The 72,089-nt window shown below is 35.3% G+C and overlaps 1 long non-coding RNA gene across 1 annotated transcript; it reads right to left on the reverse strand.

The window, feature by feature from the left end:
- Positions 1–29,819: 29,819 nt before the first annotated feature.
- On the reverse strand, positions 29,820–41,044 carry LOC123621675. The gene is made up of 3 exons (XR_006729220.1): positions 40,881–41,044; positions 31,782–31,888; positions 29,820–29,910 (listed from the first exon to the last, which is right to left on the reverse strand). It is a non-coding gene; the product is annotated as an uncharacterized LOC123621675 (long non-coding RNA).
- Positions 41,045–72,089: the final 31,045 nt, after the last annotated feature.

The following is a 72,089-nucleotide window of genomic DNA, read 5'->3' on the forward strand; positions in this document are numbered from 1 at the left end:
TTTATCTCAAATTGTTCATCAATCAAGAAGGAAATAATACCAGCGACACTGGGTTACTGCTTGGATTAAGTAAAATGGAGCTTGCACAGTGCTCAGTTAACTTTCTAGGTTGTGGGAGATGAGTCAAAACTTTTGTGAACACATCCTTCCGCTTAATTTTTTTTCCTCTCCCGGCCTGGACCCATTCTTGTGTAAGTGTCTCATTTAGGAAAGAAGCTAGAAGTAGAGGAGAAATAGATGCATTATGTTTTGAGCTAGTTTGTCAAGCAGCACCGAAGCACTTCAACTGTAAATACTGTTGCTTCCTCATGGGCTTGTTGGGTAACTTCTACTGCATACAAGTACTTATTTGTTTTATTAGATATTTTTTTCTTTTTCTTTTCTCCCCCTCATCTTTAATAAGTTACATTGAGATGCACAGAAAAGGTTGTGTGGACTTCCCTGTTGATCCCGAGAGTGTCAGAGAATTAAATATAAAACAAAATTGCTATTTTTCCCTTTTCACACAAGAGCCATCCATCCAACCGAGACAGAGGCAGATACCTCTCCCACAGCACCTTGGCGTGCAGAGAAATATTGGTATTCGAATTAGAGTCTAATCAGGAGAAGCAGAGAAAGTGACGTGTCTCAGCCTTGTCTTTTTTGTAGCCAATTACTCCAGGCTCCTAGTGTTCATGTCTTCCATGTACTTTCTTTAATTAGCACTTTAATAGCTCGGCTTCAGAGAGTTGGTTCAGGAGAGAACTTTCCCAAAGCTGCCAAATGGTCACAAGCAGGAGGTGATTAAATTCAGTCTCAAGCACCAGGCATCTGCATGCGTCCTCTGTGTCACGGTGTGCTTTTCAAGACGTGTTCCCAATAACTCCTACCAGAGGGATGCTATGCTGTCAGTAAATGCATTTGAAAAAGCTGCCCTAGCATCATTAACCACTGTCTGTATACTATTGATTTAGATCGGTTTTTATAATAAAGTTCTTGACTTTCCATGAAGCACTGGTTTATGTGGAATGGGGAAGAAAAAATATTTGTTCAGACATTATTGTTTTATTAGCACTGAACCAGGAAAAACAAACAAACAAAAATGCTGTGCTTCAACTTTTCATGAGCCCATGAGCCCTTCATATGTTAATTATAGATGGGGCTCATTGACATATTCTTTGCTTAGAGGTTTAACCCTTTTTATTATATACACTGATTCAATTTTATGCAAATTGTGTTCATAGCCAATAATTAAAACCAGAAGAAAACCTCATTTTAATGCATCTCCTAGGATTTGATGCTGTGACTTCCACAATACAACGTTGAGAAACACAGCCTCTATGGAAATATGGTGATTCATTCTTCTAAAACTTGGTGTGTTTTATTTTCTTTCACATTTAACATTTCTGAAGTTAGGATGCATATCACGATAAATATGACAATAAATAACTTTTACTTTAATTCCTTTTGAAGGACATAAAATACTGTGTATATCACTAATGCCACCTTATAAAAAGTACAGTAGATAGTTTAGAGTTTACTTAATGCTTTCCAGAAAGCATAGCTTGCATCAAAAACTGCATTATTTTTTTGCTTTAATAAGTTATTATACCTAATTTCTTTGAGTCAAAATTGTTTCCCACCTAGTATCTACAAACACATCACATATTTTAATTTTTTAAAAATCCTCAGGTATAGCCATTATCAATATACTAAAATTCTTTCATGCAAAGTTCAAATAATTGAGTGTAAATTTTTAAAGATTAATTTAAAATTCAATGTCTGAATAAAACAAATTGGGTACTTGATCAGAATGAGCAAAGCCTTTGAGGTGGGTGATTGAAGGATACTGTCTTCAGGTGCAGTATCCTCACGCATAATCCTTGCAGTGGTGGGGTGCATGGGCTCTCCTAGTCCTCTGGACAATAAAAATTGGTGATGAGATTAAGATGAAGGGGAGGGCGTTGAAAATTGGGGATGGCATTTTTAAATGAAAAATGACACTCTTTTTTTGTGATTACAAAATTACTACATGCATATTCAAAAAAGAAAAAAACATGAATAGTATACATTAATATTTAGACTATAGCTTAGTAGATAACTTCTTTGGAGACATACAAAGAGAATCATACTATAATGCTTTTTGAAACCAGCTTGTTCACTTTAACAACATCACATTTAAATGTGATGTAAAAATTAATATAGATCATATGTAGATAGACACCATGGAATATAATAGCTGCAGAGTGCTTCATTGTGTGAATATAAATTAATAATAAAACAAAACGATAGCTAAACTTTATTTTGCTTCTAATTCACGTTAGACACTGTTAAATACTTCATGTACTAACTCTTATAAAAATCCTATGAAATGCATACTTTATTTTTTAACATTTATAATAATTCTATGATAAAAGACCTGAGGCTTAAAGAGGTCTTTAAGTTAGTAGCAAAGCCAAAATTCGAATTTGGGCTAACTGATGTAGGTACTAAGACTCATAACTTATGTGCTATACAGGCTTGTATAGTATTTACGTATTCTATTCCTTGATCAATCCTGCAGTGGTGGACGATTAAGTTGCTCTCAAGGATTTCACTGTATAAGTATATAATAATAAAGTATTTACTATCCTTTTATACAGTTCTGTGCAGTTAACAAATTTTTTTCCTAGGATAAATTCTTAAGTTGGATATATATTGTAATATTTCCCTCCAGTTGGGTTGCACTCCTTTATATGCCTATGACAGTATGTAGAGTGTGCCTGTTTCCTGGCATTTCTACATGTACTGGCTACTAACATACAATACTTCTAAGTAGGGTTTGATGGTTATAGAATCACAGTCTGTCCAGGAACAACATAGGATGTCTAAATCTTGCCCTGTAGATCACCACACTCCTTTTTAGGATATTCCCAAAAGATATGCACAAATCTATTTTAGAATTAAAATAAACGGTCACTCATTTTTAGAGCTGGGCAAATACTGCTAAATGCACAATGTGGAGATTTCTGGCAACAACTGAATGGGCACATGCAGGCATCATCAGATGTTTCTGAAATTGAAGCCAAACAAAAGTTTAAAATCGACTGCAGGTCCTTCAATATTATTATGCTCATTTGAAATCTTCAACAGGCTCCATAGAGTTGTTGATACTATTTTCTCTTAAATTTTTATTTGTACACATTATTTCAGGTGCAGAGAAAATATGCAAGAAATGTACAATGAATCCCTACATCCCCTTCAGCTGGATTCTTCAAGTGGTGACATTTACCTTTCACTTCTCTCTCTGTTTCTCACACACACACACACACACACACACACACACACACACACACACACACACAGGTATCTATGTTAATATTATTTCTTATTTGGGGAGGCCATTATAGAAATAGAATCTATTACAGAATATTGCCCTTAAATGCTTCAGTGTTGCTGAAAATGAAGATATTCTCTTACATAACCATAGTAGTATACATATAAAATCAGGAAAATATGGGAACACTACTATCAACTAATCTACAGATTCTCCATAAATTTCACCAATTGTTCTGCTAGTGTCCTTCACAATAGCATAATTTCTGACCATTCGTTGCATTCATATTCTTTTGTTTTCTTTAATCAGAACCAGTTCCTCAGCCTTTTATAGTAGTACAATTAATGACCAGCTATTTGTAGAAAATCTTTCAATTTTGTTGCACTTTTGGGAGAATATACAGAGTATTTTTTTGAGTTCATCATTTCTTGAGGTTTGAGATCCATTTGTTCCATTCTGGTGATAACCTTGGTTAAGGTGTTGTATGTCCACTTTGTCCATGAAAAGTTAATATGTACATTTTACTTACTATTTACTCTCTCTATATATTATAATGCTCTCACTGACATTGAAGAACCTTGTTCTCAATATCAAAAATATATTTACTTATTTTTGTAACCCCAGAATGCACAGGGAAGTAGTTTTAAAATTGTTGTTACCCACATATAATTTCAAAACATTTGATTCTTTCTTTCATATGTATTAACATTGTACAGTGGCTAAAATCCATAGCCAGATTAATATGGTCTGTAATCACTGTTGAATAACCAATTGTTTTTTTATTTGTGGATATGTGTTGACATCCAAATTAAACTGAAAATAATGCTCTGCATGATATTGGAGAACAGTATTTTGAAAGTGGTTGATCAATAATCATTATGTAAGTTTAACGAGGTTTGTAATTTTGACAATGAAATATCAAAATAGAAACATATGTCCATATCATCATGGATTATATAAAGGTGAGTTTATATTTTATTAATCATTCTCAACTTGTTTTCAGTTATCAAGATAAAATTATGCATACAACTAGTAAAACTTGTATTGAATTCCTAAAGGATGGTTATAAATCAAGTGATCAAAGTGGTTCCTAAGAAACTACAGGAAGTTTCATGGTATCTAAAAAGATAGTTAATGTAATAGTGACAGTGGTGAGTTAATGAGACTGTTTATGTTCCTGAGTTCAAAGGTCCTGGTGTATGGAGAATTAGAAACTGTTAGCATCATTCTTTAGCCTGGTTTGTTGATAGTGTAGCTGAAACCTCATGGTTTTGAAGACTGTGCTGCTGGTACAGATAGACTGTTAGATAATGCTTTTGTTGTTGTTGTTGTTACATGTACATATCCCAGCAACCTCATATCTATTTGTACATATAGAAGTATTTAATGTAGAAATTTTACCTCTTGAATTTTATCTAATTATGTCATAGCACAAATATATAAGGACATATTATAGAGATAGTCATGGAAATATTTAATATCATAGTAAAATTCTGAAAAAAAATGCCCAGTAAATAGATGCTGCATTTGTGCATAGTGGAGATGCATGCAAGAGGTAAGATAGTTTTTAAAGACTGGTAGCTTTTAAAAGGTATAAGTTAGATTTCTTTGATGAGCAAAGGATGATCTAATGGTATAAGGAGTGAAGAATGAAGTTTATAATAGGATAGTATAATTCAATATTTGTAAAATAACACATACATATTTACACATACAACACACACACACACACACATACACACACACACACACACACCCTATTCTACTACCATGGAATTTTGATCCTCTGTCAATCTTCTCTCTGGAAGAACATGTTCTTAAGGGTCTGTCTCATTCTCTGTGTACTTCTTGGTAAAATCAAACCAGCTCACAGAAATTCTGAAGAATTTTTGCTCTTTGTGCTCTCTGGAAATCCAATTTCTCAGGTCTACTCTCTCTTCCACTTTAGACATTCCATTTTCTTCAGACCTTCCCCTCCTCATATTCAGATAACAAAATTCTGTCTTTGAGAAACCCGGAATGATCAAGATGTAATTCTACCTGCCCTGTACCTCATCTGCTTTCTGATCTGTACCTCTGCTGTAGACTGTTCTTTCCTGTTACTCGAGGTAACCTGTCCTTGCTTGTTCACAGGGCTGACTGCTATACTTGTGCTGTGGGTCAGTCTTCTTACAACAATTGCACTTTTGGATAAGCATTAATCCAAAATGTGATGCGCATCACAGGCAATCTTCTAAGAGATTGCAAAGACAGAGAGAAATTTTACCATTTTATATAGCCAAGCACTTATAACCCATTCCATATAGGTTCTCAAGATAAACAATAACACATTCTTAAGTAAGAGGACTTGACAGCATGATTTGTGACACATAGTTTATCGTAACTTTACCTGGCAATTTGGGTGTTCACTTGTTTTAGCTAATTGGCTTTATCCAAAGGAAAAATAAATTCCTCACCTCTTTTTGATAGGAGGTAGTTTTGCAAGTGGATGAGAGGTGCCAGAGGAAGTTAGGCTCCTATAGGAGCTTTATCTCCCTTGATGATTACATTTCAAAGAAATACTTCCTAAATCCTTGAGAAAGACATTCCTGGTTCTTAATGAAGACTGATAAATAACTTCTAATTAAAAAGTTTTGTAAATAAATGCCCTAAGAGAGGAAGGGAAAGTCTCTTCCCTTGTTTTCAACAGGGAGAATTAAGCCTTTTATTTTTAACTTGTATTTGCCTTTACAATTTACATATTAATGGATTAAATGCAAAAATAAATGTTTTTAAAAGAGAAAAAAATAAATGTCAATTAAGGGTATGCATTAATTTACATAATATTTGAAAGTACATAAAAATGATTCTTCAATAAATTATTTTCAATCTTTTCATTAACCTTCCCTCTTCTAAATTAATTGACTGGTTTACAGTTTTATAATCCTACATGGATTTTAACAATGATTTTTTTTTGGTTTCAGTTTATTATTATTCATATTAGATCTGTATTTATAATATTACCTGTTCAGAAACTTAAAATTAAGTTTTATTTTGGAGACCATAGCCTATAAGAAATAATCATTTACAATGTTTTGAAATTATGTCCAAGGGACTTTGAATTTGGAGGACGGAGGAAACAATGATAATATAGTTAGGAGCCCAGTTGTAGAGGAAAGAGAAGGCCACAGAGTTGCAGCAGTGGACTCTGTTAAAAGTGTGCAGTTGTGGAAATAATTGTTTATGGGAGATTCCTATGCAGCATATCTAAATTATCAACTTCCTCTAGCTTCTATTTCCCTGCATTCTAGAATCAGGGGAACCTGAATTGTGAAACTATTTCATTAATTGGAACATTCAAATAAGAAGAGACAATTCTCCAAATATGAAAATTTAAAAAATGAAATACTGAAATGCTTTTGATATGCTAATTAGATTATTCATAGCAATAATTACAGAATACACATAAAAAATAAAATAAAGGAGGCATTCAGCTTAAATATCTATAAATAAGGAAAGTACCAATTATGAGATAATGAAGAAATTGTAAACATGAATTTAAAACAAAAAAACAGTTTTTAAAAATCCATACATTGTTGTTTTTAATGAATGACAAAAGCATATAGGAAAAAATGAGGGAAAAAGCCCTAAATGATATTAAAAAGTAAGAGAATTTTAAACACAGAAAAGACAAAGAAACTTATGAGAATATATTATGAGGAAAACATAAAATTTTAAATTATTATAAAATATTTGATAACTAAAATACATTAGTAATTTCTGAAATTTTTAATAGGTAATCCATCTAATTTTTATAAACTATAAAATATAGAATAAATATTGAAAAGTTAGTTTTTCATTCACCCAGTTTATAGGCTAGAGGTATTCAACATTATGGATTTCTTATGTTCTACTTCCTAGATGTTATGTACATATTTAAACAGGTATGTAAATTATAATATATTCATCACTATGCATATTGCCTTTTAACCTATCGGTTTGTATAAACATGTTTCAGTTATATCGATTGACTGAAGATTGTTCATTTTATGGATGTACCAAAATCTATATAAGTGATCTTTTATTGATGGACATCTGGCTTTTTGCAAATCTTTTGCTGTAACAAGAGTATAAAATAGATTCTATTTGAAACATTCTTTATCTTGAGCATGTGTTGTCATAGCTTTAGGGGAAATTCCTGGATACCAAAGGGAATATGTACTTTAAATTTAATGGCTATTTAATTGGTATTTTCCATCATAACTGAGATGATACCAGATTATGCAACTACCATGAGTGTGTGACTGTCTATTTTCCTACATCCCGACCAACACAGTAAGCTAAAAGAACTGATATTTTAAATCTCATAAATTATGAAAGAGTAAGTAGTCATATTTACCACATATACGTTTGTGTGTGTAGTCATAGTAATAGCTTTTCATAAGTTTAAGAGGCATTAGTGTGCATTAGACCCATTAGTATGCATCATTTTATCAACCATTTGTTCATAAACTTTGCTAATTTACAGTGGTATTGATAATACTTTTATTGATTTATAAGAGCTTTTTTTCCCAATATTTTTATTGTGACAAAATACACACAAGATAAAATTTAACATCTTAACCATGTTCAATTGTACAGTTCAGTGGTATTAAATACATTCACAATGTAGTGCAGCATCACTACCATCCATCTCCATAAACCTTTCCACTCTATAAAATCGAAACTCTATGCTCATTAAAAAACAATAAGTCCCCATCCATCCTGTCCCCAGCCTCTGGAAATCACCAATCTACTTTCTGTCCCTATAATTTTGACTACTTAAATGACCTCATATAAGTAAAATCATTGGGTACATTCTTTTTTTTATTTTTATTTTTTGGTGACTAGCTTATTTCTCTTAGCAGAATGTCCTCAAAATTTATCCATGTAGCATGTCAGAAGGTCCATTTTTAAAGGCTATATAATATTCCATTTTATGTATAGACCACATTTTGCTTATCCATTCATATGTTATTGGAGACTTCAGTTACTTTGATGGTTTAGCTATTGTGCATAATGCTGCTATGAGCATGGGTGTACCAATATCTCTTTGGGACCCCATTTTCAATTATTTTAGGCATATACCCAGAAGTGGATTTGTTGGTGTCTTAGTCCACTTAGTGTTGCTATAAAGGAATACCAGCAGCTAGGTAATTTATAAGGAAAAGAGATCATTTGACTCACTGTTCTGCAGGCTGTAAAAGAAGCATGGACCAGCGTTGGCTCAGTTTCATATGAGGGTCTCAGGCTGCTTCCACTCATAGCAGAAGGTGAAGGGGGAGCCATCTATGTGGAGATCACCTGGCAAGAGAGGAAGGAAGAGAGGGTAGGGAGGGACCAGGCTCTTTTTAACAACAGGTTCCTTCAAGAACTAACAGAGTGAGAACTCATCATCATGAGGATGATACCAAGCCATTCATGAGGGATCTGCCCCCCATGACCCAAAGGCCTTCCATGAAGAAACATATTTATAAATCTGAAGAAATATAAAATCTGAATGGAACTGTAACTAGTAAGGAAATTGAATCAGTAGTCAAAATCTCCCAATAAAGAAAAGCCCTGGTCCTGGTGGCTTTACTAATGAATTGTATTAGACACTTGAAAAAGAACTAACAAAAATCCTTCTTAAACATTTCCAAATAATTGAAGAGGAGAGAACACTTCTAAATTCATTCTATGAGAACTCTTTTTATGTTAGAAAATTTGCTATTTATTTCTTTTATTTTTATTTCAGCATATTATGGGGGTACAAATGTTTAGGTTACATATATTGCCTTTGCCCCACCTGAGTCAGAGCTTCAAGCTTGTCCATCCCCCAGATGGTGCACACCACACCCATTTATTTCTAATATAAGCTGAAGAATTTTTTCCAGTTTTTCACTAGTCTTTGAATTTTTATACATTTTAATTTTATTTTTTTGTGTAATATTTAATACATAATATAGGTGAAAATAAAAATGTAACAAATATGTAAGTGTCTACCATGAAGACAAATTAATTACATGTTACAAATACAGTTGGGGCCCTGTGTATATGCTCCAATCCCATTCAGTAATGCCTTGATGATATTTGGTACTTTGTAAATCTATATGAATTATAAAATCAATTTTTTTAAAAAAGTCAATGTAAAACAGGCTCAAGATTTTGATTAAAATTGCACATAACTCCTATATCAATTTGAGGAGAATTGATATGTTTATATTTTGATAAACATTGGTTATATCCCTGAATGTTGTATATTATTACTTTTTACTTAGTTTTCTATAATCCATTTTAGTAAAATTTTATAAATTTCTCCAAAAAAGTCTTAGGCATCTTTTCTTAGATTTATTATTAGAAAATTATTTGTTTCTATGCTAAACATTATCTTGTTGCAAAGCAAGTTAACACTCCTGGAGGTGACTTCCCTGCCTCAGCTCAAGTGGTGATACATATTTTGCCTGCATCATTTACAGGTGCCTGCCTTCTCACCACTCTGTCATATTCACCTACCAACTGGTAAAGAGGTGTAAATCAACTTGTTATCTTCCACAAAAATATTTTTCATGGTTTTGATTAAAATTACACTTCATTTATGAATCTTGGGAGGATTGATGTCTTTATGTTACTAGTTTTACTATCCAAGAACAGGCAATAACAGCTCCATTTGTTTACTCATCTTTAAAGTTCTTCAGTAACATTTTATAACTTTTTTATCTATAAGTCTTGCATATCTTTTGTTACATTTATTCCTAGATAACTTATAGTTGTTTTAGTAGAACTGAAACTAGTGACTTTAAATGGTGACTTAAAACACACAAATGGTTTATTTGCTTCTGAGCAGAATAAACTAGTTTGCAAGAGGACAGTATTTCCACTCAGAAAATTTGGGGAAGGGAGAACAAATTTAAAAACCTATATGTTTAAAGACCTTAGAGAGTTGTTAGTTATGATGGCGTTGTTTGTTGATTATGGCACAGGCTAGAGCCTCAGGACCTGGACATGGCCAAAGCAGAAGGCTGCCATCTTAGGACAAAAATCATTAGCGCTCTTGGCCCAAATCAGAGACTTGAGGGTTCTCCAAACACAAGGCTTGTTACATGCTCAACACGTTTATATTCATAACCCTCTGAGTGGAAGGCTAAAGAATTAAACCAAACTTCTACAAAGTCAGATTAAAATAGTAAAAACCCTTCTTGGTAAGTTTATAGAGACAAAGTTCAGTGACTTTTTCCCTGAAGATGTGTCTTTCTCCGGGTCTGGGCAGATCACATACATGTGTTGGTTTTTAAAGGTTCTCAAAATATCAGGATACCATGTGTACATACTAACAAGATTTATGTGTATAGGTGGATAGAGTTCATGATGATAATATTGTTTTGAAGCACCTTGACATAACATTCAAAAATTATTCTGTAATGTTTAAATTATACATCTTAATTATTGATGCCTTTTGTGTCCTATTACAAGAGTTTTCAACCTTAATATGTACAAAGTGATACCCAAACCAAACATCTAAATGCTATCTTTTGTTTTTATGTTTACAAGATCATTAATATATTTAAACTACATCCATACCTTAATGCATTTTTTTCATTTTAGTAAGATTGTCATAGAACACTGTTCCTGAACTGATTATCATTCTTTTTTTTTATTTCCCTTAAAAAGTCCTTTTTTAAGTTTCATAGTATTATAGGGGTACAAACACTTTGGTTACATAAATTGCCTTTTTGTATCACCTGAGTCAGAGCTACAAGCTTGCCCATCCCCCAGACAGTGTGCACCACATCCATTAGGTGTGAATATACCCATCCCTCCCCACTCACCTGCCCAGCACCCTCTGAATATTACTTCCCATATGTGAAGCTGGAGACAATTCTTCTAAGTGAAGTATCACAAGAATGGAAAAACAAACACCACATGTACTCACCATTAAATTGGTACTAACTGATTGTCATTCTTTTATCCATCCCTTCCCTCAGACAATAATTGCCTTATCAGTTAGTGCTTATTTGAACTTCAGAAACACAATTAACATACATATATTTTTAAAAATTTAATTTTTTAATTGAGTAGTATAAAATCTGCAAATACTCAGATTGTTTTTAAGAATCAGATTTCATATAAAAATGTGATGTCTTGGATTTCACTAAAAAACATGGTTATTACAAAGATTAAGATAGAAACATTTGACCTAAGAATCGATATACACTCTTTAATTCATATATCTGGGTGAGAGAACATGAAAAAAAAATTTTCAGTCATAAAATTCTGAACTTAACCTATGACTAATGAAAGCCATTATTTAAAAAGAACAGGAAAAAACCATAGTAAATTGAAAGATGGAGTAAGATAAAGAGGTTAAAATTTGTGAGCTAATGTACTATTTTTAGAAAATGCAATCAGAAACAACATAATTATTTTAAAGGGAAATATAACTATAAAAATGAAATAAATTTTGAAAGAAAGAATTAAATGATTTGATAATTGCAATCTAGGTCAAAAGTGTTTGCTTTTATTATCAAAAATACAATTTATAAAATAGAAGTGCCAGAGGATAAGATGAAGAAAACAGAACTGAATTATTTATCCCATATGGGTAAGAAATAGCAAATAATGTTTCATTCTTGCTGTTTGTAATTAGAGTAGTTTATGTTCAAATACATTGTTTAAAGCTTTGAAATTAGCCATCAGGGGAATTTGATGTGTATGTTTTAAATCACTAGAGAAAAGTGAGCACAAAAATAAAATCATGAAACAATATAAAATCCGAATGGAAGCATAACTAGTAAGGAAATTGAATTAGTAATTGGAAATCTCCCAGCTCCTATTCTAAACAAGGAGAGTGTTATCTGAACTCTGGTACAAACTCAACCCAAAGCTAGGAAAAGAGAAGGAAATAATAAAGATAAGAGCAGAGATAAATAAAATAGAAAATAGGAAAATAATACAAAAAACCAATGAAACCAAAATTTGGTACTTTGAAAGGTCAATCAAATTTACAAAACTTCAGCTAGATGGATGACAAAAAAAGAGAGAAGACCCAAATTACTAAATAAGTAATTTAGAAATGAAAATGGGAACATTACTAGTGAGTATACAGAAATAAAAGAATTATAAGGGAGCCCTATGAACAATTGTACGTCAACAAAGTGGGTAGCCAAGCTGGAATGGACAAATTCCTGGAAGCACAAAGCCTACCAACGCTAAATCTGAAAAAAGCTCCAGTAAACAGTCTCAGCTAGCCTTTGCATCAGTTCCTTCTCCTCCTATGTCTGGAACCCAGGAATAAGGAACAAAGGTCGTCAGGTTGTCCGGTCATCACTGAGGTCCCCAACCCGCACCCTCCACACACCAGATAAGCGCCGCATCCAGCCTCAGGAGGAGCGCAAACCCACCGCAAACTGCAGGCGCGAGGGGTCCGGGCTGCGCGCTCCCCGTGAGAGAATCTAACGCCTGATGATCCGGGCTGAAGCCGAGGCAGTGATGCCCTCCTCCCCGCATCCATGGAAAAACTGTCTTCCACAAAACCTGTCCCTGGTGTCAAAAAGGTTGGGGACCAGCGGTCTAGAAGATGACAAGAGAATAGTTGGGAAGTCTGGTCTCCCCAGCCCAGGCAAGCACACATCCTTGCATACAGAAGGTGCCCAAATAATGCTTATTGAATGAATGACTGAATTAATATCGTGTTCCCATAGGCTGTCCTGGGACAGCCCCACTTTCACAGACCCTTAGTGGATCAGGAATGAAGTGGGGATAGGGGTCCCGCACATTGGAAAAGCGTGTCTTAGCACACAGAGATAGACTCCCGCCGGGCAGGATCTTGAAGACCCACCCCCCCATCTCCAGAATTCTCTTTCTGACTACTTCCACAAAGCATATTCTTGTTTTTTTTGTTTTTTTTTTTTAAGATAATCAACTGTAACTCACATTATCATATTGCATGTTATAAATCTTTAAGTATCTGCTTTAAATCTTTTAGCTTTTTATGTTCAAAGAAAAGCAGAACAGTTTTGGTGGAGAATGAGAGCCTGAATATAAACTTATAAACTTTCACTCTTCTGAAGAACTTTTACTAAATTCTGGGGCTATGAGTGCAGTTTTAGAACAATTACTGTAAATAATAATAAACTTTGAAATCTCGCAAACTTGTAGGAATTTTCTTAATGTTACATCTTGGTGTTATGTGAAATATTTCGTGAAAATGAACAACCCTTTCTCAACAGTAAATTCTATACAAAGCACTAAATTTTAGCAACTTTATCTTTTTATAGTTCCCCAGCTACAAAATGCTTTCCTTATTTCTTCCCTTGCTGTAAAACATATGGCTAAAAATAGTAACTTGCTGACAATACAGAACAAAACTGGATTCAAGAGTTAGGTATTGAAAATAGGCATTATAGTATATGAATTACAATAGTGCAAGTCATGAAGAACAGTTAGAACTAAAGAACATAAACAGTGGATAAAATATGAGCAAAAAGTATTTAAATATATCGATTACCTCAAAAACAACAGCAAGAAGCCTCCAGGGCTGGAAAGACTAGCCTACAGTGGAATGGGAAGATCTGAAGCATGCATATCTTCCTACTGGGGCATGGCTTTTAGTGCCCATATAAGGATACAAACAGTGGCGTGGGGAAGGTCAGGTCTGAGGCCCATGGGGCAAGAAGCACCCTCCTATGTGTTCCTAATGTTGCCAGAAAACCATAAATCTGCTCAGCTCGAAGTGCTGGCCCCAAACCTGGGATTAGAAAGACACTTCTCGCTGGCACAGGGAAATGGCCAGGAAGACCCCCCCCATGTCATGCCACTCAGATAAAATTGGAAACTAAAACCCATCCGACGTGTCAATATAGACCTGAATAACTTCAGCTCTGTGAAGCAGGAATCCACCCAACACTGACTAATTAAAACAGAAAGTGGTTCTAAACTTGTGTGAATCCCATAGATAACCTTCAGAGACAAATACAAAACTAGCATGGAGAGACATTTGCATAATCTGGACTCACAATTCCCATGAAAAAACAAGCCCCACCAAAGAAAGGCTCCCAACACAGAAAACTGCCTTTTACACAAGGAAATTAATTAAAGAAAACAAAATTAGCACATGTGAGAAGCAAGACAATAATCATTCCAAGAATAGGAGACAACAGGGTAGCAGGTGATACTTACTAAGGAGAATGTATAATAAGAAAGCAGAAGGTTGAGTGCTGAGAAGTTTTACCGTCAAGCAGGAAACTCCAGCACCTCTCCAAGACAAGCGTTGAGGGAAGAGAAACGGGTGGGATTTTAAAGCCATAATCTCCTGAATCATCTCTGCCCTGCATTTAATAAAGCAAAATCCCAAGTGCTGCCACTTGGCTGCTTAGGAAGCTTCGGGCATACCGGAGCTGACCTGCTACAAGAAATGAGTGACCGTCCAGGGAAGAGCTGTCCAGCTGTCTGTGCTTTATACAGGATGACTCTCAGCTGGCAGTATGCTGCCCAATCAGGCCGGCAGGCTGAGGGGCCAGGTCAGGATTTGTCATAAAACAATGAGTTGATATTCATAAAAAATTCTGGATAGTGTCTAGCACATTGCACTTGACATATAAGCAACTGTAAAATAAAAATAGTAACACAAGAGACAATAAAATAAGTATGCTTAAGATATGAAACAACAACAAAAAAATAAGGCAAGATTCAATTGCACAAACTGGGTGTTAAAATATACTTAAATTTATACACATGGAAAAAATAGACACTAGAATAATTGAGAAATCAGTGGTTTAACTGAAGTAGTTTAGAAATGAAATTATTAATGCGAAGTACCAAGTTGGAAGACAGAATGGAGGAATCCACCTAGATGCACAACCCTGGGGAAACTTCATACTCCATGGATTTGTTTGTTTATCAAATATTCCAGCAAATGGAAACAACATATCTTGTTCTAACAAAGCCAGAATATTGTGACGTCTTTCTGATAGAGAGGGGAAAAAAGTTGTTTTCAAAAATGAATGCTTTTTAAAATTTACAGGAAGACAGCTTGGGCATGCCCTGACCAGGGCCGGTGAAACCAATTAATTAATACTTTCATGTACACTACCTGCTGTACTACTACTAAAGGAGCAGACTTACCTAATTAAAAAAATTGCTGGGTTTTTTTTTTTTTTAAAATGACCCCAAGTCATAGAACTCAATATGAATATCTAGAAGGAAAGATACAATTAGAAAAATATAAGATGTGGAGGAGAGTATGTTGAATAAAAAGTGGAGAGAAAAAAAGATAGGGAAAATAAATAGCAAAACATGAAAATTAAAAAAAAATAGAGTTGATGATGGCCAAGATTCTCTGCAGTCAAATTAAATCATTTTGAAAGTTAGAATTATAAACAAAAACTATAAAATTCAAGGTCTTATGTATTGAGAGAAATCATTAAAATTAATGAAAATATTTTTCACCTCACTTAGCATTGTTTTACTCTTTTCATAAAAACCTGACAATGTTTTATTACTAAATATAGCTATTTCACTGTCAAAGAAAACAGAACAAATGTTCTCAATCTAAAATAAACAGAAAACAGGAAACAAGGGGCTTATTTTTCAGGGAAACGGCACTGTGCCAGATGGCTCATGTGTTAACAAGAATAGTAAAATGATCTCACTGACACGATCAACTCCATTTCAACCAGATCTCTCAGATGGGACTATTACATGGAGGGCTTCGGGGAGCGTATACATGGGGAGAACGGAAGTTATGATCACGGAATTAATATATACAGTATTTATAGGCCCTTTCTAACGAATTTTATGCAATTTACAAAATGATATCCCTATGTATAAAGACATCCTCTCCACCCCTCCCAGATGCAATGTGTCATAGATCAATAAAATATCAAAAGGCTAAAAGTCTTATTCTTGCAGCTTATTTAACTTGACTCTCTGAAACATATTTTAATTTCTCTTTATCTCACACTCCTTTTCCACTAATGGTGATATTACTGTGTTGGGTTTCCTAGTTAAACAGTTAATATAAAATGATACAGTAATGCTTGTCAGATATGAGGAGCTTTATTGATTGATAAAAGAAATGGTGAAAACCATCAGCTTTGTTTGAATGTTCTTAAGAGAGTGCTAGAGATTCATCAAGAGTATGAACTATATGACATGATATAGGTGTTAATATTGAGACTAATGGTTGAGACAGCACATTTGAGTCAACTCAGGTATATTTTGCATTCACCATGATTTTTGCATAAAGTTACTTTCTTATGTATCTGCAAAGACCCCTACTACCCTGGGGAGAATGTTTTTCCAAATATCATAGTGTCATAGACTTACTTTTAATGGTCTAAATGAGAAAGCAGGATAAGCAGAAGTAGACGTGTTTATTCCTCAAGTACTTGTGCTCATCGCCTGCCAAATAGTTTCCAGACCCACTGCGGGCTGCTGGAGCGAGAACATGATGTACAGTCCTCTGTGCTCCGTGTGGACGTGGAAACCAAAACATTCTTTTTTTTCCTTTTTAATCCCTAACCAGGTAAGTCCTTCAAGCTAGGCAGCACGTCCATTTCACAGCATATGAATGCGCTTGCTTTCAACAGTGTTTACTGTCAAAGTGAGAATCTTTGGAGATTCCTTCCTTAGGCTGAATTTCATTTGATGAGAAGGCATCAAAAGGCTTGTTCTGGAAGATGAGGGTCTTAGTTTCACGTTGCAATTGTTACAATAATATTAAATTATTTTTTTCTTCTCTAAAATACTCCCTTAAAAGCACTGACCACCACAATCATTAATAAAGTGTACCTTAATGCTATCACTTTAAAAAGTGTATAGAATGAGTTAAGTATCACCCACCCCCTCACCTTCTCTCAAAAGCACCACCCAGAGGTACACATAACTAGCATTTCAAAGTCAATTGTTACCATGTACATTTCAAGCATTAATGGAACTTGGCTATTTTTAAATATTTTTAAATATTTTTGAGGTATACAATAATGAGACAAGTGAACAAATCATGCAGTTCAATAGCTTTTTATTGCTAAAGATTCCAGGTGACCACCATATGGGGCAAATAGAGAAATCCCAGCCACTTTGTACCGTGAAGAGCTCAGCAAATCTTTTCCCCACAATAGAAGTGATAAAACTAGACAAAATAGTAAAAAAAAATCACGTAAAGTCTCTGAAAATTGACCAAGGTGCAAAGAACAGATCACAAAGCATTTTATTTATTTATTTATTCATTTATTTTTATTTCAGCATATTACCGGGGTACAATGAATCAAGTTATACTTGACACCAGGGTATCAAGTTATGTAGGTACAATGTTCTCCAGCTTATTTAATTTATTACTGTCTTTATACATTTGATCAGTCATTAAAAGCTGTGCAAACAATTTGAACACACAGCAGATGTGGATGCCACCTATGAGTTAACCTTGCTCATCTCTCGTTCAAAGTAACTTAAAATGTCCCTACACACTCTTGTACCTAAACCTGAATCCTAGCACAAAATGAGGGTATTGACTAATTGTATATTTTAACTAGATGAAAATAAATCCCATGTTTGATTTCTTTTCTGGTCTCTGAGTTACTCCTGTTGTTGAGTTGGTCTTCAATACGACCATCTTGACTATACATATCCTAACCCATATAATATCTATAATTGTTTCTGCATTAATCCATTTGCATATACATTAAGGTAAACTCAGTTTATACTGCTCTCCGACTCTAAGGCAGCTCTGCAGGGTTGTTTCTGGCTTTTTCTTCTTGCTTCCCCATAACTTCGCTCTCCAACTGTAAGCTTGTCATTGAGAAGCTTGTCATTCTTCATATACTTATAGGTTAAACCCACGTATACAGGAAAAGCAGTTTCAGAATTATAAACATGTAAATCCTCCCCATGAGAAAAAACATTTGCCATCTAGAGTGCGGTGTTTATGTGCAGTTCCTTTGCCTCACTTGCAGAATTTCCAGTACACCACCACTGTCCTATGTTATTTATATCAAATATCAGCTCCATGCACAGCTCCGGTGCTCCTGCTCTCTTCAGCACAGTTACACCTTGTGTTTCTAACACCATAAGCTCATTTGTAAGCATTCTGTTCCAACCTGGAGTCCCCAATACTTGTTTGTTTTTTAAGTTATACGTTAAAGCTTACTCTTTCTATGATACAGACACGGGTTTTGACAAATGCAAGCTTCATGCATTTGTCCCAGCAGTCTAAATAATCCCTTATGCTTCTCCTAGTCAAACATTCCATACTTGAGTTTCTGGAAATAACTAATCTGTTTTTTGAAACTTTAGTTTTACTTTTTCCAAAATATCATAGGTATGTAATTACATAATAAATAGACTTCAGATTTGGCTTTTTTTAACACAGAAAAATTAGTAAAAGAATGAACAATGTTGGGTGAATCAATAACTCATTCATCTTTATTACTGAGTACTATTTGATTATATGGATTCCTACTGGTTTTTTTTTCCTGTTCCCTTGTTGAAGGACATCTTGCTTTCTTCCAGTTTTTAGCAATTATGAGTAAAGTGCTATAATCATTTACATATACATTTTTGTGTAAACATACGTTTTAAATTCTCTTGGGCAAATATTTAGGAATGTGATTCTTAGCTCATATGGTAAGTTTATGTTTAACTTTATGAAAACTGCCAAAATTTATCCCAAATAGACTGTTATTTTACATTCCCATCACGAAATCCAAATCCAGGCCAGAAATGTGTTCTCTGGGTTTTGTATTTTTGCCATTCTAATAGTGCACAGTGGCATTTCATTGTAGTTTTATATGAATTTCCCTGATGACAAATGATGTTGAAAATAGTTTTTCCTATGCTTATTTGCCATCCATATACTTCTTTGGTTAAGTATCTTTTCAAATTTATGTCAAAGAACGTGGCTATTTGCTTTATTTTTCAACTTTAAGATTCTTTATGTATACTAGATGGAAGGCGTTTTATCCAGGCATGAAATTTGAAAATAGTTTTATTCGTAGTGTGGTTTATCTTTTTGTTATCCAGGCAATATTTTGTAGAGCAAAAGTTTTAATGTTTATTTGTTTATTAAGTCCAAAATTTTTTTTTTCTTTTGTTCAATGTGCATCTGGTGTGGTAGCTATAAATTCATCCCTAAATACAAGGTTCTATAGGTTTTCTCCTGGATATTATTCTTGAGGTTATATAGTTTTATATCATATTTAGCTTATAATTAATTTCTAGTTAATTTTTGCATAAGGGGCATTATTTTTGTCAAGGTAATTTTTATATGAATACACAATTGTTTCAGCATCATTTGTTAAGAAGACTTATCCTTTCGCCATTGACTTTCCTCTGTTTTTAATCAAATTAGTTGATTATATCTGTATGCAACTATTTATGGGTTCTCTATTCTGTTTCATTAATCTCTAACAATAGGTCAATATCACACTGTCTTGATTAATGTAAATTTATAGTAAGACTTGAAATTGGGTAATGTGAATCCCCTAATTTTGGTCTTCTTTCAGAATTGCTTAAGCTATTCTATTTCTTTGGCTGTTCATATATATTTTAGATTCATGTTCATTTCTCCAAAAAGAGGTTGTAATTTTGATTGAGATTATATTTAAATAATAGATCAAATTGGAGAGAATTGGTATCTTAACAATACTGAGTCTTTTATTTATTTTTTGTTGCTATATTTCTTTATTTCATTAAAGATACATTTCTAACATTTTGCATTGCTTATAAAAGTAATTCAAATAAAAGTCAATGAACATAATGCTGGATACAAGGTCAATATATAAATTCAATTTTATTTCTATATACTACCAACAAACAAAAAAATTAAAACATTTTCTTTTTCTTTCTTTCTTTTTTTTTTAATTTCAGCATATTATGAGGGTACAAAAGTTTAGGTTATGTATACTGCCCTTGCTCCGGTTATGTATACCCCCCTTCGAGTCAGAGCTTCCAGCGTGTCCATCCCCTGGATGATGCACATCACACTCATTATATATGTATATACCCATTCCCTCCCCCCCACACATCTGCCCGACACCCGATTAATGTTATTCCTAAATGTGCCCTTAGGTGATGATCAGTGAAACCAATTTGAGTACATGTGGTGCTTATTTTTCCATTCTCGGGATACTTCACTTAGTAGAATGGGTTCCAGCTCTATCCAGGAAAATACAAGAGGTGCTATATGAATATAATATATTAAATATCCCAAATTATTTAGGTATTTGTTGATTTAGAAATCTGTTGGTCAAATTCCACAAACTGTACTTAGAAATTTTACAGATATATTTCTGTCATTGATTTCTAATTTAAGTCTATATCATCTGAGAATCCCTACTTTGTGCAATTTCTATGTTTCAGTTCTATCAGTTTTTACTTAATATATTTGACTCTCTGTTATTAGATATGTAAGTGTTTAAGATTATAACAACTTGGAGAATTGACTCCTTTAATCACTATTTTTCTTGTTCTGATGTCTGATATTCCTGAAATCAATATAGCTACTCCAGCATCTTTTTATTAGTGTCATCATGACACAACTCCTTGATAACTTTTAACCCATCTGAGTCTTTATTTAAAGTGGCCTTCTTGTATGTAAGCAGCATATGGTTGGGTCTGCTGGCAATGAATTTCCTCAGTTTTGTTTGTGTCAGTGAGTCTTTATTTATCCTTTATATTTTAAAACTTATTTTTATTTTAACGTGGGAAGAACGCTTAACATGAGATATACCATCTCAACAGATTTTTAAGTGCACCATACAGCATCGTTACCTATACGCACAACGTTATCCTGTAGATCTTGGGAACTTACTCATCTTTCATTCCCCTCTATCCCTGGTAGGGAAGCTGGAAGAAAAGCCATTATTCAATCTTCTCAGACTCTTCTCCATTAACATACAAAGGTGTCAGCTCCAGAAGCCAAAGTTAGGCTTTGAAAATGAAGGAGATTGAGGAGTTATCAGGGTCCCAGAGGGAACTTCTTTCATTCTCCCTGTGAGAACCTGAAAGGGTCTGCAGAGAAAGCCTGTAAAAATGTGAGCTTCCAGGAGCTTTTGACTTTCAGCCCTGCTCCACACAGGGCCTCCAGCAATTCATCAAATTACATTTATGTGTTCCTATCAGCTTTAGGCATCTCATAGCTTCTGCTTGGTGGTCCTGTATCTCCCTGGATACAGTAACTTATGTCTTCTTTTTTGCTTTGTCAATATGTCTTGTTTACTTTCTTAATCATTTCAAAGAACCAGCTTTTGGCTTCATTGATTTTCTCTGCTATTTTTATTCTTTCAATTTTGTTGATTTCTGTCCTAATTTTTATTATTTCTATCATTCTGCTTGTTTTAGGTTGAATTATTTACTTTTCTTTCTTTAATTTTCTAATATGAAAGCCCAGTTTATGAATTTTAGATCTTTCTTCTTCTTAATGAATGTACTTAGTACTATAAGTTTTCCTCTAAGCACTGATTTAGTTGCATCCCACAACTTTTTATATGCCATGCTTTCATTTTCATTTATTTCTATTTTTTTTAAATAATATCTCTTAAAAATTCCTCTTTGGCCCATGGGTTATTTAGAAATGAATTGTTTACTTTCTGAATAGTAGAAGAGTTCTTTGATATCTTTCTGTTATTGATTTCTAGCTTAATTCAGATATGGTCTAAGAATGTACATAATATTATTTGTATTTTACTAAGTTTTAAAAATTTGTGTTATGAACCAGAAAATTGTCCATTTGGTTAACATTTTATGCATACTTGAGAAGAATGCTTCCTCTGTTTTTGCTAAATGGAGTGTTCTGTAAATGTCATTTAGGTCAAGGTGTTACTATTGCTGTTCAGGTCATTTATCACCCTTACTAATTTTCTCCCTACTATTCTATGTCATTGAGAGAGAGCATTCAAATCTCCAAATAAAATTGTGGATGTGTCTATTTCTCCATTTCAATCCATCAATGTTTTACTACCTACATTTTGAAGCTCTGTTTTAAAGTGCATATTCATGAAAGATTATTCTATCTTGTTGTTACTCACCTTCATTATGTGATAGCCTTTATTTCTGAAATTTTCCTTGTTCTGAAATTTACCTCACCTGAAGTTGATAGAGCTACTCATTTTTTTTTTGCTTAGTTTTGAATTGTTTACTTGTCTCCATCCATTTACTTCTAACCATCTAAATCTTATAATGTGAGTTTCTTATGCACAGAATATAGATGGGTTTTGCTTTTGTATACAATCTGACAATTTATTTTAACTGGTTTATTTGGAAACTTTACATTTAAAATGATTATCGACAAATTTGGCTTAAAGTTGACCATCTTGCTAGATGTTTTCTATTTATTATATCATTTTTCATTTTCTACACTTTGTGATTTTAAGTGAGCTTTTTGATAATTCCACTTAATTTTTAATTAAATTGGTCAATTATTTGTACCTTTTTTGGAATTTTTTAAAATCATTGTTATAGGGTTTGCAATACACATTTTCTGCAGTATATATAATCTGAGCTCCCTTATATGTAATACATACCACTTACTATGTAGTGAAATGACTTCATAATGGCACATTGCCAATTCCTCACTTTCAACTGTTCCACCACTGTTACCTTATAGTTCAGTTTTACATATCCCCAGGTTGTAATGTTGCTGATGGTGATTGTCTCCATATTATGGAATAACCACTTTCCTGTGACCTCAGTTCTATTCTGAGTTCAAGATAATTGGTTACTTTTGTTTTTCCACCTTTTGTTCCAGTACTCTATTATCTTCAAGCTGAAACTGGAACTTAGATTTTACATGTCAGTTGTGAGGCATTCTGCCATCCTACACATGCATTTGATTACCACAGATCCTTGTATCTCTCAAACCTTTGTCTTGTCTTCTCTTCTGAAATTCAGATTGTCTGTTCTTCATCTACTTTTGGATATCCCAAACACACCACAGATCTATGATGCTTCAAAATAGAATTCATCATGTCCTCCAGATCTCTTCTCCTTATAACCTTCCATATCTCAGTTAACATTCTCTCCAGAGACCCAACCTGAAATATTCCTAGACTACTTGCTGTATCTGCCACTCCACATGTAATCATTTATTAAGCATCCCTAAATAATTGTCTTTTGCTCCCACAATTCATATTAATATTGCTCTAATTAAGGGCCTTTTGATCTTTCACTTAGATATATTTTAAAGTTCTCTATCCTCTAAGCTTAATGATATCAAGCATTTTTTCCTTCTGAAACAGAAATCTTTTCATGCCACCTCACTCACACCTCTGAGGTTTTGCCAGTGCTGCTTTCCTATCCTAAAATGGTCTACCCCTTTGTTAAATGAGAAATTTCCTTTCTATTATATAATAATCTTTTAACTAACTCCAAATCATCCTACAAATAACTTCTAATATATTTTCCCCTAGAAATACCTCACAAAGCTCCATGCTAAGTGCTCTCCTGGAGCTATCAGAGCACCAGACCCATACATCTCTCACAGTGATCCTACAATGCTTCAAAAATGTCTCTATATAGGTCATTTTCTTGACAATATGTTCCTGAAGGTCAAATAGTCTTTTATGTTCACTTTTGTATCTCCAGAATTTAAGCTGATTTTTTTTCTTTTAACATGAGCTTGGAGTAAATAAGTAGAGATAGAGATAATTGTAACTACTGAGTTCCAATATTGTTGTTCCAAAGAATATGACAGGATTTCTCATTAGAGCTCATAAAAGCATGGTTACTGGATTTGGTGGATTTAGTTTAGGGCTTTCTTAGTTTGAATGTTTTTAATGCTTACATATTTTAACATAGAAAGAACGGTATATCTGGGCAAAGAAGTCAGTTATTTTTCTTGCTTCCACATTTCTAATACTCAATGGGATGCTGCAGCTCTAACTAATAAGACAAGTGAAAGTCAGAGTTGGCTTCCCCACATGGCTTGTTCTGACCTGGGAAGCTCAGCTTCAGCTCTTCGGACTAATTATGCTGAATTGGGTGGTGGCTGGTATATCCTGACAACCATCTCCTGGGAACTATGAGGTCAGAGTTTACTCGTTGGCAGTTACACAAGACAGATATTTTCCAGGATATCCAGGGCAGAAAGGTGTTATATTATTTACTTTTCAAAGATTTCACATTTATTTCATTTTCCTTTCAGCTTCACACTTGGTCATTAAAGAAATTTACTTATTAAGCCTTTTGTATCAGAAATGAGTTTGGACTGTTAAATAATTTCCTGACATGGCATGATGATTTTCAAATTATGTCCATAGTGTCGATTTGAGGAGTATAGAAAATATCACCTTGAAGTCAAGTCCTGCATAGGCACAGCCACAAAAGCTTATCTGTCAGGGCGTTTAGTTGTCACCTATCATTTTTCTATCCTGTGCAGCTTTCTGGAGCATAAACTGCCAATCTTCTGACTTGTCTAGAGGGTATATCCGATCACAAGTAGGCATGATTGTAGTCATCATTTTTCCCTGTTAATAGGATAGACATCAGTGCCAATCTCTAAATGTAAGAAAATACTATGCTGCCCACTCTCTTCTCCATTATTTATCTCTTAATTAATGTTTATAACTTGATCTAAGAAAAATATCAAATGGCACCACCACTCTCAAGTGAGTAAAAAGTGAGTACATTTTACATGTATATAAATAATAAATTACTGATGTTGGTAAGCAATGGGAAAGATAAAATTAAAGAGACACCTTTAAGATTAATTAGAAGATATTATAATCTGCTTTTAAACCTGTTCTACACATTGTAGTACTCCACAGTTTGGAAAAAATAAAATAATCATCCCTGTGTTAAGGATTCATTTGCTAGATGAAACTCTATCACCTAAAATTTGAAGGCAGAAGGAATATGAAACTCGTTTCTGATTCAAGCAACTGAGTCCACTATTTTAAAATCTCTGGTGCAGCTCATTTCATACTTGGACTGAGATCTTGTGATAGATTCGTTAGCTTGTAGGTTACCATGACAATAAGTCATTATTTCCAAAAGTAATTTGACACATCTCAAGATTTGGGTCCTTCTGTATTCCTATACGGTGCTACAAAGAAAAAGTGTTATTTAACTTCAGAAATATTTCCAGTAGAGGTAGCAAGAGAAAATACAATATTTTCCTTCAAAGCTGCCAGCCCTAGAGGAAATTTAATTGAGATTTTTAGGAAAAAATTTCACAAAAAAATTGTCTACTCCTTAAATAGTCTTTATCAAGTTGGCATAAGTAGTAAAATAGCACTTTAATGAAAAAGAAGTAGAAATTTAACTTGTGAGCTCAAAATAAATGGAGGCAATCAACATAACAGGCATTAGGAAGCTTTCTGGCTAGTTAATACCCATTTAGAATTGATTAGTAGGTAGAAAAGAGGAAAGGAATTATTACCTTTGTAAAGAACAAAAATGTTAATCTGGAACAATACAACTCTCCTGTCTACAGTGGTATCTCATGAATAAATAGCAATAATCTATTGTATTTAGTCATCCCCTTTACATAAAACTCAAATATATTTCCTATGTTTGGTGCATGTTTTCTTCTAAATATGACTACTTATCAGGAGAGGAAGCAATGGAGATGGTTAGGGGAATGTTGTACCATAAGAATGTGAATAGCTTCACCACTAATTTTAGAAGTAAACTATAATTTACTGAAGTTAATTATTTTCATATTCTTTAAAAATTTTAGAGTAACTGAATGGAACATTTAGAAAAGTTGACCAATCTTCTAGTATGAATCTTTCCATAATATTTGAAAAGTGTTATTATACTAAATACACTTCATTAAGATGATGCAACTTTTAACAGGGCCATGTTTTTCCATCTGTGCAGCTGCAAGAGCTCTTTTGACTGCTGAATAACAGATGCTACACGCAATCTTAGAAGATGAAATCAATTCCTTATTACTATTGCTATGAAGACATATTTCTATGTCCAAGAACTCTGCAATTAAGATTATCCATATGTGAGAACAACTGAACAAATACTTTTATGCCCTAAACAATTTTTTTGTTAAGGTGTCAGCAAATTTATATTATAACAATTAGCTTGAATTTCCAATAATAATACATGTAATCATGAGCTTGGTATAGTGCACCAACATGAAATCAAAGTTTTACATATATGCCATGAATTGATCAGCAATGTGAAACAGCAATGATTTGATACACGTAGGTGAATACTCCCAATAACTGAGATATTATTTCAAAAAGTATTTTACTCCTTGACATAAACTTTTTAAAAATTGAATAACAGCTTCCCAAAGCCTCACAAAGAGACTTAATGAACAGAATTTTAAAATTCATACTGGCTCAGGCATATCATTATAAGCATTAATCCTCGTACTGCAGAGAAGCCCTTTGAAGCCTCAGAGATGAGGAGACTGTCCTTCCAGAAAGAGGACCCAGAATGTTGTGTTTCTGGAACTGTGCCTTTTCCCTCCTCTCTCTCTGCTTGTATTTGTCACTGTTTTATGCAAACACCAGTGTGTGAATGCTTCCAGTGTGCATGCTGGCTTCGGGCACAATTGTCTCAGAGAAACCCTGTGGGCAATTTGTCTTCTCCTGGGGAGAAAAGTGCGTGCACTTTATGAAAGGATTTTTCTGCCCAGAGAAACTTCCTTTGTAATTGTGAGCAGGCCAGGACAGTACTGTATAAAGCTGAGACGACAAGAAATACGATATCCAGATATAAAAAGAGGGGTACAATTCTATAAGGCAGAGGGACCACTAGTTTCTTATTTACTCCAAGTAGGTGATAACAATGATAAAATAAGTTAACATTTATTGAGGATCACCAATCATTCATTCAACATTTTTTTGTTTATTTAGCACCAAATACTTGCTAAACACTGTTTCAAACACTGTAAATTCAGGGTCAAAAAAACAAAACAAAACAGATGAACTCTTTATCCTCATGGAGTTTGCATTCTCTTGTGAGGTGACAATAAATGTAACTTGGAGAACTGGGAGGAAAAACAAAGTTGTTGTTGGAGTCGATGATGTCTGGATTTAAATTTTGATTCCATCTGTGTTTACATCTTGAACAAAAGAGTTAAACTTGGAGCTTCAGACTCTTCAATGAAAAATAAGATTTTTATGATCTCTAGTAAGAGTCTTTATCGATTTATCTCAAATAATGTGAGTTTATTATAAAGACATATGTAGAAATATGAGAGAGATAAATCTTATACAGATTGTATACTTCCTAGAGAATAAACTATATTTTCAGAACTGGAACACATCACTGTGCATCAAATTAATTAATTTTCTCTTTTGCTGAGACATATATTGATCCTCCATTGTGGCAGGTGCAAACAGTTTATTTAACCAGTTTCAATTCCTTCTCATTTGCCAGATTCTATTATATTAGTACATAATTGAAAACAAAAGCAAATGATACTTTCTTTGCAACTACAAATGACTGAACGACATGGTTCTACAGGTACTGAAAAAGCCTCTGTTTTCCTGATCCTTCCTTTTTATTTATTTCTTCTTGGTTGATCCCACAATGGGAGCATTACAAAAACCCAGACTCTAACTTACACCCTGATATTCTCCAGCAACTGAACCAATGTCAGGAACAACCTACCTCCAGGCTTTTTGTTACATGAAAAAGATAAACCTCTGTTTTTCTAATCCATTGTAAATTAGAGTTTCTATTAATATTGCTGCTGTTCCTGCTGCTCCTTAAGCTACCAGCCAACTCTGTTCCGACACCCTACACTCTGAATGCCTTTTCTCAATCTTCAAGAGTGGCAAGTCAGTAAACAAAGGGTTAAGATTTTTGTGATATTTTTGTGTAATCATTTTGACACAATTATCAATTTTAGAATATTGGATAGAGTCCTCAGGGATCATTCATGGGCTGCAAGAAGCTAGGAAACAGTCTTTTTTGGTTGGATTACTTATCTCATATTATTACTGAGAAAAAGGAAGGATGCGATATGTGAAATATTTTCTAATTCTACCTCCTAATCTGTCAAATAGGAATACGATTTGCTTATCATGACACAGGCACTAACAGGGCAAGTGCCCTAACACTGATATGACAATAGAGCCTATGCTTTTGCTTTACACCATAACTTCATTGCAGGATTTTTCTATCACAGTGGCTCACTAGTTCTATGAGTTCAGTGATTTTATCTCTAATGTATTTTCCACTTCGTAAATATTTCTAATCTGTGATTTTGCATTTCCTTCCTGTCTTTACAAGGTCATTTATATACCACATGGGTTCAATTCTGGGACTTCAAATGTCACTCAAAAATATTCTTAGGTACCTAGAGAATGTTTCCCCCCAAAACATTTTTCTTATATGTATATATTAATGCATTTAAGCAAATCATAATGCAAGTTTATAAAAACTTTAAATAAAAATGACTAGACAATGACAGCTTGAAATCTAGCAAGGCTTAGCACTGTTTCTGCTAATTGCTGCCACTGAAAATTAATGGAAGCCTTTTAAATCTCTTGACTGTGGTTATGCAACTTTCTACAGAGAGGGAACTCTAGGCAGAACATAACAGATGCAATCATTAATATGCAGCTGCATATGCTTCAAAGCTCTGAGTTTTGTGAGTCTTTCCCTACCTCATTATATGTCTCATTGCCAAAATAGATCAATGAGTATTCCATCTAAGAAATGGTGGAGTGGTCCAGTTTTAAATGGGTTTCATTCCTTTCTATTAAAACATAAAGATGTAAAACTTTAACTGTATTCTCTTTAAAAACATTCTTGTTTTCACAAAACATATTGTTAAATTGTCATTATACATTCTGGGGCTAATGTTATTTTAGTTTTTTGTCCTTTCGTCTACTGCAGGAGTACTTAAAAGTTTCTGAGTCTATATGGATGAGTTAATCTATTTATTGTTTCATTTACATCATTAGTGTGTTCAAAAAGAGACCAGGTACATCATACAGAATTTATTTTAAACAAGAAAAATTAATATGAAAATTTCTAAGCAGCTTGTATTTAAGTAGCCATTTAAAATGTGTTCATACATGTGTGCATGTATATGTATGCATGTTTACACATGTGTATATGTCTTTACATACATATAAACGCACACACACATATATATATAGATATGTACAAAATAATAAAGATACTTAGGGTTAGGCTAATGAGTAATTATTAAACTGATCTTTTCCCTGTTCCATATTCAGTTGAGATCAAGATTCCAAGTATTTCCAGATCTAAATTGAGATATTATACAATTTATGGGGAAATTTCAGAAAGAGTAGCCCTGACTGTTTTCATTAATGGTAAAGATTTTTTTTCAGACCAACTCCAACACAGAGAAGAATTAAAAGAAAAAAACTCCATGAAGGCATTGAAAGACTATCAAGCATAATAGTAACAACCGAAGGGACCAATAATGCTGGTCCTGATCCTCTCTCCTGATCCTCTCTCCTCCACACCTGTCATCCCATCCTGTGGGCATCCTTTGGGTCTTCATTCAAAACATCAAGAGCCCTCCCACTTCTGAGTAACCTCCTCTGTTGTCACTCTGGTCAGAACCCGCTCCCCTTACCTTGAACACTGAAATAGCTCCTTAACTCGTCCCTCTTTCCAGTCTTGTCACCCACACTCCATGCCAAGCTGTTTTCAGAAGAGCAGCCAGAGTGATCCTTTAAAAGCAAAGACAATCATGCTAGTTATCTGCTTGACATCTCTAGTGACGTTTTGTTTCTCTCAGATGAAAGTGGAAGCTGATATAATCATCCTACACGATATCGCTTACTGTCATCTCTTTCTGTAGTAATAGCTGTATCTTACTATTCAACTTCTATTCCAGTCCCCCGACATCATTCATTTTACAAATCTTCCTTAATTTCCCCATAAAAATCCCCCTAGTCACATTCCTCAAGGCTTTTGCATCGTCTGTGTCCTTTTCGTGGAATCCTTTCCCCCCAGGCTGCCGTGGGCTCACACCCTCCCCACTTCCAGTCTGTGGGGAAATGTCACCCTCAGTGAGGTCACCTCCGCTCCTCATGTCTCTTCCCTTAACATTCTCAATACTCCTTGTTCCGCTCTGTTTTTATACTAAACTTCTCACTTTTAACATATTATCTAATACTATGTACTGTGCTTACTGTCTGTGTTATGATTATTGTTTATTGTGTTTTCACCTCATTAGAGTGTAAGTTCCATGAGGGTTGGGAGTTTCTGTTTTATCCACTCGTGTATCCCGTTCTCGAGAGAGTCAGGCGAGAGGGATTATTGGGTGATACAAACTCTTAAGTGATTGACAGAGGAAATAATGATGGCAAAGGACACTGAAAACAATGACCAGAGAACATCAAGAACACAAAGACTGTGCTGTAGGACAATTCATTAAAGACTGAGACGTTTATTTTATCAACAGGAAGATATTGAGAAATATTAATGAGAACTATGTCTGTGGAGTTTGGGGAACTAAATTTAAATGAAAATGTATTTAGTAGATTGTTTTAAAATTTTAATTTAAGGGAACATTTATCGTCTTTAAATGCTGATGAAAAATATAAGGAGAGAGGGAGGAAGAAAAGGGAAGCAGTAAAAAAAACAAAATAGAGAGCTAATTAATAAGAATGAAAGATGAGATCTCTGAGATCCTTGTTAAGATTAGGAACAAGAGTGGAAATCAAACTGAGAAACACCTCTTTCATTCTAACAAAAAATGAGAGAAGAATGCATGGATGCAGATACTAGAATGTAATGGGGGGGAATTTGAGAAAATTTGTATGAGATTGTTTCTATTTTCTCTGTATTGGATGATGCATGGTAATATTTTTTATTACGAGAGGAAAATTAGTAGAAGAGGATGTTTCAGAAGAACAGAAAAAGTTTAAATAGACAATGTGAGAAAAATAGTTACAAAGTATGGAACATATACTCTGTGCCATTCTTGGACTAAGAGTGTACATACGATAGCTCCTGTAAAACCTGATGAGTAGTTCTTACTATTCCATTTCCATATGAAATTTAGGATATGTAATTTACCCAGCCATCTGAAAGTAGCATTTGAAAACGAAGAGGATAGTGATATCTCCTGCCATGAGCAGTGTGGTGGAGTGAGCAGTTGTCATTAGCGTGGACTGTGTCGAAGGCAGTGTCCTTGGGCAATACTAAGATTGTAGAGGCAGTTTATTTGGGAGATAAAGAAGGTAGGAACTCTCACATGCTGTAAAATGACCAAGAAGGGAGAAAAATGGGAGTTCGGATCAACAGAGAAACTCCAAAGCAGTTAGGGAAATAAATGTAGATGACTAGAGAGGATCTGAAATTTAGAAGATCACATGAATAGTGAAGTATTTCAACTATGGAAAATTATTAGAATAAATTGTCCATAAAAATTAATTATTTGTGTCCTGACCTCTATGGCACTGTGGATCATTGCCTCCGGCAGACACCCCCTGGATCCACGACCCAGGTTCCAAAACTCTGCAGCCCGAGACTCACTGAGCAGAGTCCCTGGTTGTTGAGGGGTAGAAGGTACAGCATTTTTCCTCTTACTTACCTCCGATATGTGCCACCTGATTTCAGGGATTGAGGAGGCTTTAGAACAATAAATATGTATATTTATATGTCTATTTATCTGTGCGTGTGTGTGCCTGTTTCTCCTGTCTGAAAGAGAGGGGAGAGGGAAAGAGTTATTTAAAATTTTTAAAAAATGAGAAAAAAAAGAAATGAGATTCTGAGATAAACCAAGTTCTGTAGCTGAGCTCCAAAATTAATTTCAGTGTTCTAGTAATTAAAACAAGAAGAAAAATAATTTGTATTATGCTTTTCCTTGGTGGATAAGCAGATACTTACATTCTAGATTTCACTGAGAAGGCAAGATAGACAAGATAGGTACAGGATAGCAATGTAGTCAGACAACCATTATTGGGTGGTAATTCCCTTGGAATTGCTCACATAGGTGCTTATTCAATGACTATTAGGCAATCCAGGAAAATGTGATCAATTATGGCTTTTAAATGATGTAAAAATATTCTTCAGGGTTCTCTCTCTTCACACACACACACACACACACACACACACACACACACACACACACGCACCTCTATAAATTTTCATTCAGATTTGTTTTTTATTTTTTAATATCTAATTTCAAAACAAGAAAACTTAGATACCAAAAGGAATGGACTCATTACACAGTGTAATAATGTCTTTACAGTCTGTCTTTCTGTAGTATTAATTGTTTCAAATAAGACTGGCTTTTGCAAATAGTATATTGCAATAAACTCATGGTCATATTGGCTAATGAGTTTCTGAAGAGCTTATTATATTCAATTGCTCATTAAAGAAAGATTCATATGTGTCATACGTGTTCATTACAAGATGACATTGTGAAATAACATCTGGGATAGATTATTTAATTTACAGATAGCCTATTTCAATTTTTTTCGTAGCTTACCAGCATATTTTGGGCAAATTGAACATTCTGTATATGGTACAATTAAAAAAGTAAAAGCATCCTATTTAGTTGTGTGCTATGACCAAAATAAAAGTTCCACAAATTGCTCGTGTTCCTTCCTCATTCTCTTACTTCTACATTTGATCCCAGAAAACAGTACTGGTTACAGGGCAGGTACTCATGCCTTCAAGTTGGGTAAGCAATATGGTATGCAGAGGGGAAAAATATGCACTGTGACTCAGCTTCACTGATCTACGCCAAATCTCCTCTTGTGAATACAATGTAATATTAGAGTTAATATCTGAGAATTGTCTGAACAACCAGAAGTGAGACCAAGGAGCAGACCTTTTAAAATATTGTTCTCAAATTTTTGTCTACCTAGTGATCCATAAGCTGGATTGTCTGTTTTCTGGTTCCTTATTTCTAGGTTGCTCACCTCAGATGCTGAACCACGTTTCTCAGTAGTTTGCTTCTTTCTGTTGGGGGCGGGTAATGACTCTGGGGATTTGGGGGGATTTCAGCCTGCTCCTCAGGCCATGGCAAGCTTCTCTGTGCCTCCTCTCCTTCTTTCTCCCTATGCTGAAAATTCCCTGGTTAGGGTCTCTGAGTCTGTGTTTGGGAGTGGCCAGCATCACAGAGCATTAAAGGCCTGGCTGTGTCAGGTTTGCACTCACAACCCTTGTACTTTGTCCTGTGTTCAAAACCATTCCTCTGAGTTAGAGTCATAGTTTTTTTAATGGAGTTGTTTGATTTTTTTTCTTACTGATTTGCTTTGTCACTCATATATGAAACTTAGTTTTGCAGAATACAAAATTCTAGGGTAGCCATTATTCTGTTTAAGATGACTAAAGATGGGGCCCCAATCCCTTCAGGCTTGTAAGGTCTCAGCTGAAAAGTCTGCAGTTAGCCTGATGGGTTTTCCCTTGTAAGTTACCCCACGGTTTCACCTTGTGGCTTGCAGGAGTTCCTCCTTCATGTTAATCTGGCTAGTCTGATGACTATGAGTCATGGTGACTGACTCTTTGCAATGCATTTGCCAGGTGTTTGTTGAGCTTCTTATGCTTGGATATCTAAATTTCTAGCAAGACCAGGGAAGTCTTCCTCAATTATTCCCTCAAATAGGTTTTCCCACCCTGTGTGTTTTCTTCTTCACCCTCAGGGATGCCTGTAATTCTTATGTTTGGCCTCTTTACATGACCCCATATTTCTTGTAGGTTTTGTTTCTTTCTCTTCATTCTCTGTTCTTTATCTTTGGCTGACTTGTTTAATTCAAAGGTGTCTTCAAGCTTTGAGATTCTTTCTTCTGCCTGGTCTAGTCTATTCTTAAGACTTTCCACTGTGTTTTGTATTTTCTTGAATGAATTTTTCTTTTTTTTTTTTTTTATTTCAGCTCATCATGGGGGTACATAAGTTTAGGTTATATACATTTTCCATGTCCCACCCATCCCCCCGAGTCAGAGTCCCAAGCGCGTCCGTTCTCATTCTCCAGACAGTGCACCTGGCACTCATCATGTAGTCATACCTCCATCTCCTCCCCCCCCCCACCTCCCCGGGTCTGCACCTTCAAGCATGACCATTCCCCAGAGGGTGTGCAACGCACTCATCATGTAGGCATACACTCACCCCCTCCCCCCACCCCCCATCCCAGTCTGATATCCAATTGGTATCCTTCCCTGATGTACATTTAGGTGATGATCAGGGAAACCAGTTTTCTGGTGAGTACATGTGATGCTTGTTTTTCCATTCTTTGGATACTTCACTTAGTATAATGGGTTCCAGCTCTCTCCAGGAGAACCAAAGAGATGTCGTATCATCGTTATTTCTTATAGCTGAGTAGTACTCCATGGTATACATATACCACAGTTTACTAATCCATTTGTGGATCGATGGGCACTTGGGTTGTTTCCACATCCTTGCGATTGTAAATTGTGCTGCTATAAACATTCGGGTACAGGTGTCTTTGTTAAAGAATGACTTTTGTTCTTCTGGGTATATGCCCAATAATGGGATTGCTGGATCAAATGGTAGGTCTACTTGAATCTGTTGAAGGTATCTCCATATTGGAAACAATTAGAATTCTAGAAGAAAATGTAGGAAAGACTCTTACAGACATTGGTCTAGGCAAAGAATTTATGAAGAAAACCCCTAAGGCAATCGCAGCAACAACAAAAATAAACGACTGGGACCTGATTAAATTAAAAAGCTTCTGCACAGCCAAAGAAACAGTCATGAAAATAAACAGACAGCCTACAGAATGAATGAATTTTTCATTTCCAGAAGTCCTATTTGAATTTTTTTACATAATTCGATTTCTTTAGTGAATTTTTTGTTCATTTCCTGAATTTTTGTGTGTGTGGTTTCTTTGTGTTGGTTTTATATTTTTTCTTTTATGTCATTGAGCTTACTTATAATCCATATTTGGAATTCTTCGTCTCTCATTTCAGTATTCTGATTTGGTTGGGTTCTATTGCTAGAGAGCTGGTGTTCCCTTCTGGGGGTGACCTTTCACACTGATTCTTCAGGCTTCTGGAGTTCTTTCGCTGACTCCTTCTCATTTGGAGAAGGTGTTCCTTCTTATTTTTGGATTTTCTTTTGTTTATATGGGGCCTTTCCCCTTGCCTCACTTGTACAGGTGTCCGTAGCATGTGTTGAATAAGAACCTCTGGCTTTTCTTGTGAGTACTTTGATGGCGTTCTGGGTTCTGGATGGATGCCTTGGTTGTTAATATCCTTGATATGGTGGTTTTCTCTTGTGTGGGGAGGGGTGCCCCGCAAGCGTGCTGCAGCTAGGACCCACACTGCACTGTCCCCTCGATCTGCCCATGCGGGCTCCCTCACTTCCCAAGGCTAATTCACAAATATCCCCTCCTTGCCCCCAAGCAACATGATTGAGACCTGGTATATGGGATCTGGCTTGCAGGCCCGTCCCCAGGTCCCCAAAGAGCAATCCCTGACCATGCCAGAGAGAAGCGTGCTGATCACGAGTTGCCCAAGGGGTGCCCAAGGAGGTTCGATGTCCCTCCACCTCCACCTTGGGGCACGTCCCACCCTGATGGAGTCACCAGGCAAGCAGCACCAGGGAGGGCCAGTGGGCAGGGAGCTCAGTCTGAGCACCCCACATTCCACTGCAGGACCCCAAAGGAAAGGTCTGAGCCCCACTCCCTGTGGAAGCCTTGGGGTGATGGATCAAATGTCTCTCTCAGTAACCGCAGGCGAGGGAGGGGAAGGGAAGGAGAACAGTTGGAATGGAGGAAAGCCAGCACTCTGGTCATGTCTGTCTCACTCCAGGAGGCCACTCATGCAGAATGTCCAGGCACTGGGGTCACATAGATCACCCAGGACCCACTCGATGCCTGTGGCTCTTGTAGTTTGGGCCAGATTCAGAGATGTCTGTGTGGGAGTGATCAAGATGAAACCTGAGGAGCTGAAGCCCCCAGGGAGGACAGAAGCGCACGGTGTGTGGAGGAACAGTAGGGCACCTGCCATGCTGGCTCGGGGCTGTGGAGATGGGAGGTGCCCGGGGGCGGGAGCCTGCTGTGCAAGGCACAGGAAGTGCAGCTCTCTGGCGGGGCAGCCCCGGCCTTGTGTGGGCGGGAAGGCCGAGACCTGAGGTGGGAGAACAGGCCACTCCACCCTCCCTCTCACTGGTCTCCAGGCCTCTGGGGGTTGATCTCTGCCCGTCACCAGATCCTTCCTACTCTGCTCTACAGCTTCTTCCCACGGGGTCTCCTGAAGTTTCTGGCACCCCTCCCTCAGATCTAGTCCTGATCTTTGCCTATTTGTTGTTTTCTCTCTTTTATCCAACACTGCTCCTCCTTGCCTGAGACGCCCAGGCAGCCGGTGTCTCTGGTCAGCCATCTTGCTCCCAAACGCAGTACGCTAATATTTATTTAAATAAATAATAATTTAAAAACTCTTGATCAGCAATTCTAGTTCTATGACCATTTAGTTCTATTCCCTAAACGGGGAATGCAATTACACAAAGATACAAGTACAAGCAGTTTTTTGACGCCCAGTGAAAAACTAGAAATTAAAGCAAGCGCCTCCTCGAGGCAAATGGTGCCATAAATTGTGGAGTATCTACACAATGGGATATTATGAAGAATATAAAATGAGTGAATTAGCACCATAATGATTTTCTTGGGGGAATTTTTATTGTGTACTAACAATTGAGAAAAGCAGGGTTCACGACTATAAATATATATAATTTCATTTTTTATAAAACATGACGAAGACAGTAAACAAACACTTATCCAAACTGGAGGCTGCACACCAGGTTGTTGACGTTGGTCACCCGCAGAAGTGAAGGTGACACAGTGGAGGGATGAGAAAAGAAAGGCAGAAGGTTAGTAAAGAAAACAAAGGTGTCTGTGATTATATAAAACAGCACGTGTAATATGATCCCATTTAAATAAAACGATACGGTAAAAGGCATTTGTTCAGCTATACTTCTTCCAAGTGTAACCCCCCCTTGCTGTGTTGTGCTTCCTTGAGGTGAAGACCCTCCGCGCTCACCTTTCCTGCTGCATTCTGAGTTTCTGTCACTGACCTCAGCTAAGCACACCTTCCCAAGACTATAAAGCACAAGCTAATAAAATATATTTACAATTCATGGTGTGACAGACAACTTTTCTAAAGCAAAGTATAATTTGTAGACATGCACCGACACCTTCAGCATTAATAGCTTCATTTCTCTTTCCCATAGCAGTTACATCTTTGTATTCACAGCGTCGTAAACATCATTTCAGGACGTCTTTGTCTTTTACTATCAAGGCTTTTAAATAGGGTTGAGAGAGTAAAATTCTGCAATGGAATAAAATCCAACTGTCTCTTTTACAAGTTGCTTTTTTTTTAAATAAGTATTTGGTTGGTGGTGTTTCTGCCTTCAATTATAAAGATACTTTTTAAAATTTCATGGCTGTTTTAACAAGGACACCCCATTACACTTTTTATTGAAGAAACACTAGTACGCCTGTGTCCTTTACAAGATGATTTGGCTTTATTCCAAAACAGGTAGAATTTTTCCAGAGATGTAAAGGTGGATGTGAATCTTTGAACCTCAGTTTTTCCATCTGGATAACCGGAACAATCACAGTGTCGTATTTGAAATCCAAGAGTATCACTGAGGCATAGGTATGTGTCCTACAAAATGTTTCAGAGATTTTCGTTCAACTGATCAAATGGGATAGAATTCATCAGTTTGATAAATTTATCATATCACAGAGTTTGGGCCATCCAGAGAAGATTTTAATCCTGGAGTGAGCAGTATCTTATTTGCCATGCCAAACACACACATATATTAATATAAAGCCAAAATATTAGTGTGTTTATTTAGAATGAAAAACTGTCTTTAAACCTAGAATACTGGAGTTTATATTTATGCTAATCCTTTTCTATCTCTGTACCCACAGAGGAAGTTACAATAAGTGATTAATTTAATTAAAACAATTATGGGACTGTAGCAGTTGAAATTTATGTGACAAACTCTTTCCTTGCATGCAGATAAATTTGCAAATATCATTTCCGCAGAAGAATATAATATTATAGAAGTCAGATAATGAGAATGATTTTTGACAGGTTTGTAATAAGAGGAATTTAGACAAATTGGATGTGTATTGGGTTTAGCATTCCATGACTAAATAGCTCCTGTTTTATTCTTCTCAATGTCATCCTGTGAATGATGCCAACTCTAGCTAAACTCTCTGTAGTGGGTGGGATTGTGTCCCCAGTGTTCAAGTCCTAAAACCCTTGTACCTGTGAAAATGACCTTATTTGGAAATAGGATTTTCAAATATGTAATCAAATTAAAATAAGGTCATACTGCATTGGAGTTGGTCTTAATCCAGGTACTGATGTCCTGACAAGAAGGCCGTGTGAAGACACTGAGATACACACAGGAAGAAGCCTCGGGACAATGGAGGCAGAGATGGGAATGGTACGTCCCCAAGCCAAGGAACACCAAGGTTGCCAGGGACCACCAGAAGCTGGGAGGGGCAAGGAAGCATTCTCCCCTAGAGCCTTGGAAAGGAATGTGGCCCTGCCAACACCTTAATTTTAGTCTTCTACTCTCTGGAATAGTGAAAGAATAAATTTCTGTTGCTTTAAACCACTTAGCTTATGGTAATTTGTTTTGACAACCCTAGAAAACTAATATACTCTCCTTGGCTTTCATGATGAAAACTGAACTTGCACTCTAATGTGTTTCTGGTGTTGTTCATTTACAATAGTAAATTAATAAATGTATTCTAATCATAGGCTAACGTAAGAGAAATTTTCATAATTTAGACCCAATATAATTTCTCTAAACAGCTGTACTGAGCCATATACTTTGAAGATTAATATTGTAGAAATGTTCTTCCTAAATATGATATCCTAGACCACACTTCCCAATTAAGGTTATTAGATATTTGCAAAATTTTCTTAGAATTCTCCATTCAAACATTGAATTTCAACTGCCTAATAAAAATTGCATTTTTAAAAAAATTCTTTTGTGTTGTTTTAAGTTGGTGTATTTACAGATCTAATAAAGTACAACATTTAATAATGAATATTACAATGAAGTATTTTTCTAGATGCTTGGGACAGACAGATAATCAAAACAAGTAAGGTTCAAATTCACATGAAGTCTCCACTTTAACAGGAAGAAATGGACAGTAAACAAGAAAATTCAGGTAACAACACCTCACATAAGTAAATGAAAAGGAATGACACCAATGATGGAACCTAACTGGAGCTGAGAACCTTCATGAGTCAAGAGTACATTGAGCTGGAGAAATGATGATTCTTAAAATCCTAAGCCAAGACCAACTTTACAAGTTAAAATAATAATAAGAAGAAAGCCAGGGCATCTGCGCCAGAGTATCTAGTGTAAGAAGAATGACAGCTTCTCAAGGAAGCTGGAGAGGTGGCTTGGGACAAATCATGGAGGGCATGATTTGGGTTAGGTAATAAGTTTACATTTTCTTCAAATTTAGTAGGATGATGTTGAAAAGTTCTAAGAGATGTGGGGCTTGACCTGACTCATTTTTAAAATATGACTTTAGGAGTTTGGGAAAAGCACGGTACAGGCACATGAGTAGCAAGAGACAGATGAGTTAGGATGCGTTTGCTGTCCAAATGGCTTGGGATAAGGTGGTGCTTGTGGATGCAAACCTTAGATTACTGTTATTTCATTATTATTCTTATCATTATTATTTTGGAGTTTGCATCTTTAAGTTTTGGTGGTGGAATTGTATTGGGCTGAGAAGTTTGAGGGAAGAAACAGAACTGAGAAAGATTTCAGTTTTTGTAGTTTAAGCAACAGGATCTATGATAGTATCATTTGCTGATATGTGGAAGTGTTTCTAGGAACTGCAATTTTAAAAGATGTGTGATAATAAAATTTCCTTAGAGTACAGTCATTTACGGCAAGAAAAGCCCCTCAGGTGAAATAAGAGATCAATTTGGGAAACATAAATTGGTATTTTCAGAGCTAACCATACCCAAAAAAATATTAATGCTTATTTGTGTTTTGGACCATCAGTGAAATACCCTTTCATGTATATTAAAATATAATTAAAAAGGAGCAATATGATATAATACAATAAAGCTATAAAAAAGCAACAGCAGTGAAAAATAAAATGTCTCACTAGAGACCAAGTGCGAGTTCTTGACTAAACTAAGAGACTAAAAGCTGCTAGCAGGTGCCCTAGGGCGATGCAGGAGATGAAACAAAACTTCTTCACTGAGAAAAATCTTTCTAAGACAAGGGTTATAAGCCGAACACCTGGTCAGAGCTTAAAGGTCATTTATTTGACAAACTCAGCAAATATTTACGGAGGTCAGTGGGACACGGGTAGAGAACCCTTAGGCTTAAGCCTCAGGACAGGGGCTTGCATGTTTTACACCGAGAGGCAAAGGCAGGCTTCCATCAGCAAGGACAGCTCTGCATCTTCACTGGCCTGCCCCTGCATATCTCCAGTGGTTATTGAGCTCTTTTTCCCATTTCTGCCTGCAGCCAGAAGCTTGTTGCTATATACCTATAAAAAGGCCTGATGCCCACGTTTGAAAGGGAATCATTGGTTGGCTGGTGCAGCATCATGAGTTACACTCTTTCAGTCATGACTTGACAGCAATAAAGCTTGGCCTTTTTATCATCAAGCACTAGATACTTTTGTTCTCTTTATGTTCTCTAACTAGTCTTTTGGGGTCTTTTGCTTACAGTGAGAGTGATAGACGGATGATAGTATTGAGAGTGAAGAGAGGCTTTGCTGGAATAGCGTCTTCCTTGTTGGTATTGTTCCTGAAAGCTCTAAGGCTGACTCACAATTACAGGAAACACACTCACGGCTTTCATGAACATTCATTGCATCTCTCCTGCTTGTCTGAAATTGGGTAAACCAACATGCATGAGATATTCTGATAAGCTTATTGATTAGTAGGAGACAGTAAAATAAATAAATAAACAAACAAATATGTGGGAGACAGATGGGTATCTAAAGTCCTTCAGGATAGTCATAATGCTATGTATACATAGAAAAAAATGCCAACCCTATAAATTGAGGGCAGAATGACCACTAAGAATTAACCTGATGAACAAAGGAGGAAGTACATACTGGGTAGAAGAAAGAAAAAAGGATAAAAATCATCAAAGTATGAGAGAACATGAAACTGTCAGGGGAAAGCGAACAAAAATCCTGACTTAATGAAAAATTTAAGCATTACTGCATCTCAATACCTAAGGGGACACATTTTTGATTTTTTAAAAAATGCTTCAACATATATATGTTCTTTATCCGCTTATATGTAATTGTTTAATATCAAACCAACTAAGCTAAATTTCAAAATTTTAGATTTAGATACAAAATTGTATGGTTTGTATTTCCTACTTTAGTAGGAAGAATGCATCTAAAATATAATTTTTAAGATGACACAATAATTGAAAACAAATAATGAACATATGATTGAATGTATTAGCATTGGTTCATCATTTTGGAAAAAAATCTATTTTTTTCAAACCCCAAGTAAAGTGAATTCTGTATGTTTTAACAATTTAACTATGTAAAAAATTGAATGGGATAAGTACACAATAGGAGAAAACATGATGAAAAAATTATATAACCTTGGAGCAAAGGTTATATATTATTACTTTTTATCAATTTCCTACAGTCAAAGACCACTAGAAACATACCTGTAGACCAACAAGTTAGGTCTATTACATTTTTTAATGTGGGAGAATACATACCTTGGAGTCCATGGGGTGTCCCAGTAACAGGGTATTGGAAAGGACTTACAAGATTCAGGCTTATTAGGTGATTTTGGGGGGGCGTTTAAGAAAATGGATCTCGCTCTAGATTGGATGCTGTCAGGAAGCAGGCATAATCCCATGATTGTGTATCTTAATAAATCTTATCTAGAAGGAAGGAAAACTAAACCTTAATAGTATAAATTGAAATCAACCTGAATTTAACCAAAAAATAATTGATTAATTAATTGGTATCTCACAATGGAACACTATAAATCATCAAAAATATGGAAATTATATATTTCTATAAGTATATATAAACATGGAAATATTTAACATTTGTTGATAAATTTTTTAAGAAGCTTTCAGTATAATCCATTTTTTAGAAAATATGGCTAAATATAAGTATAATTGAATCTCTAATATAAATTTATTTTATTTTTAATTGATAAATAAAAATTTTACATGTTAATGAGGGACAATGGGCTATTTCAATACAAGTATACACTGTGGAATGATCTAGTCAAGTTAATTAACGTATCCATCACATTAAACACTTACAGTTCTATTCACAATTACACCTAGCTTGTTTTCTTAATACTCCATCTCCATTTCTGGTGTTTGAGTTATTGGAATGGGGACTGGTGAGAGTCTAAGATGGTCTGGAAGTGTGAGGCTAAAACTGACTCTAACACAATCCTCTTCGAAGAGTTACTCTTAAAAAATCAACACCATTACTAATGTCTGATCTCCTTACCAGGAGTTCTGTGGTGTTCTCCAGATAATTTATTTGTGTTGAATTACTTGTACTTGGGGAAAGAAAGCTTTTAATATTCATTGTTGGTCAAATGTCAAATGCCACAGTAGCTAAACATCTATTCACTAAATGATGTTGGAAAGAAAATGTCATTTATACAGTGAAATTAAATGAGTGCCAAATTAATAATGTCACATATTATAATGATACTTGAGTCCTGCGATGTATTTATTTTCCATTTCACTACCATCTACCAGAAGTTAATTATTTTAACTTAGAGTTTACAGAATGTATAATAATATTGCCTGAATTCTTCTAGTAAACTCTTCATAAATTTCTCACAGGCAGTTCTAGTAGTGGGTAGAAATAACAAGCATTTCAATAATTTTGGTAATTGTACTTTATAAGAAACCACTCAACATTGCATGAAACTTCATTATGGATGTATAAGTCTAATGTCATTTGATGAATATATATATGTTACTTAAATTTCTTAATCATTTAAGAAATAAAAATTGGATATTATTTTTGAGAAATAGATTTTTAGGTGTGTCTAACAAATAATTTAATTATAATATTTGGTATAAAATTCATATCTTAAATGATAGGAATATTAAATGAAGGTAACTTTTGTTGCATTAAGTGTAGTTCAAAAACCTTCAGTTGTTACCATAGGCTAAGGTGAGTTCACATCATTGTTAGGACTTCATATCTTACCTGACTTGGAGATAATGGAAGAGTCAAACTGCAGATTCTCACTCCTGGATAGGTTAATTCAATCTGAAGAGCATCTTCTTGGGACTGGAAGCAAAGAAAACGGTTGTTCATAGAGGCAAGGCAAGTCAGTGTCCTGATTTTGACTTTAAGTCTATGAAAGTTAATGCTTTTATTGTGTTTTTCAAATCATCCAGTATGCCCTGATTTCATGCTAAAAACAAAACAAACAAAAAACAATGACAGTAATTTTGTTTCCTTTCTAAATTTCTCACAGGCAGAGAATACACTGGTTAGAGGACATGCTTATATAACCTGCTTAACAATTCTATACCTGTAAAGTATTATAATAAATTGATGTGCTGATTTTTTTTTAGTAACATTCTTGGTAAGTTTGGTCACTGCATCTATGTCCACAAGATCACCCTTGCCCTTGGCTGGACTGACTATCAAATATCTGATTGCACAAAGCAAACATTCAGTCTCTGGAGGTGGTAATCTGACTCTGGCAGAACTGTTGGGAAGGCCTGTTCCCTCCATCAGAGACTCCCAACTTACAGGGAGTGGGGTGGGCAGAACTTGCTCTGAGATGTTGAAACCTCAGCACTTAGAAGCAAAGGGGGCAGCTTGAACTTTGGTGTGTGAGCCGCCTCTTGTGTTTCCTCCAGAGCATGTACATATTACATGTTATCTTTTTCTAGTTAAGAAAAGATGTGAGAAAGTTGTTTGGCAAGAACTTTTCAAAGTCATGTACTTACCTTCAAACAGTAATAGTTCAGTAATGTGGCAATAGTTCATTCTTTTTAATGTAATTTTTTTATTCCAAAAGTGTAAAATGTAATGACAATACCAGTTACCAACACTAATGTAACTTCACCCAGTTTAAGAAATAAAACATTACAGATACAGCTGAAGCTCTTTTTCTATCCTTCTTGGATCTCAATCCCCTCCTAAATATATCTTTATAACAAAATGCTATCCTGAATTTGTTGTTTTTCATTCCTGTGTGTGTTTTTTAAACAGTCATTACACATTTTTGCATTTATTAAAATTGAAGAGTTTTGTATGTTTTAAAACTGTGTATAAGTGTCGTTAAATCATTCAGAAGCTAGCTTTTATTTTACTCAACACTATGGTTTTAATATTTATTGATGTTGACAATTATAGCTCTAGTTAATTTACTTCACTTGCAAAACCGTGCATGGAATGAATTTAAAATTTATTGATTTTCTGACCTATGGGCATTTTACTGATTATCAATATTTTGTTATTTTTAAACTGAGTTGCAACAAATACTTTTGTATGTATGTACATATTTTTGTATATATGTATTTTGTATATATTTACATATATACATGGGAAATTTGGTCTTAGGGCAGATTCATCTCCAAACTTATTAGATGTAACCAAATGACTCTTTAAAGTGACTATAGCATTATTTCCCTGTTAATGTTTGAATGTCCCCATATCCTTATATCCTGTCAGTAGCACTTAAAGTCAGATCTTTTAAATGTTTGCTAATCAAGTGAGTGGAAAATGTAGTCTTGTTTTAATTTGTTTTTCCTGATTACTAGTGGGGTAAAACATATATTCTATAGATATTGGACATTAAGGTGTCTTCTGGAATTGCCTATTTATTTTTTCTTTGTTTGTGAGGAAGGGGAGAGAGATCTTCTTTTACAGATTTGTAGGCATTGTAAAAAATGTTCTGGACACGAATTCTTTGTCAGTTAAATGCAATCTGTACATGTCTTCTTGCAATCTGAGGCTAATTTTTTCGCTATGTTTATAGTCCATTTTTTGCCACACAGAAGTTATGTTTTTTACATCTTCATTCCTGTATTTTGGTAAAGAAATTCTTCTGTACCCTGATATTTCTGTAAAATACTGAACATTTTGCTTTCCCCATTATAGTCTATGAATCACTAGAATAACTTTGACTCTCTTTTCTTTCATTGTTTTATTTTTCTATCTTAACCCCTAATCTACCTCCTTAATCACACCCAGTAGTCAACATCTTTCTTTATGGACATCCGAGTTCTTTTAATTCCGTTCTCCACGTTCTCCTTGTTCTGAAATCCACCTTGCCAAGTTAGAGCAAAAATAAAGCCCTTCCTTTCCCCGTCTCCCTGCAGCTAGAGTGTACTTGTGTTCTCCAGGTCTCACCATCACACGCACACAGCTGGGGCTAAGACTGAGAAGTGAGTCTCCGAAGGAAACACGATCAGCCTGACGTGTGTGCCCTGCTGGTGCAGAGACAGGGGCATCCCATGTCCGTGTCCGTGTCAGTGACTGCAGCTTCCTGAATGGAGCAGTATGGTGGCTTGTTTCTGTGGTCAGAGGTGGCAAACTCCTTCAACCTGCCAGACAATGGCTGCAGCGGCTCCTTCTCCAGGCAGATTCTGTAGTTAGGAAGAGCTTCCCGGACACTTAGTCCCGAGCCTTTCTCTCAGGATACCAGTAATTCTGGGAGCTACTTATATCCATAAATGAAGTTCTTTCTATTCAAAGAAATACAAATTACCTTTTGTGTAACTAAGAACACTGACCGATAAATAGCTTGCTAGTAAGACTTTATATCTGTTTGGAGGAATACCATAGACCTTGTTCTTTGGAATAGTCTTGATTTTTCCTGGCCCCTTGCTCTTTCATATATATTTTAGAATCTGCTTGCCAGGTTCCAGCAAAAACTCTATTTGAATATGTATTTGCTTTTCATTGAACTAATGATATAAAGAGGAAAAAATGGGCTTCTTTTTAATATTGAGTTTTCACGTTCAAGAATTAGTTGAAACTCGATTTATTTAGGCCTTGGATAATATCTTTCAATAATATCTTATATTTTCTTTCTCATAGATTTTATGAGTGCTTTGCTAGATTCATTTTTATCTGATCTTGATCATATCAAGGATAATGTTATTAAAATGCCTTCTTTGCTAAGAGATTTTATTTTTATCATAAGTAATTATTCAATTTTATTCCATACATGTTAGAGATCTACTGTCCTATCATGTAGTTTTTCTTCTTTAATCTCTTATTTTGGCGAATTATATTAATATATTTTCTATTATTAACCAAACATTACATTCCTAGTATAAACTAAATGAGTTAATGATATAACATTATTTTTATAAATTGTTGGATTTTATTGCTAATTATTTCTTTAGAATTTTCTGTATGTATTTAAGTCAATCAGTGAAATTGATTCCTAATTTATTTAGTTTTTTCCTGCTAATGTCATTTTCTAATTTTAGCATCAGGGTTATATTTGTCTCATATAAGAGCAGGAAGAATTCCATTCTATTCCTTGCTCCAGTTTTGGAAAGATTGAGTTTATCTATTTCTCTGATATCATCTAGGTTTCTTTCTCTTTCTCACTCTCTCTCTCTCTTTCTGGCTGTATTTTTCAACCATTAATTCAGTTGTCATTATGGAACTATTCAATTTCTATTTGATTAAATTCTGGCATATATTTGATATAATTTGGTATATTTTTTCCAGAAAACTACCATGATTAGCTAACTTTTTAAAAACATCTGCCAAAAGATATTTGTAACATCCTCTAAATACTTTTATAATATCTGCTACAACTATACTTATCTTTCACATTTCTTTGTTTTCTTACTATTTTTCCTTGAAAAGTCTTGTCTGAGGTTTGTGTATTTGTATAATTTTTTCCCCAACAACCAAAGAAATAGCATTCTTTATGCTCTTCATTTTAGCTTCGTTTGTAATTTCTGTAAATTACAAAATTGTAAGGTAGTAATCAGTATATTACCTTACGATTTAGGTAGTATGCTTATTAACAGTATGTAATAGGCTTGTGTGTTTGCTCTGTTTCTTTACAGGTGAGCAAACACGCTAGAGGAAAGGCTGAGAGATGGTAAAGGGTACAGCACTCGGCGTGGTGGGTACGGGTTTCTAGGAGGAAACAGCATTTAGATTAGACACGAAGAATCAAAGGAGAGAAGAGTGTTCTAGGCAGGGGAAAGAGCCCGTGCAGGAAGGAAAACACTGGTGCATTTTAGAACTAAGCAAAGCTCAGCTCTGTGGCCGCAGATCTGCTTCCGAGGGTCTGGCCCTTGCTGCATCCCAGCTGGGTGACCTTGGCCACGTCCCTCTCCCTCTCTGGGCCTCAGTTTCCTTTCTGTAAAATAGGAGCAACAATGTCCACCTCACCTTAGTAAAAAACTGATCAAGATCTGCAGTGGTCTCTATTCATATTTATGTTAATTTCCAGGTTTTGATTATTAGAATGTGGTTACGGGAGATGTTAACATGGGGAATCTGGATGAGGAGTAAATGAGCACCTTCTGGACTGTTTTTACAACTTTTCTGTAAACCCAGAAATAGCTCAAAATCTAAACCTTGAAAAATACGACAAATCTCATCACTTCTCAGCCTTTTGGCTGAGACCAAGTGTAAAAAATATAACAAATCTGCCCAAATGCAAATGCCCCAGAGAAAGGGAAGAGTTGCCCAGTAATTCATGTATTTCTTATTCCCATTTCACAGAGAAGATTTAAAGCTAAGAATGTATCTCTCAATTTCTAATTTTTTAAGGTTTTTTAAAAAATGAGTACTGAATTTTGTCAAAAGTTTTCTTAGGAATATGAAGATAATTGAAATTAATATATATTTCCTTAGGTTTATTAACATGATGTGTGGTATTAATAGATTGATTTCTGAACAGTAAACCAACTTCCAGTTCCTATAATGAATCTCTGTTTGTCATGGACTATTATTTTCATAATGTGGTGGTGGATTCTGCTTGCTAGTATTTAAGAAAAAATTTTGCATGAACATTCATGAGTGTATTGGTCTATAATTTCTTTTGTATAATTGTTATTTGTTTGTACTATTTTTGTTTGTATCAGTGTTAAATATCATAAAAGGAATTGGTCATTATCTCAGCTTTTTTTTCTTTCATATATTTTTCAGTTTTTTCCAAAAGTAATAGGTGGTATATGGATATATATCAGCCTTTTTCCCTATGAATTATGTGTGGATGTAGTTTGGCTAGATACAGTGGTTGACTGATAAAAAGAAAATGTAGAAACATATAGTTTAGGCAAAGCCATGTACTCTTCTTGACTTAAACCTGAGTAACATATTACTTGGAAGATGTCTAGAAGGACTGACCAAATAGCAAAATTTAATCTGTTTAGCGTCAAATGATAGCTGAAATGCTCATTTTTAGTTCATCGAAGTATTCATCTTAGTTGATAAGCCTGTTTAAATCCACTTGGTTAGCTGTAACAGAAAACCAATCTTCAAATACATCAAGCATGATCTTTAAATAAGATAAAATACAAAGAACTATAAATAGATTGGAAAGTAATATTAATGCTGAGTACAGCACTATGTGTAAAAAATGTTAAGTGTCAGTTCAACCTTTATAAGTGCTTTGCTACAGTGCCTCTGATATATACCTATAATAATGATAATGTGGCAGAGCTTCCAATTAAATTATGTTGGTTTTATTAGAAAATGAATTGATTCTGAATTCATTAATTTATAAACATTGAAATAGAATGAGGTCTCCAATAAATTGCCCAGCCAATAATAATAGCTGATAGACATTTTGCATTTAAACAACCTAAGTGATGCTTTTTAAATGGTGAGAGAAGTGGACTCAGTGGAGCAATTACTTAGATACTAACCTTTTTTAAATAACAAAGTGGTATGAGAAAATAGGCAATAATTCAATGTTCAAATATATTTTAAAAGTTTTTTTAACTACTTTTAAAATTGCAGCTATCCTGCAGCATAATGTCAAATTTTACACAGTTGCTAAAGATAAATGATTTTTCCTGATCAAATTATATGAGGATGAATAATTTTATACTATATAATTGGCGAGCTGGATAATTCAATAAGTCCATTTGCTATGGTTGACTTCTTTTCACAAGTAGAATTTCTACAATGAGGAAGACAGTTTTGTCAAAACAGCTGTCAAAGAGCAGCAGCATTAAAAAACTAATCAGTAAATTAATTAAACATTCTCTGTATGTACAACATGCTACATACAGGAAAATGTAAGCAGTTTTACAACGTTTGTAATGTTTCCATCAAAGGATTGGAGGAAACAATACAAATATGACCCTTTATTGCAAATAGAAGCTGCTTTGTAATGAAAACATCTTATTAAAAGTTCTCTTTTCATTTTCGGCAAATAAAAGGTTCTTATCAATTTTTACCCAAAGTATCCAAATGCTAAAGTCATGTTTTCAATAACAGTACCTGCAAATTAAACTATTAAGAATATTTTCTACAAGCTACCCATTCTCTATAACCTCTTTTACTTTTATTTCCCTTTTAAAAAGCATACTATGAGGCCGGGTGCGGTGGCTCACGCCTGTAATCCTAGCACTCTGGGAGGCCGAGGAGGGTGGATCGCTTGAGGTCAGGAGTTCAAGACCAGCCTGAGCAAGAGTGAGACCCCGTCTCTACTAAAAATAGAAAGAAATTATCTGGCCAACTAAAAATATATATAGAAAAAATTAGCCGGGCATGGTGGCTCATGCCTGTAGTCCCAGCTACTCAGGAGGCTGAGGCAGGAGGATCGCTTGAGCCCAGGAGTTTGAGGTTGCTGTGAGCTATGATGATGCCCCAGCACTCTAGCCAGGGCCACAGAGTGAGACTCTGCCTCAAAAAAAAAAAAAAAAAAAAGCATACTATGGTAAGTTTACCCGAAAGTATACAAAAGAAATGCATTTATTATATAAACTATTTTATATACTTGCAAAATAAATTGATATGTACATATACATAATATTTATGCTTATTAGATAATTGTGTATATTGATTTATACATGTAAATAATCTACACATATTGCATATCTGTCCTCTTTCTTACATAAAATCAAGCTGGGGTGGGTATTCTACATTTTACTGCCTTAATTTTTAATGGATACTCCTCAGGGTTATCCCTCATAGTTCAGTGATCAGCATGTTCTGTAAATATAGATAGGCTATTCTTATTAATTTTTAGGATTTATTTTTTTTTTTTGCTTAATGTATTGAATGATGTTACATTCTAAGTTTGGAGTTAGAGGAGCAATGAGTATCTCTTTGTATTTTGGCTAAATAAATTTTATTCACTGGAAATTTTTGGTGTGTGTGGGGGGGGTCTACTCCATGCCAGGCATGTGTAAAAATTCTAGTCCATGAAGATAACTTGAAATACCCTAACTCAAATTTCCCTGATTGATCTGTCATTGGGCTATTTCTCCAGTCCCAGCATTTCCAATACACAGCGGTGAGACAGGCATGGGATCACAGTTACAGACATTCTGGTTGGGGAGAAGGGAAAGTAGAGTCATTGGTCCACAACAATTTGTAAATCTAGGAGGGCAAATCTGGATTTTTCGTAATTAGGTTTCAAGACCTAAAAAACATAATCTCCCACAATCTTGGGTCTGCCCTCCGGGCTCTTGGTTTCACCCCCTGAGCCAGCCTTCTCTTTTCAGGAGAGGCAGCGCATATTTGCAGCTGAGCAGTTTATCAGCCTGCTTCCTGCCAGTAAATCTCGGGGGTTCCAATAGCCTGCTTTGATTTTGTACTCTCTCTGTCACTTTTAGTCCAAAATGGCAGTGCCTTTGCAGATTTGACTCCATTATACATAAATTGCACCCCAAAATCTCTCTGAGGTCATGTCTTATCTATTCCTGTCTCCTGCTAAGATTGTTGAGAAAGGATGTCCTTAAGCATTCTAGGGCAGCGGTTCCCAACTTTTTTGGCAGTGGGGGCCGTTGTCATAGAAGACAATTTTTCCATGGACTGGGGGCGGGGGTGGTTTCAGGATGATTCGAACACATTACATTTATTGTGCACTTTATTTTTACTATTATTACATTGTAATATATAATGAAATAATTACACATCTCACCATGGGTTGGGGATCTCTGTCCTAGGGGAGCTCTGGTTTCATTGAGAAGTTCTTAAATACCTTTGAATATCAACTCAGAGTCTAGTAGTTTTTTGCACATGATTTCTTTTAAATAAATATTTGGAAAATAAATGAAGAAGTATAGCAGTATTGTAAAGTATATGTGGTTATGTGCTTTTAATGTTCTTAGAATTTTAGATAATAGTTCCATTTTTAATTTATAAAAATTGCATAATCAATTAAAACATTACTTTTTTGTTAAAATGTGTAATGAAAATTACATATTAAATGTATCCTTACTCATTTTTGCATTCTTAGAACCCAATACCATGCATAATATACAGCAGAAGCTGAGAAGGTCTAGGGAAATAAGCCAGGTGGAAGAATAGATCAGGAATGCGATAAAGCATCCTTTGTAAGGCCTCACCTTGGCCTGGGTGGCAGGATTCAACTAGAGCTCCGCGACGTGCTGGCTGTTGCGTAGGGTGAGACTATGAACTGGGATGTGCCTCCATCGTTTTTCTTTGTAGAATGAGGAAAATGTAGAATGAGTTTCTATCTCCTGATTTCTCTGGGGGAATCAAATGAATTAATATATAAAAACTGTTTAAGATTATTCTCAATACAAAACAAGTACTACATGAGTGTAAACAATCACTGCAAGCACTGACAATTCCAAATAAAGAGGGAAACACTACCTACCTAACTTTAGACTGCTACAAATAAAACAAAAAGATTTTTTTCATGGAGGTAAATTCCTCATTGCTGATGTTCCTTGTCCTAACTCTATTCTACTAATCAGCAGCAAGAAAAAGCCTTAATTCATTTTTGAAAATACAGTGAATCAACTTTTTTTCTTTTTACTTTTAATTTTAGACAGAGGTATTTGTAAGAATCATAGAATCTCTTGGAGCAACAGTCTTCAAACAGAGTTTTTAGGGGAATTTATTTTCAGATCCTTGACTTCCATGTGCTCTGTTCCCTAAAAGCAGTCTGCCAAGGATATGCCTGAGGCCCCCCAGTTCTCCTTTTCACCCTCTTTCTTAACTAATCCTACTTATCCTATTGTATGTAAACTCCTGTTGTATATAAAAATAAGTGCAGCTCTTTCACCTTCTGAATCCTACATTGTCCTGGAAGGTGAAAGCCTCCAGGCACCAACAAAAGACAATATGAGAGTGCTTTCCTCAGGCTCAAGTCTCCTTTTTAAATTCTCTCTCTCTCTTTCTGTCTCCCAAATTTATCTATTATCTTTCTTCTACCCACCTGTGCACATATCTAGGAATTAGATACTAAGATAGGTGGTAGGATGAATAATGGCCCTCAAAGATGTTCAGGTTTTAATCCCTGAGCTTGTGAATGTGTTACGTTATATGACAAGGGGAATTAAGGTTATAGATAGAAATACGGTTGCTAATCAGGTGACTGTAAAATAAGAAGATTATCCTGGATTATCGGGGCCCAATCTTATCACAAGGGTTCTTTAAAAAGGGACACAAAAGGGAAGGTCTGAGTCAGGGAGAGACTTGAAGATGCTGTGCTGCTGGTTTTGGAGATGGGAGAAAGGCTGTCGGTCAAAGAATGTGGAAGCCTCTAGAAGGTGGAACAGTAAGGAAATGGATGTTTTTCTAGAGTCATCAGCAGGAGTGCAGCCCTGCTGACATCTTGGTTTCAGACCAGTGAGATCTATTTTGGACTTCTGATTTCAAGGACTGTGTCATAATAATATTGTGCTATTTAAGCCTTTCAATCTGTAGTAATTTGTCATAGCAATAATAAGAAACTAATATATTATTGGATATGAAAAAATAAAGACACTTTTTAAGTTTTTATTGCCTTAATTTTCTATTAAAACAAATAAAATGTTTGGTGCTAAGAACATATTTTTTCACTTACTAATAAAAGTCAAATCAAACCCAAACCAAACAACTCCATTCACATATACATAAGATGCTCAGTGCTGTATTCTATCAGGTGGGTGGTCTTTATCACACTTTATCCACCAATTCTGGTTGGTAAATTGTTACATTTTAGGAGAGTTATTTGGTAATGTCCATTATCTTCAAATTAGCAATTTTACTTTTCTGGATTTATTCTTCCACAAGTATAGTACAAAGGATATTTAAATAACATTATTTAATCTAAAAAATAAAAATATCCAAGAGTGGAATAAATATGTCATCATTATTTTTAGCTCTAGAAGCATGCTCAAGCCATATTTATATGCAGGGTGAAATCAAGTTTCATAAATTATGTATTTTATGTTCCAATTTTGCAAGGAAATAAACCCAACTGATTGTTTGGTTCTCCATGTGTATGGATGTATATGTGGCTATTGGTGTCCTTGTCTTGTTTTGGGTGTCTTCTCTTTGCTTCTTTCTTTGGACTCTGTGCACGTCTGCATATGTGTACGCATACAGGAAGAAGGTAAGGGAAAAAGAAATTTTCTCTTTATATGATGAAGTTTTCTATAATGCTTTTATTATCTTTGAAGTGCAAAAAAAATGTGCAATGATAATGTGATTGTCTTTGGAGCCTTGTGCACCATAGAACTGTCCGGGAAGGGGCTGCAAGAACAGAAGGGAACAGAGCATGGTGTCCCTGGCAACAATATCATTGTAAAGGGTGGCAGAGTAGAAAGTGTCTCCGAGGAAATCTGCAACAGAAGTACTGGTGTCATGAGGAAAGACCCTTGACACAGGATTGTCTGGAGATCTAGGGAACCTTCAGGAGAAACAAACTGGAGAGAAGTGCCAAAATATTTAGAGGACAACAATACCATAATGTCTGAAAGTGCACTGGGGCTTGCTTAATGAGGAAGAGTGGTGACAGGGATTACAAAGGAAAAACATCTACGTGGCCATGTGAACTCCTCAGAAACAGTAAATGAACAGCATCTCCCGAGCTTATCCCCAAATGCTGCCCCCTCCCAAACCCTCCTCATTCAGTAAAAGTAACCACTCCTGGACTTCTAATCTCATCCTGTATTTTGCCTGCTTTTGAGCTTTATATAAACGCAATCATGCACTCAATTTTTCTTTCTGTTTTTCTTCTTTTGCTCATGGTGAGGTTTGTGAGTTTTAACCATGATTTTGTGTAAATATTTTTATAAATATAATGCTGTAATTGTGAAATGCATATAAAACATTAATCTTTTTATATTATATGAGTATATTGAAACATAATATTTTTATAGCAAGATTAATTGCAAATATTTAGGAGGCAGAGGGACATGCAAAGAGTACTGAAACCCAAACGGGACACGCGGGTTCCTTTTTTGACTTTGCAGCTTCATAGGGACCTAATTATAGATAATCATAATATTGAGTCTCAGTTTGTATTACTTTCAGTTTGATTTTTTGTATCCTAATTCAGCTAGCAAGATTAGATTAAGTATAAAAGCTCATTGAGCTATAAACATTCTATGATTCGTTATTCTGTGGTTCTCAAACCTAAATTAATCTTGCTCAGTTTGCATTTTCATCAGTTATCCTATATGACATGAATTAGAAAGCAAAAACAAATTTAGAGGCTTACCTTGTGATGGATTATAATAACAAGTGGTTAAATCAAAAGTTTTTGCCTGTCACTTCAAAGGAAAGAACAAATATTCTCATAAATGCAAAAGCACCAACGAGAGAAGAGATGCTCTTGGCACATAAGCAGCTTGCTTTGTTTGGTCTTAGGTTTACTTTGATTTATTTCTGTCTTCTTTTTCTTTCTGATGTTCCTTTATTCTTTATTCAAGGAGCATTTAGTGCTCACTTCCCAGATGTCAAGCCTCCTATCAAGGGGTGAGGATACTAATGATACAAGACATCCTGGAGATCATGGTGGGGTGAAGGAGACAGATGAATAAGCAAAGAACTCTCAAGCAATGTGATGAGACTCTAAATTAATGACTGAGTTCTAGTTTACCCAGCTTTTAATCTGCTTACTTTTCAAAATTAAAAAAATGGTAAACCATTGAAATCTTTTGTTAAGAGAAGTTCAGCACACTAAAATAGATTAAACACATACGTACCATGTGCCAAAGACTCTGTCCTAGACATTGGTAATATTTAGTTGTGATAGATAATTAGTGGTCAGCAAATATTCACTCCCATTCCCACCCCTCCACCTCCACTGAAGGGAGCAGTTTGTCTTCTCCATTGGTGGTTAGCTTGGCCATGTGACTTTCTTTGTCCAATAAAACATAGGCAGAAAGGAAATTGTACCATTTCCAAGATTTTAGAGTCATCTATGTATATTTTCACCCATGCATTTGGAAGCTTCTCTGCCATGAGGCACATGCCTGTAGGTAGCCATTGCCCCTCTACCAGGGCTTCAGAATGTGCTAGATGGCACAGAGCTTCTCAGCTAACTGCACACCCACAGCCTGAAAGAGACACTCCCAGCCTCCTGCAGATGAGCAAGAGAACAAACGCCCCTGCAACTTTGCATTGGATCATTCGTAGGGAAAGCTAACACAAAGATGGGCATCACAGCTGTCCTCAAGGTGCTAACATTCTGACATGTAATTTGTATATAATGTGGTGAGTCTTGTGGGAGAGCTTTGCTCTGGAGACAGACAGAAACTGATAAGTGAGGTGAGTCTAAAGGTCTAAAAGTTGCCAGTCAGGAAAGGACAGCTTGGAGTGAATTGAATTGAGCAGAGATATAAAAATATTTCCGAAGAGGGACCAGAATATGCAAAGAAGCATGAAAAAATAATATATTTTCAGGGAATCTGTGATCCTTCTTTTTATGTATCAACTTGACTGGGCTAAGGGTTACCCAAATAGCTGGTAAAACATTATTTCTGGGTGTGTCTGTGACAGTGTTTTAGGAATAGATTAGCATTTGCATTAGTAGACTGAGTAAAGAAGATCTGCCATCACCAATGCCAGTGATCATCCTTCAATCTGCTGAGGGCCTGGACAGAACAAAAATGTACATGAAGGGTGAATATGCTCTCTCTTCTCGAGCTGGTACACCCATCTTCTGCCCTCAGACATCAGAGCAGGTTCCTGGTCTGTAGGACTCTGGGAATTATACTGGTGGCCCCCCAGTTTCTCAGACCTTCAGATTCAGACTGAACTACACCACCGTCTTTCATCATTCTTCAGCCTGCAGGTCATGGGATGTCCCTCAGCTTCCACAATCATGTGAGCCATTTCCCATGTTGATACACCTCCTCTCACCATCTCTTCACCTATCTGTATATCTTGTTGGTTCTGTTTGGAGAACCCTGACTTATACAGAGCCTCAGGCAGTTCAGCAATGAGAGTGTGAGGTGAGCACTAGCAAGAGGTGAGGCTGGGGAGCGAGGCAGTGCACAAAGAGGTGAGGGAGTGTCTGTGCTACTCACCACCAAGACCCAATAATCCGCAGCGTCTGTTCCTCCCACACACTCCTTTTCATAGAGCTTTAAAGAAAATAACACAGAAACTTTTCAAAAGAAGATAGACTAATGGCCAACAAACATATGAAAAAATGCTCAACATCTCTAATCATCAGGGAAGTGCAAATCAGAACCACAATGAGATACCACTTAACTCCAGTGAGAATGGCCTTTATCGAAAAGCCCCAAAACAATAAATGTTGGTGTGGATGTGGAGAGATAGGAACTCTCATACACTGCTGGTGGGACTGCAAACTAGTGCAACCTCTGTGGAAAGTAGTATGGAGATACCTCAAAGAGCTACAAGTAGAACTACCATTTGATCCAGCAATCCCATTACTGGGCACCTACCCAAAGGAAAAAAAGATATTCTATAAAAAAGACATCTGCACTCGAATGTTTATAGCAACACAATTCACAATTGCAAAGAGGTGGGAACAACCCAATGTGGCCTGTGTAAAACCATGGAGTTCTACTCAGCCACAAAAAACACTGGTGATCTAGCACGTCTTGTATTATCCTGGATAGAGCTGGAATCCATTCTACTAAGTGAAGTATCACAAGAATGGAAAAACAAGCACCACATGTATCACCATCAAATTGGTATTAACTGATCAACACTTACATGCACATATAATAATAACATTCATTGGGTGTCAGCAGGTGGGAAGGGGCAGAAGGGGATGGGTATATACACACCTAATGGGTGAGGTGCGCACCGTCTGGGGGATGGACATGCTTGAAGCTCTGACTCAAGTGGGGCAAAGGCAATATACATAACCTAAACATTTGTACCCCTGTAATATGCTGAAATTAAAAAAAAAAGAAAAAAGAAAAAAAGAAAATAACATACATAGTGCCATTTCACCATTAATGCTAACTTACGGCTTTACTTATGAAAATCATGAGGATGTTCAATGACATTTATAGGAACTCAATTTTCAAGACATTGAATGCAATTGTGGTTGTGGAAAGGTTTACTTGTATCATTCTTAAAAACATATGAAAATGTATTGTTTAAAAAGTGCATTGGTACATAATTCATTTGATTTGAAGAAGCTTTTGATATAGTCAAGCCAATGGTTAGTTTAGTTAAATATACAATTTGACTCTTGACTCCATTTATCTTGATTGATTAATAGATAAATAAAAATGATCACACAAAATGCTCCTATAAGCACAATTTCAGTCATAAAAATTCGATATCATTCCACCGTCCTCTGCATAGGAGTGCTGCTGTTTTAGTCACTAAAATTACATCACTTGCTCTAAAACCAATAACTTGAACCCCCCCAAATATTATGTTCATGTGTTGGGAAGCACATGACACACAGGGGGTCCAACGTTTTCATCAAATGAAATAAAAATGTATCTCTTTTCCTAACTGTTACTTTTGCTGCCATATAGCCTCTTACCTGAACCTGTTTATGTAGCTTGTATAGATATATTTTGAGTCACAAAGTATAATATGGGTTAACTTAAAAATACTGTATGATTTGTAGCCAATATATACCCCTTCTGATAAGCTATTCTTTATAAAAACTCCATACATTTTAGACACTCTAAGTTGTTTTAGAAATGTTGCAATGACAATGAATAAAGTATGCATAGGAGAAGGAGTTTTTTCAGCAATGACTTTATTACTTATTGTGCTTATGAATAAAATGGAAAAGCTATTTCACTATTTATGGTTGTGACATTTTTGTCCCACTGTACTGCTTGATATATATTTTTAATTATTAGATTGCTGAAATGACTCAGCAATTCTATGCAATTAAGCATAATAGGAAGTTGTTCAAAGCAGTAGTTGTAATTCAGCAAATAGAGGCCTGAAGGCCTTTCCCTCTGTAGGAACTTTCTAGAAGCTATAGGACAATAGAAAGCAAATGACTATAATTTTAAAGAAACTTTTTATTTTGAACTAATTTTAAACTTACAAAAAAGTTGTGAAAGCAGTATGGAAAGTTTCCTCATCTTCCTCACCTCACCACCCTAACATTGCTATTTTCCATAGCTATAGTATAATTACCAAGAAAAGGACCTTAACATTGGTACATTTTCATTAACTAAAGTATAAATCCCATTCTAATTTCATCAGTGTTTCCCAGTAATGCCCTTTTTATGGCCAAGGATTCTAACCCAGAGACCATATTGCATAAAATTAGTGTTTCTGCCTTAGACTTCTCCTACCTGTAACCATTCCCAGTTTACCCTTGGCTTTCATGACATTGACACTTTTTAAAAAAAGTTTTGTTTTTGTCGGTTTTGTGTTGCTATAATAGAATACCTGCTGTTGGGCAATTTATAAGAAAAGAAGTTTATTTAGACTACGGTTCTGAAAGCTAGGAAGCGCAAGGGCATGGCCCTGGCTTCTGGAGAGGGCTTTCCTGCTGCAACCTAACCCGGCAGAGGTCAAGAAGGAAACAGACAAGTGTAAGGAGGGAAACTTGAGGGGTGCCCAGGTTTAAAACAACCTACTCTTGCAGGAATAAATCCATTCCTGCAGGAACTAATCCACTCTTCCAAGAATGAGAACTCGCCACTATGAGAACAGCACCAAAGCCATTCATGAGGGATCTTCCCCCACGCCCCAAACATCTTCCACTACGCCCCACCTCCCACCACTGTCACACTCAGGATCACATCTCAACGTGAGTTTTGGTGGGGACACACTCAAACCATAGCAATTTTTAATTTACAAATAATAATAATTGTATGTATTTATGGGGTACAATGTGATGCTTTGACATGCATACATTATATAATGATATAGTTGGGGAAATTAGAATATTCATCACCTCAACCATTTATCATTTCTTTGTAGTGAGAACATTCCAAATCCTCTCTTCTAGCTATTTTAAAATATGCAGTACGTTATTGTTAACTACAATCACCCTACTGTGCAACAGAGCACCAGAACTTACTGCTTTAATATAAGTGTAAAATTGGACCATTGGCCAACCTCTCCTCATCCTGGGCTTCCTTTACCCTCCACAGGCTTTGGTAACCACTGTTGCACTCCCTGCTTCTATGAGATCAACGTTCTTGGATTCCACACATGAGTGAGATCATGGTGTATTTGTCCTTCTGTGCTTGTCTTTCATGACCTTAACACTCTTAAAGATTAGTCATTTTGCAGGCACTCTCTCCATTTGGGTCTGTCTAGTGTCTTCTCACAATCAGAACAAGTTGTACAATTTTGACATTAATACCACAGCAATTATCTCCTCAGTGTATCACATCAAGGGATTAGTGATGTGCATATGTCTTATTACTGGTGACTTGGCTAAGTGTGTATCTACCAGATTTCTCAAACCTAAAGTTTCTATTTTTCCCTTTTTAAGTTGTTAAGTATCTTGGGGGAGATACTTTGAAACTATGAAAATTCTGTTCTCTGTAAACTTTAACCCATTAATTTTTAGCAAATATTGGTGCACATTGTCTGGAACATTCATTACTGGGTGTTTGCCTGATGATGTTCTCTATTCCTTATGTTCTATTAATTGGAATCCTACTCTGAGAAGGTGCTGCCTCTTCTCCCTTGTAGGTTGGTTTGCTAATTTATTTATTCATTCATTGGATTGGTTTATATTAGTGGGAAGTCACGAATATTTATCTCATTTTCTAAGTTAAAATACAATAGTATAGGTATTTATTACACTTCTCGAATTGTTCTACCTTTGGCCATTAGGAACTGTCAGGTTGGCTTCTTTGTTTTTTTTTTTAACAAGCCCTCCATCCTTTGTGTTTTTTGTGTTTCCTTATTTCTGGCACCACGAGATGATGCTCCAGGTTCATCTTGTATTTCCCCTGCCCTAGTCCTGGAATCAACCACTCCTCCAAGAGGCCCTGGTTCCTTTTACTGTGAATAGTGTTTAGAGGTCAAGATCTGGGTGGTAGGTGTGCTCACTGCTACTTGAATATTATAGTTTCTGGCCTTCTCAGTAGACAGAGCTAGGAAATATACGTATACATGCTAACTCACAATACACAGATCTGCATGTGCATATCTATGTGTGTGTCTAGACACATTTAAAAATCAGGAGTAGTTTATACATAATTTTAACTCTGTGTGTGAGTCCTTAAATATATGTGTATTTGTTTATATATTTAAAGGTCAAACTCAACATTTTTTCTCATGAATAAAAAAACCTCATTTCATTAAATATTTTTCTGAATGTGTCATGTGATATTGTTCCCATTCCTTTCCTTGTCTTATGACTTGTGGCCAAAATAAATTTCAGCTCTCACATCTGCCTGCTGAAATTCTACCTGCTCTTCTGGATTCAACTGCACTATTTCATTTATAAAAACATGTTATTTCTCTCTTCTTCGCATCCATTGCACTTTCCTCATATTTTTCATGTGGTTTATTTTGATCACATTTTAAACTACTTTATATGCTATTTGCTTAAAAATAGACTTGAGTTTTAGTTTTGATTTCACAGGTCATCTTTTGTTTTATTCTGCTCAGCATCCTTTCAAATACAGACTATCCCCCAAACCCCACAGACACATGCTTCTCGGGGCCTGCCAATCATAATGGCCATCACGCACTTTTCCCCACTCCATTGCAAAGGCGAACGTGTGACCTGGTCCTACTTGAACACAGGAGTGTGTTCCTTTGGCTAAGTGAACAGCCCCAGTGATGAGCCTGCGGCTCAGATAGAGTCAATCAGAACTCTTCATTGGAGCTAACAGAAGGGCACAGAGAGTGAGAATCAAGCTTGATGTCACCTGTGGAAATATCAGAGTGGATGTGGTCATTATCACTCCACCCCACAGAAAGATGTGAAGTAGTAAGAAGGAAAATGCTGATTATATTATTTGAGAAATCAATGAAGACACAAATATCTCTGGACTTCCCAGACATGTAAGCTGATAAATTTAAACTTTTGCTTATGTTTATTTGAAGTAGTTGTCTATTATGTGAAAGACGGATACAGAAATTGGTACCAGGATATGGTCTATCGCAAGTAATAGGCAGCAAAATATTGACTTCCCTGAGGTAAGGTAAAGCTCCGTCATTCCCAGCAGGGATGCTGTCAGTCCTTGTTATGGGCAGTAAAGCAATGAATTAAGCCATCCCCAGCTGTATGTTAGAGCTCAGATTATGAGTGGACTGGAGGATGGAGTTTTATCAGGAGAAGTAGAAAAATAGCAAGGTATTGTAGTGTGTTAACTAAATCTTAAGACATTCCTTACAGTGCAAGGAAGAAAACAGCTTTCAGTTAAGCTTGACTCTATAAGAGAACTAAGTGCACAGCATAATTTTCTTATGAGAGTATAAGTCTCCCTGGTAATAGCATCTATGATAGGTGCTGTGATGAATCGTTCAGCAATTATATCTTTTTTTATTTATTTACACTCTTGCTTCTGTTCCATATATTTCCATATTGCTTTACATTTTTGACTTTTAAATTCAATTTCATCTTTCTGTTTGATTTTTAAAATGAAATTTACCTTTTATTGCAATATTCCATTTGTATGTACTTCCTACAAAGTTCTATTAAAAATACAAGAGATACTTAATTTCTTGTTCTAGGATTATTGTTTTATTATTAAGGGCTGAAGCCATATGTTTTGCTCATAATCCTTTCTTTACATTTCCTCCTGAGAATTACTGGAAACATGCTTTCCTATGAATCATTGCTCTAGGTTCAATTCTGTATCTTCCACAATATTTATAAATGTATAATGTCATACAAATTTTATATATTATATATATATATATATATATTTCTTTTTTAAAACCATCATACTGCAGAGAATTAGGCAACTTGAATTGCCAGTTTGGTGTTTGTGTCTATTCTGTAGATTACCGTATTCTACAGTATAATTTACTAGAAATAGATGGCATTTATCAGAGCTAAATAAGTCAAAGAAATATATAATAGTGCCATGTTCTGATAATCACCATGAATATTGAAATGATTATTAAAATGCTTAATCAAGAATGGAGCTAATTTTCAGAACTTTTCTATTTTTTTGAAGATGTTCCACAAATTGTTCTTATCCGATAATCCAAAGATAACCCCCATGTTTATGTTCTCTCCATTTCTAAACATGGCAAAGCACAGAGAATGAATTTGAAAAGTTAAAGGCACAAAGTATTCAAAAATATTACATTAAATGTTAAATTTTTTAGGTTAACTCCACACCTCCATAATTATGGTGAAATAATACCTTAGTTAATAATTTATATATTTTCTCATGCCTCTGTAGTTATATTTTGCATAACTTAATTTCAGTACCACAACCAATTATCCAAAGGCATGATAATCAAAATCCTGGATATGTAAGTTCCTAAAGTTAGGAAAGTGAATTAGAGTGTAACTGAAAATTCTGATCAGATCAGTACTGACATAGATCTGATATTTAAAGTGTAAAGTGTGAGTCAAACCTCTATATGTCAGTTCCCCACATTGTATTTTTTTCCAATAGACTCAGACAAATATTTCTATAGAATTTCAAATAGTATACAATGTAGTCTAAACATAATTTCTCACTGGTGTTTCTAAACAGGAATTTTTGTAATACTCTTTGTTTTGCAACTACGGTAACTGGTATTTATTAATATAAGAGAGAATATATACTGAAAATGTTCCTATATGCATAGTACACAGAATGATGTGGCTCAGAGTTTAAGATATTTAAATTTTTGATATTAGTATGTATATCAATGTATAGTAAAATTCTTTCAATTATCAGTATCTGCATATATCTGCACATATATATATGTATGTGTCTGTTTATATATATATATATATATATATATATATACATACATATATAAACTAACTTTATAGGGTACTCACAAAAGAGATTTTGTTATCAAAGAAATTTAGGGAATTCAGGATTTAAAAATACATTCAAGATGAGGATAGAACATTCAGATTTGCCCCATTTATTTTACCATGGACACTTTTCTAATGCAGTCATCGAACAACCTGGCAAGGATATTGTATTAGTCAGGGTTCTCTGAACAAACAGAACCCATAGGATATACACATACAGATATAGATAACTATGAGGAGATTTATTATGAGAATTGGCTCACATGATTGTGAAGGCCCAGAAGTGCCATAGACCTGCTGTCTGCAAGCTGGAGAACCAGGATACCAGCGGTATAATTCATTCCATGTCTGAAAACCTGAAAATGAGAAGAGGCAAAGTCCTATGGCAGGAGAAGATGGATGGCTCAGCTCAAGGAGACAAAGAGAGAATCTGCCTTCCTTTCTTTGCTCTTCAGGCCCCCAATGAATCGGATGGTGCTTGCCCACTTTGGTGGGGATGGACTTCTTTAATCAGTCAGTTGATCTAGTGCTAATTTTTTTTAAAGCACCCTCATGGACACATCCAGAAATAATGTTTTACCAGCTATCTGGGCATCACTTAACCCAGCCAAGTTGACACATAAAATTAACTACCACAAGCAATGTTCTGAACAACAAAACATATTGCATTATATGAATATTCACATTTTAAAGACAAGGTCTTTAATTCTAGAGCTAGTATTAAAATGATTTCATTATATTTAATAAATAAATGATTTCATTTTAAATTTTAAATTAATTTTAAAATGTAAACTATGTTAATGTGCTATAGTTATTAGTAAATATTTATGAAGCAAATACTAGAGAAGCACTGAGTAACATTTGATAGACAAGTATAAAAGTATCAGCCATTCTTTTTAAAGAAACTATATTCAAGAAATATACTGCTTTATTTCATATGTATATGTCTGCATTTGAAAAAAAAGTATCTAAATATATTCATAACTGTATCCATAGGTAAAAATACTTTGAAGAAAGAATAATTACTACTCAGTTGCAAAAAACAATGGTAATCTAGCACCTCTTGTATTATCCTGGATGGACCTGGAGCCCATTCTACTAAGTGAAGTATCACAAGAATAGAAAAACAAGCACCACATGTACTCACCATCAACTTGGTACTAATTGCTCAACACTTACCCTTGTGCACATATGGTAGTAACATTCATCGAGTGGGAGAGGGAGGAGGGGATGGGTATATTCACACCTCATAGATATGGTGTGCACCGTCTGGGAGATGGACATGCTTGAAGCTCTGACTTGGGCAGGGCAAAGGTGATATATGTAACCTAAACATTTGTACCCCCATAATATTCTGAAATAAAAAAAAAGAATAATTACTTTTGGACACTTTGGAAAACATTTGTGCAAAGAATAGGATTTTGCTAGATTTAAAAGGAGGACATGTTTTCTTTAGATAATATTTTCTTTCGGTTAAGACAGCAATTCATTTTACTGCAAAATAATTTTAAATTAAATAAAACTTACTCATTTTTACCACGTAGACATAACCACTTTTAATATTTCAATGTAACTTGTCAATATAGCTTGATTTAAAATAAAACTGCATGATATGCAATTTCTGTTATTTTTTCTTATTTAATTTTACAATTTAATTATAGGATGCCATTATCATAAGTGTTGCCAATATTCTTAATGCTGTAATAATGTGATTTCACAATTAATGAACATTTATGGGTATATCATGTTTTATATGTTTCTTTTTAACAGAGTTGTTGTAAAGACTATCTTTTCTCAATTAAGTTGTACAGATATTTAGTGTGTGTATTAATTTCCTAGGGCAGCTGTAACCAAGTACCACAAACTGGATGGCTTAAATACCAGAAATTTATTCTTTCAAAGCTCTGGAGCTAGAAATCTGATTCTTTAGAATTTGCCTGATTAGTTGTTATTTTTTTTAAAAAAGGTGCTACAGACATGTTTCATTTCTAAACTTCAGATACACAGAGAGGAGAAAAAATCTAATTATTGCATAACTTTAATATGCATGTATTTTATTAAAGTAATAACACATTTTAATTACATGAATCCTTGCTCCTCTGCAAAGTGTATATAGTCAATGTTTTCCTAAACATTAAGAGGTAAATGCCCACATTAATAATGTTCTTACTTTTAATAGTTTGGCCTTCTGTAAGTACAATCAAAAAGGTTTGTCATTGATATGAACATTCTATAAACACCTATAAGAGTTAGAGAAAAATATTTATTCATTACGAAATATATAATTTACTGTATTCTTCATAAATAATCACAATACTCAATAACAAATTCAAAGGAAAGAAATCAGTTGTCTTCCTTCACTCATTTCCAGTCACCAGTCAACTTCGTTTCTCTTCTGACCAGCGAATCGCCCAGTATTTGCTGAGCCTGTTCTTATAGTATCACTGAGGTTTCAATGTCTTAAATTGCTAAAATCACTTCCAAAGTGACCGAAGTCAATAACGTTACTCTGCTCCTGATATATCTCCGTATTTTAGCTGTGAGTCCTACAGTGATTTTAATCAGCTTTCTGAGTCAAAATAGTTTTTTCTTTTTTCTTTTAACCTTCATTTGGGGGCAACAACTTTCTACTTCATAATTTTATGTTAGTAATGTGTTCTTTATGTATTTATTTGTCATCTTATATACTCTGGAAATCTGGTTTTAGATACAATTAAAACTGATCTTTGTTTACTGCCATTTGAACCATGAAATTTGGTATCAATTTGTGACCTCTTTCAACATTTCATATCTCTCAACTACAAATAGTTTTTCTCCATCCTACATGGATTTATGTGTATGTCCTTTTTCTTTGGTGAATATACTTTGTTTTCTTCCTCTAAATGCAGCCCCTAAAATTCCATAAGACTGCCCAAAATCCTTTCTAAAAAGGCATCTATAAAAATCCAACATCCCTAATAAAAAACATTCTGCATATTCCTACTTTTACAGATTGTTTTCATAGAAGTCATATTACCAATTATATTGTAGTTTATTCGGCCATTATTATTGTTTTGCTTTCCATAAACTGTACACCAGAAATGTCGGATCCAGAAAAATATTGATTTTGAAAGATGTGCCATTGAATTGTGGTTAGACAGTGTATCTAGTCTAATGCCAAAGCATCCATTATTTGAAGACAATACTTAAAACATATTTTACTGAGGGCTAGGAGAATTTTTTCTGCTTTATAGAAAGAGATTATTATCAATATTCTTTTATCCTTTAAGTAATATAATGGAGTGAATATGAATAAGTGCTAAAGTGCAAAGCAAAAAGATGCTGCCTAAAAGAACATCTGATAATCACTCATTCTGTGATATTTTTTATCTTTCCTTCATTACACAATGTATATGTGTGTGTGTGTGAGTTTGTGTAAATATTTGTGGATTCATATTAAATAAATCTGGCAGATTCTAATTTCCTGGCCAAATTTTGAATATCTTTATAGAACATACAAATATAAGTATGTATATTTACACATTTTGATAAATTTAATATATTTTTGCTAAACAGATTCTTGAAAAGTCATAAAAGAAGACAGAAGTTTATTTTCCTCACATAAAACATTCTGTTCAGTCCTGGCTGGTTGGACAGTTTAGTCCGTTAACTTATTCAGGTCCTTCCACTTGCTGTGTCCTCACAGGATCTCGTCACCTCTGTTCGAAGCTGAGTTGATCTGAAACCCGAGACCCTGGAATTCTGTGTTGGAAACCCCGAGGCCACATTTTGACAAAGGGGATTCCATTAAGGGAGTCTAAGTCGATGAAACTCCAGCCCCATTCCACATTAATCTGAATGTGACAAAAACTTTATATTATTTTTTTCCAAAAGCTTTTCTTTTAAAAGTAATAACCTGCTTTTAATAAAAGTTTCCAAGCGAATAAGTTAATCAGGTTACTACGCAGGCCTTGCGATGTGAGTGTTTTGATTGGGCTGGAGAGGAACAAGAGAGGTTTTGTGACTGGATCTAAAATCCTGGCCTAAGAGTTCTGTGTGTCTGCCACGTGTGCTGTGGGAAGACTGGGAAAGATGTTGGATTCGAGGACTTGCCTGCCAGACCCATTAGCAGGGTTTTGCTAAAGAGCCACGTTCCTCCATGCTTTTGCCATGCAGACGCGGGATGGAGCAGCATGAGCAGCATAAACAAGGACTTGGTGCTGTGGTGACCCAGTCACCAACAGTGCTGCGTGGAGACAACTACTGAGGAGTTGAATGTGAAGGTTCACAGAATACCTTTTAAATGTGTTCCATATCATAGTACAAATAGTACTATGTTCAAATTTGAACAAATAGTTCAAATTCTTTGAACATTGTAAATCTAGAATATCAACTTCTGAATAAGATAGCAAAAACAAATTTGGACACTTTGAAACATTTGCATATTTCCAAGAATCTGATTTTTTTCCCTCTAAGATTCTTCCAATTCACTATTTATAATACCTTGGTGTATACTAGTTTGGTTCCTAATTTTTCCCTGCTGAAAATTTAAGGAGAGCAGGGAAAGAGAAAGAAATACAACATGCTTGCTTCCACCTAAAGTCAAAACTATGTATTATTTAATTTCTAAATCATTTAATATTTAGATTCCATACTTTCTCTTAAATTACTGGCTACTCTCAAGAAAATGGGCTGTTGTATATAATGTGCAAGTTCAAATTAAAGCAGGTAATAACCATCAAATTGGTATTAACTGATCAACACTTAAGTGCACAGATAGTAATAACATTCATCAGATGTCAGGCAGGTGGGAGTGGGGAGGAGGGGATGGGTATATTCACACCTAATGGGTGCAGCGCACACCGTCTGGAGTATGGACACGCTTGGAGCTCTGACTTGGGTTAGGCAAAGACAATATATATAACCTAAACATTTGTACCCCTGTAATATGCTGAAATAAAAAAAAAAAAGCACTAAAGCAGGTAATATATTTCTCTTCCACACCCTTTCCTTTAAGTATCTGATATGTAAGATTTAAGATGGGCTGGTCAACAGATAGAAACCTTCTCAAATGTAAATCGAAATGTTAACCTATTGATACAGCTTTTGGAGAACTTGTCTTTGGCATGAAACAATAATAAATTGTGCCCCTCAGTCACTGACATTACCGAAACCTCTATGTCTTTTCCCTACAAGCAGAGAGAGTGTCTCATATAAGCAGCTAGCTCCTAAAAAGGAAGAAAGCAAGAGGAATTGATGTGAGTGTGTTCACTATTTTCACTCAATCCCATCAACCTCACCAACCAAACAGGACATGTTTCATATCCTATGAAGGAGTGAGAGGACAGAGAGGGCCTGGGAGTGTTACTCTAGCAGAAGTTTTCTTCACATGGAAAGAAACATCAGAATTATGGAGTACAAATTCTTCTTCTGTGGTTTATGGTTTAAAATATTCAAACATCAAACATTTAATGTGACTGCCAATGATTCATCAGGAAACATTAGTTTCATTAATAAAAACAAAGTCTCTTTTTCCCCTCTGAGTCCATTTTATTGAATCTTTGTTTTGGAAAAAATTGAGGGCATGTAATATTTTTATATTTTACAGTTATATATAGATTTTCTTTTTTGCAGAATGAGTGACATTTTTCAGTGGAAATGTATTTTGGAAACATGAAAAAGCCAAATTTATTTGCTTCTTTATAAAAGCTTCAGGATTTAAAATTATATCAATTATTATTTTTGAGAGTTCTTTTTAAAAAATAATTTATTTTTAATGAATTATTTTTAAGTAAAATGATGTTTTAATCATAAAATAAAATGTGCTTATGACAAAAAAAGAAACAATACAAAAAGCTCAAAAAGCTTAAAGAAGCTAAGCAAATGAGTAAGAAATCTAACTATTCAGGGATAAAAGCTAACATTTGGCTCATATTTTTTCAAATAACTGAGGGAAGTTCTTATAGTATCGTCTTTTTTTTTTTCTTTCTAAGCACCTAGTAAAGAATTCATGATTACAGTACTAAAAAGCTAATGATACCTGAGTTAACCTTTTACAGATTCCTGATGGAAAACTGTTGAATATAAGTAACAAACTAAAATCATGTAAAGTGTCACCAGGCCTAGGAAACCAAAGAAGTGTCCTGGGTTAGTGTTACATGTTAATAGTTCATAGAATGTGTCTGAAGCAAATTACAAGGCACTAGATATATACTTACTAATTTAATTATTTACTTGGCATTGAAGTAAATGTATATACATCAGAATGCACAAAGGTCAGGGCTGTTTATTGAAGGGTGAAGCTATAAAAGCTATATAAAAAGTTAAGTTGTGATCCTTGAGTAGATAAATTTATTTTCTGGAATGGTAATGGTAACTAAAGATATTCATACATTCTGATATTATAATGGTTAAAGTATTTTTCTATGGTACATCATGCCTATGGCTTTAAATAAGTGTGGTTAACATTTAATTATTTATGATTCTTCATAGAATGTTAAAATGTTGGATATATTATTTCTATATGCATCTTTGAAAAAGTTTATATATACAATTTTACCAGTAAAAAATAAATGCAGCCCTATTAAGTTAAGCCCACGGTAATCTAAAAACATCTGCCATTAATGGGGCCTTGATTACTGTTTTTAATCAAAGATTCCCATCCGGTATCATCAAGAGACATAAACAAAGATACTGAATATAATCCTACTGCTCTGTTCTTTATGGTGTGCATTAAAAACCAGTGAGACAGCAACTAATATAAAATAATTTGAAACATTTCTCTGAATTGTCCTAGAAATATCACAACACTCATTCTCATTGGTTTCTTCTTTAATTTGCAAATTATTCATAAATTCTGTGTGGGGGTGGTGCGCAGGCTTATTTTGCAAGCGAGCCCTTAATGATCAGTCCTCATTCTGCTTACTCTTCCTTTCTCCTTGGTGCTTAATGATTACAGCCTGTTTCATCACACTGTAGCCTGGCATTTTCCTGCCTGATGTTGCCACTTTTGAAAAGTCTAACTCCTCGCATTTATTGTACTTCTCTTTAAAAATAATTTAAGCATTATGGTTAGAAATCTATTAAATATTTATACAGACTATTAATTATTAATTTATATTAAGCAGATCCGACTTAACATTTCCTCTCTCCTCTTGTCTGAAATGTTGGTTTTCTTCCCAGACAGTTCGTTCCACTCTATACTTTCCCAGCTGGGCATGCCATGGTGAGTCTCACTAAAGTGGTTACTATACCTCATTAGCTCTTTGTAAAACCTGTCTTGAGAACTTCAGAACTGGATCCGTAACTTCCCAACATGCATTCCCCCTCATTTCTCACAGGGGCCTTAAACTCGGTACACCCACAAAGTGTTATCTCTCTCTCTTCAAACTTGCTCCTCCTATATTATTCTTGGTCTTAACTTCTGTCTCTGATACCACATGTGTTCTATGATGGCATCTTTATACATGAATGACCATTTAGTTCTTACTAAAAGACAGAGACATAGACGCTAGTTATGGCTGTGATTGGAGAATTTCTGGAGATTGTGCTTCTGTGTTAATTATCTGGGTGCCAGGCCAGGGGTAGTGCTTGCTACAGGACTAAAGGGCTCATTCTAATGTTTCCTTGGTCTCATTCTCCACCAGGAGCAAATCTATAAGAAGAGGGAAAATCACACTGATGTGGAGCTTCTTCATTCTGCCCTTCAAAAAGCAATAACTCATGCTCATCTCAGTAGAAGATAGTTTTTAAGAAAAATAAAGCCTCTTGAAAAATGCTCAACATTTTATATAATTTTTTTGTGTACCAGACTTCTGAATTTTTGCCATCTAGCATCCTATGGAGAGAGAGATTGTAATAAGCAACTAGTTTCAATGAATGTCCAAATGGTTAGGTAGGCTTTGCTACATGGAAAGAACAGAAAAAGGCCTTAGAAGACTTCATGGGCTACAGGGCTTGAAGAGAGTATTCGTAAAATAATACTGCCTTATCCATTTCTCTCTTCCCTCTCAATAATCCTCACTCACTCTATAGCTTGTGTTGACTGCAAGGAGCAGAGTCTAGCATCATTATTTGCTGACTGTCAATACCTGTAGACCCACACAGTAGTCATCAGTGAAAGTGAAAAGAGCATTGGGACATTGACAGATTACGTGGTGAGTGGAAAAGGTAGGCATGGCAGCTGTTTATAGACTGGACTCTGGAAAAATAAATGCAAGTATGGGCTGGATGGTCACCTCGTGATACCTCCAGTCTGATGAAGGCCCCTCATTAGTATCCACTGATTAGGGACATGAGAGACAAAGTTGTACTTGCCTCAGGAAAACCTTTGAAAGAGGCATCAGCTGAAGACCTAAAATCTACATCTAATGTGCCATATGAAAAAACCACCACTGTATATTTGCAGTGCAGTGGAATTAAACTGTCTGGTGTTAATGAGAGAAACGGTGACAGAGAAGGAGAATACAAGCTGAATACTGATGCGTGATACTTAACGGTGGCCATACGTGAAAGGAAAGAGAAGAGGTAGGATGAGAGAAGGCGAGAAGGCAGACCAGACTCCTCTCACAATTCTACAAATGCCTTAGAGGAGAGGGCTGTTTAGCACTTCATTCCTTAGCCCTTACCTGGTTCTCATAATTGCTGGTCTCCAAAACACAAAGAC

This window comes from Lemur catta, chromosome 16, assembly GCF_020740605.2.
Source record: "Lemur catta isolate mLemCat1 chromosome 16, mLemCat1.pri, whole genome shotgun sequence".
NCBI lineage: Eukaryota > Metazoa > Chordata > Mammalia > Primates > Lemuridae > Lemur > Lemur catta.